Here is a 70,751-nt window from a genome sequence, read left to right as displayed (position 1 = left end):
TGAGTGGCGCAGTGGTCTAAGGCACTGCATCGCGGTGCTAGCTGTGCCACTAGAGATCCTGGTTCGAATCCAGGCTCTGTCGTAGCCGGCCACGACCGGGAGACCCATGGGGCGGAAAACAATTGGCCCAGCGTCGTGCATGGTAGGGGAGGGAATGGCCGGCAGGGATGTAGAGCATGGTGTTTGCAACGCCAGGGTTGTGGGTTCAATTCCCACGGGGGGCCAGTATGAAAAATAAAAAGATAATGTAAGTCGCTCTGGATAAGAGCGTCTGCTAAATGACTAAAATGTAAATGTCAATCCAGACAAAATATTCACCATATGACTAATTATTACATATCCACTTGTCTTAATACAACATTTCTAAGACAAATGTCAAAGTGAATAACAACACACTGTTGAAACCATTTAGCAAATTGGCTTATACTCCCTTATCATATTGGTGACCTCGCCGCAGAGTTACAGGGTCAGGGAGACCCAATCTGTTACAGGGTCAGGGAGTTAGAGAGCTAACCCTTAGGGAGACATCCCAACCATACAGCAGACCCAATCTGTTACAGGGTCAGGGAGTTAGAGAGCTAACCCTTAGGGAGACATCCCAACCATACAGCAGACCCAATCTGTTACAGGGTCAGGGAGTTAGAGAGCTAACCCTTAGGGAGACATCCCAACCATACAGCAGACCCAATCTGTTACAGGGTCAGGGAGTTAGAGAGCTAACCCTTAGGGAGACATCCCAACCATACAGCAGACCCAATCTGTTACAGGGTCAGGGAGTTAGAGAGCTAACCCTTAGGGAGACATCCCAACCATACAGCAGATCCAATCTGTTACAGGGTCAGGGAGTTAGAGAGCTAACCCTTAGGGAGACATCCTGACCATACAGCAGACCCAATCTGTTACAGGGTCAGGGAGTTAGAGAGCTAACCCTTAGGGAGACATCCCAACCATACAGCAGACCCAATCTGTTACAGGGTCAGGGAGTTAGAGAGCTAACCATTAGGGAGACATCCCAACCATACAGCAGACCCAATCTGTTACAGGGTCAGGGAGTTAGAGAGCTAACCCTTAGGGAGACATCCCAACCATACAGCAGACCCAATCTGGTGAGATATGTATTGAAGCAAAGACAAACAAAACAACAGCAAAATACACGTCTTCATATTATACTTAAATCTCACCCAATGTCTCTAGCCTTTCTGGCGAGGGTGATCAGGCCTCACCAGGAAGTCAGAACAGAGGTCAGAGGTTAGAGGTCAGAGGTCAGTCAACACCATTAAGTGAGTCTGTTCTTTCCCTTTTCGTTCCCTGTACTTCAACTTATTTAAAGACATCTCAAACATTCTGTGTACCCATTTTATATTGGGTTTTTCAGTACATTTCTTATCAGGAGAACTTACATGTGTGCAACCACAATTCGGACAATAGATACTTCAGAACATTTCATTTGTGTGCCCTTTAAGGTGCATCCTTTCTAACCTGTGAAGAACCTACAAAAACCAAATAAAAAGACCCCACATAATTAAATTAGACACGGTATTAACACCACTAACAAATATTCATAACAGGTGGGTTGTGTGTGTGGTAAAACCTTCAGTAAGGGAAAAAAGTATTTGATCCCCTGCTGATGTTGTACGTTTGCCCACTGACAAACAAATGATCAGTCTATAATTTTAATGGTAGGTTTATTTGAACAGTGAGAGACAGAATAACAACAAAAAAATCCAGAATAACGCATGTCAAAAATGTTATAAATTGATTTGCATTTTAATGAGGGAAATAAGTATTTGACCCCCTCTCAATCAGAAAGATTTCTGGCTCCCAGGTGTCTTTTATACAGGTAACGAGCTGAGATTAGGAGCACACTCTTAAAGGGAGTGCTCCTAATCTCAGTTTGTTACCTGTATAAAAGACACCTGTCCACAGAAGCAATCAATCAATCAGATTCCAAACTCTCCACCATGGCCAAGACTAAAGAGCTCTCCAAGGATGTCAGGGACAAGATTGTAGACCTACACAAGGCTGGAATGGGCTACAAGACCATCGCCAAGCAGGTTGGTGAGAAGGTGACAACAGTTGATGCAATTATTCGCAAATGGAAGAAACACAAAAGAACTGTCAATCTCCCTCGGCCTGGGGCTCCATGCAAGATCTCACCTTGTGGAGTTGCAATGATCATGAGAACGGTGAGGAATCAGCCCAGAACTACACCGGAAGATCTTGTCATTGATCTCAAGGCAGCTGGGACCAAACAATTGGTAAAACAGTTTGCCGTGAAGGACTGAAATCCTTCAGCGCCCGCAAGGTCCCCCTGCTCAAGAAAGCACATATACAGTGGGGAAAAAAAGTATTTAGTCAGCCACCAATTGTGCAAGTTCTCCCACTGAAAAAGATGAGAGAGGCCTGTAATTTTCATCATAGGTACACGTGAACTATGACAGACAAATTGAGAAAAAAATATCCAGAAAATCACATTGTAGGATTTTTAATGAATTTATTATTAGGTATTTGGTCACCTACAAACAAGCAAGGTTTCTGGCTCTCACAGACCTGTAACTTCTTCTTTAAGAGGCTCCTCTGTCCTCCACTCGTTACCTGTATTAATGGCACCTGTTTGAACTTGTTATCAGTATAAAAGACACCTGTCCACAACCTCAAACAGTCACACTCCAAACTCCACTATGGCCAAGACCAAAGAGCTGTCAAAGGACACCAGAAACAAAATTGTAGACCTGCACCAGGTTGGGAAGACTGAATCTGCAATAGGTAAGCATCTTGGTTTGGAGAAATCAACTGTGGGAGCAATTATTAGGAAATGGAAGACATTCAAGACCACTGATAATCTCCCTCGATCTGGGGCTCCATGCAAGATCTCACCCCGTGGGGTCAAAATGATCACAAGAACGGTGAGCAAAAATCCCAGAACCACACGGGGGGACCTAGTGAATGACCTGCAGAGTGCTGGGACCAAAGTAACAAAGCCTACCATCAGTAACACACTACGCCGCCAGGGACTCAAATCCTGCAGTGGCAGACGTGTCCCCCTGCTTAAGCCAGTACATGTCCAGGCCCGTCTGAAGTTTGCTAGAGTGCATTTGGATGATCCAGAAGAGGATTGGGAGAATGTCATATGGTCAGATGAAACCAAAATAGAACTTTTTGGTAAAAACTCAACTCGTCGTGTTTGGAGGACAAAGAATGCTGAGTTGCATCCAAAGAACACCATACCTACTGTGAAGCATGGGGGTGGAAACATCATGCTTTGGGGCTGTTTTTCTGCAAAGGGACCAGGACGACTGATCCGTGTAAAGGAAAGAATGAATGGGGCCATGTATCGTGAGATTTTGAGTGAAAACCTCCTTCCATCAGCAAGGGCATTGAAGATGAAACGTGGCTGGGTCTTTCAGCATGACAATGATCCCAAACACACCGCCCGGGCAACGAAGGAGTGGCTTCGTAAGAAGGATTTCAAGGTCCTGGAGTGGCCTAGCCAGTCTCCAGATCTCAACCCCATAGAAAATCTTTGGAGGGAGTTGAAAGTCCGTGTTGCCCAGCGACAGCCCCAAAACATCACTGCTCTAGAGGAGATCTGCATGGAGGAATGGGCCAAAATACCAGCAACAGTGTGTGAAAACCTTGTGAAGACTTACAGAAAACGTTTGACCTGTGTCATTGCCAACAAAGGGTATATACAAAGTATTGAGAAACTTTTGTTGTCAAATACTTATTTTCCACCATAATTTGCAAATAAATTCATTAAAAATCCTACAATGTGATTTTCTGGATTGTTTTTCCTCATTTTGTCTGTCATAGTTGATGTGTACCTATGATGAAAATTACAGGCCTCTCTCATCTTTTTAAGTGGGAGAACTTTGGTGGCTGAGAACCTCCTTCCCTCAGCCAGGGCATTGAAAATGGGTCGTGGATGGGTATTCCAGCATGACAATGACCCAAAACACACGGCCAAGGCAACAAAGGAGTGGCTCAAGAAGAAGCACATTAAGGTCCTGGAGTGGCCTAGCCAGTCTCCAGACCTTAATCCCATAGAAAATCTGTGGAGGGAGCTGAAGGTTTGAGTTGCCAAACGTCAGCCTCGAAACCTTAATGACTTGGAGAAGACCTGCAAAGAGGAGTGGTACAAAATCCCTCCTGAGATGTGTGCAAACCTGGTGGCCAACTACAAGAAACGTCTGACCTCTGATTGCCAACAAGGGTTTTGCCACCAAGTACTAAGTCATGTTTTGCAGAGGGGTCAAATACTTATTTCCCTCATTAAAATGCAAATCAATTTATAACATTTTTGACATGCGTTTTTTCTGGATTTTGTTGTTGTTATTCTGTCTCTCACTGTTCAAATAAGCCTACCATTAAAATTATAGACTGATCATGTCTTTGTCAGTGGGCAAACGTACAAAATCAGCAGGGGATCAAATACTTTTTTCCCTCACTGTAGGGCAAAAACAAACAAATGGCCTTACTTAATTGGGAGCTCCCTTTATGGCCAGATCCAGGTACCTTTATAAAACTGCAGATTTACACTAACTGCTCTCCCAAGACAACAGCCTGGGGAAACATTTCAAAGGGAGAGATAGGGACACCCCACCCTCTCCTAGAGGAGAAAATGTAAATGTTAGTATTCACTATGCTACATCTTAATCAGCAACACAAAAGGTTTAATTACAAACAAAACAAAACATGATTAATTCTGTTCACCGGGAGTCCACTGTCCTCCCTCCTCGTGTTTTAATCCATCCCAACGTTTATATTACCAATCTCTGTTGGATATTCCCTATTTGCTTCACACTCATTAATGTCTACTATTTTAAGATTAATATGCACTGAATCGAGACAGATCGATTACAATGAGCCCCAAAAAATAGAAGTATGCAAAACCATTTCTGTAGCCTGTACTGCCCTCAGACACGGCAGCATTCCTCTCGCCACCAAGTCTAACGATTTACTCCAGTACATGACTGGTCTCTCTTTTCCCCATGATCTTGCGTAACCACCGCACTACAATGCTCTTCTTAGTCATGAACACAATTTTAAAAAGGTAATTTTAGGTTTGGTAACCCCAGTGCTGGTGCTTTAGGTTTGGTAACCCCAGTGCTGGGGCTTTAGGTTTGGTAACCCCAGTGCTGGCGCTTTAGGTTTGGTAACCCCAGTGCTGGTGCTTTAGGTTTGGTAACCCCAGTGCTGGTGCTTTAGGTTTGGTAACCCCAGTGCTGGTGCTGTAGGTTTGGTAACCCCAGTGCTGGTGCTATAGGTTTGGTAACCCCAGTGCTGGTGCTGTAGGTTTGGTAACCCCCAGTGCTGGTGCTTTAGGTTTGGTAACCCCAGTGCTGGTGCTTTAGGTTTGGTAACCCCAGTGCTGGTGCTGTAGGTTTGGTAACCCCAGTGCTGGTGCTTTAGGTTTGGTAACCCCAGTGCTGGTGCTGTAGGTTTGGTAACCCCAGTGCTGGTGCTTTAGGTTTGGTAACCCCAGTGCTGGTGCTTTAGGTTTGGTAACCCCAGTGCTGGTGCTGTAGGTTTGGTAACCCCAGTGCTGGTGCTGTAGGTTTGGTAACCCAAGTGCTGGTGCTGTAGTTTTGGTAACCCCAGTGCTGGTGCTTTAGGTTTGGTAACCCCAGTGCTGGTGCTTTAGGTTTGGTAACCCCAGTGCTGGTGCTTTAGGTTTGGTAACCCCAGTGCTGGTGCTTTAGGTTTGGTAACCCCAGTGCTGGTGCTGTAGGTTTGGTAACCCCAGTGCTGGTGCTGTAGGTTTGGTAACCCCAGTGCTGGTGCTGTAGGTTTGGTAACCCCAGTGCTGGTGCTGTAGGTTTAGTAACCCCAGTGCTGGTGCTTTAGGTTTGGTAACCCCAGTGCTGGTGCTGTAGGTTTGGTAACCCCAGTGCTGGTGCTGTAGGTTTGGTAACCCCAGTGCTGGTGCTGTAGGTTTGGTAACCCCAGTGCTGGTGCTTTAGGTTTGGTAACCCCAGTGCTGGTGCTTTAGGTTTGGTAACCCCAGTGCTGGTGCTTTAGGTTTGGTAACCCCAGTGCTGGTGCTGTAGGTTTGGTAACCCCAGTGCTGGTGCTTTAGGTTTGGTAACCCCAGTGCTGGTGCTGTAGGTTTGGTAACCCCAGTGCTGGTGCTGTAGGTTTGGTAACCCCAGTGCTGGCGCTGTAGGTTTGGTAACCCCAGTGCTGGCGCTTTAGGTTTGGTAACCCCAGTGCTGGCGCTGTAGGTTTGGTTACCCCAGTGCTGGCGCTTTAGGTTTGGTAACCCCAGTGCTGGCGCTTTAGGTTTGGTAACCCCAGTGCTGGCGCTTTAGGTTTGGTAACCCCAGTGCTGGCGCTTTAGGTTTGGTAACCCCAGTGCTGTTGCTGTAGGTTTGGTAACCCCAGTGCTGGTGCTTTAGGTTTGGTAACCCCAGTGCTGGTGCTTTAGGTTTGGTAACCCCAGTGCTGGTGCTTTAGGTTTGGTAACCCCAGTGCTGGTGCTGTAGGTTTGGTAACCCCAGTGCTGGTGCTTTAGGTTTGGTAACCCCAGTGCTGGTGCTTTAGGTTTGGTAACCCCAGTGCTGGTGCTTTAGGTTTGGTAACCCCAGTGCTGGTGCTTTAGGTTTGGTAACCCCAGTGCTGGTGCTTTAGGTTTGGTAACCCCAGTGCTGGTGCTGTAAGATTTGTAACCCCAGTGCTGGTGCTGTAGGTTTGGTAACCCCAGTGCTGGTGCTGTAGGTTTGGTAACCCCAGTGCTGGTGCTGTAGGTTTGGTAACCCCAGTGCTGGTGCTGTAGGTTTGGTAACCCCAGTGCTGGTGCTTTAGGTTTGGTAACCCCAGTGCTGGTGCTGTAGGTTTGGTAAACCCAGTGCTGGTGCTTTAGGTTTGGTAACCCCAGTGCTGGTGCTGTAGGTTTGGTAACCCCAGTGCTGGTGCTATAGGTTTGGTAACCCCAGTGCTGGTGCTGTAGGTTTGGTAACCCCAGTGCTGGTGCTGTAGGTTTGGTAACCCCAGTGCTGGTGCTGTAGGTTTGGTAACCCCAGTGCTGGTGCTTTAGGTTTGGTAACCCCAGTGCTGGTGCTTTAGGTTTGGTAACCCCAGTGCTGGTGCTGTAGGTTTGGTAACCCCAGTGCTGGTGCTTTAGGTTTGGTAACCCCAGTGCTGGTGCTGTAGGTTTGGTAACCCCAGTGCTGGTGCTGTAGGTTTGGTAACCCCAGTGCTGGTGCTTTAGGTTTGGTAACCCCAGTGCTGGTGCTGTAGGTTTGGTAACCCCAGTGCTGGTGCTGTAGGTTTGGTAACCCCAGTGCTGGTGCTGTAGGTTTGGTAACCCCAGTGCTGGTGCTGTAGGTTTGGTAACCCCAGTGCTGGTGCTTTAGGTTTGGTAACCCCAGTGCTGGTGCTTTAGGTTTGGTAACCCCAGTGCTGGTGCTTTAGGTTTGGTAACCCCAGTGCTGGTGCTTTAGGTTTGGTAACCCCAGTGCTGGTGCTTTAGGTTTGGTAACCCCAGTGCTGGTGCTTTAGGTTTGGTAACCCCAGTGCTGGTGCTTTAGGTTTGGTAACCCCAGTGCTGGTGCTTTAGGTTTGGTAACCCCAGTGCTGGTGCTGTAGGTTTGGTAACCCCAGTGCTGGTGCTGTAGGTTTGGTAACCCCAGTGCTGGTGCTTTAGGTTTGGTAACCCCAGTGCTGGTGCTTTAGGTTTGGTAACCCCAGTGCTGGTGCTTTAGGTTTGGTAACCCCAGTGCTGGTGCTTTAGGTTTGGTAACCCCAGTGCTGGTGCTTTAGGTTTGGTAACCCCAGTGCTGGTGCTTTAGGTTTGGTAACCCCAGTGCTGGTGCTTTAGGTTTGGTAACCCCAGTGCTGGTGCTTTAGGTTTGGTAACCCCAGTGCTGGTGCTTTAGGTTTGGTAACCCCAGTGCTGGTGCTTTAGGTTTGGTAACCCCAGTGCTGGTGCTTTAGGTTTGGTAACCCCAGTGCTGGTGCTTTAGGTTTGGTAACCCCAGTGCTGGTGCTTTAGGTTTGGTAACCCCAGTGCTGGTGCTTTAGGTTTGGTAACCCCAGTGCTGTTGCTGTAGGTTTGGTAACCCCAGTGCTGGTGCTTTAGGTTTGGTAACCCCAGTGCTGGTGCTTTAGGTTTGGTAACCCCAGTGCTGGTGCTTTAGGTTTGGTAACCCCAGTGCTGGTGCTTTAGGTTTGGTAACCCCAGTGCTGGTGCTGTAGGTTTGGTAACCCCAGTGCTGGTGCTGTAGGTTTGGTAACCCCAGTGCTGGTGCTGTAGGTTTGGTAACCCCAGTGCTGGTGCTGTAGGTTTGGTAACCCCAGTGCTGGTGCTTTAGGTTTGGTAACCCCAGTGCTGGTGCTTTAGGTTTGGTAACCCCAGTGCTGGTGCTGTAGGTTTGGTAACCCCAGTGCTGGTGCTGTAGGTTTGGTAACCCCGGTGCTGGTGCTGTAGTTTTGGTAACCCCGGTGCTGGTGCTTTAGGTTTGGTAACCCCGGTGCTGGTGCTTTAGCTTTGGTAACCCCGGTGCTGGTGCTTTAGGTTTGGTAACCTCAGTGCTGGTGCTTTAGGTTTGGTAACCCCAGTGCTGGTGCTGTAGGTTTGGTAACCCCAGTGCTGGTGCTGTAGGTTTGGTAACCCCAGTGCTGGTGCTGTAGGTTTGGTAACCCCAGTGCTGGTGCTGTAGGTTTGGTAACCCCAGTGCTGGTGCTGTAGGTTTGGTAACCCCAGTGCTGGTGCTTTAGGTTTGGTAACCCCAGTGCTGGTGCTGTAGATTTGGTAACCCCAGTGCTGGTGCTGTAGGTTTGGTAACCCCAGTGCTGGTGCTGTAGGTTTGGTAACCCCAGTGCTGGTGCTTTAGGTTTGGTAACCCCAGTGCTGGTGCTTTAGGTTTGGTAACCCCAGTGCTGGTGCTTTAGGTTTGGTAACCCCAGTGCTGGTGCTGTAGGTTTGGTAACCCCAGTGCTGGTGCTTTAGGTTTGGTAACCCCAGTGCTGGTGCTGTAGGTTTGTTAACCCCAGTGCTGGTGCTGTAGGTTTGGTAACCCCAGTGCTGGCGCTGTAGGTTTGGTAACCCCAGTGCTGGCGCTTTAGGTTTGGTAACCCCAGTGCTGGCGCTGTAGGTTTGGTAACCCCAGTGCTGGCGCTTTAGGTTTGGTAACCCCAGTGCTGGCGCTTTAGGTTTGGTAACCCCAGTGCTGGCGCTTTAGGTTTGGTAACCCCAGTGCTGGCGCTTTAGGTTTGGTAACCCCAGTGCTGTTGCTGTAGGTTTGGTAACCCCAGTGCTGGTGCTGCAGGTTTGGTAACCCCAGTGCTGGTGCTTTAGGTTTGGTAACCCCAGTGCTGGTGCTTTAGGTTTGGTAACCCCAGTGCTGGTGCTTTAGGTTTGGTAACCCCAGTGCTGGTGCTTTAGGTTTGGTAACCCCAGTGCTGTTGCTGTAGGTTTGGTAACCCCAGTGCTGGTGCTGTAGGTTTGGTAACCCCAGTGCTGGTGCTTTAGGTTTGGTAACCCCAGTGCTGGTGCTTTAGGTTTGGTAACCCCAGTGCTGGTGCTTTAGGTTTGGTAACCCCAGTGCTGGTGCTTTAGGTTTGGTAACCCCAGTGCTGGTGCTTTAGGTTTGGTAACCCCAGTGCTGGTGCTTTAGGTTTGGTAACCCCAATGCTGTTGCTGTAGGTTTGGTAACCCCAGTGCTGGTGCTTTAGGTTTGGTAACCCCAGTGCTGGTGCTTTAGGTTTGGTAACCCCAGTGCTGGTGCTTTAGGTTTGGTAACCCCAGTGCTGGTGCTTTAGGTTTGGTAACCCCAGTGCTGGTGCTGTAGGTTTGGTAACCCCAGTGCTGGTGCTGTAGGTTTGGTAACCCCAGTGCTGGTGCTGTAGGTTTGGTAACCCCAGTGCTGGTGCTGTAGGTTTGGTAACCCCAGTGCTGGTGCTGTAGGTTTGGTAACCCCAGTGCTGGTGCTGTAGGTTTGGTAACCCCAGTGCTGGTGCTGTAGGTTTGGTAACCCCAGTGCTGGTGCTGTAGGTTTGGTAACCCCAGTGCTGGTGCTTTAGGTTTGGTAACCCCAGTGCTGGTGCTGTAGGTTTGGTAACCCCAGTGCTGGTGCTGTAGGTTTGGTAACCCCAGTGCTGGTGCTGTAGGTTTGGTAACCCCAGTGCTGGTGCTTTAGGTTTGGTAACCCCAGTGCTGGTGCTTTAGGTTTGGTAACCCCAGTGCTGGTGCTTTAGGTTTGGTAACCCCAGTGCTGGTGCTGTAGGTTTGGTAACCCCAGTGCTGGTGCTTTAGGTTTGGTAACCCCAGTGCTGGTGCTGTAGGTTTGGTAACCCCAGTGCTGGTGCTGTAGGTTTGGTAACCCCAGTGCTGGTGCTGTAGGTTTGGTAACCCCAGTGCTGGCGCTGTAGGTTTGGTAACCCCAGTGCTGGCGCTGTAGGTTTGGTAACCCCAGTGCTGGCGCTTTAGGTTTGGTAACCCCAGTGCTGGCGCTTTAGGTTTGGTAACCCCAGTGCTGGCGCTTTAGGTTTGCTAACCCCAGTGCTGGCGCTTTAGGTTTGGTAACCCCAGTGCTGTTGCTGTAGGTTTGGTAACCCCAGTGCTGGTGCTGTAGGTTTGGTTACCCCAGTGCTGGTGCTTTAGGTTTGGTAACCCCAGTGCTGGTGCTTTAGGTTTGGTAACCCCAGTGCTGGTGCTTTAGGTTTGGTAACCCCAGTGCTGGTGCTTTAGGTTTGGTAACCCCAGTGCTGGTGCTTTAGGTTTGGTAACCCCAGTGCTGGTGCTTTAGGTTTGGTAACCCCAGTGCTGGTGCTGTAGGTTTGGTAACCCCAGTGCTGGTGCTTTAGGTTTGGTAACCCCAGTGCTGGTGCTTTAGGTTTGGTAACCCCAGTGCTGGTGCTTTAGGTTTGGTAACCCCAGTGCTGGTGCTTTAGGTTTGGTAACCCCAGTGCTGGTGCTTTAGGTTTGGTAACCCCAGTGCTGGTGCTGTAGGATTTGTAACCCCAGTGCTGGTGCTGTAGGTTTGGTAACCCCAGTGCTGGTGCTGTAGGTTTGGTAACCCCAGTGCTGGTGCTGTAGGTTTGGTAACCCCAGTGCTGGTGCTGTAGGTTTGGTAACCCCAGTGCTGGTGCTTTAGGTTTGGTAACCCCAGTGCTGGTGCTGTAGGTTTGGTAATCCCAGTGCTGGTGCTATAGGTTTGGTAACCCCAGTGCTGGTGCTGTAGGTTTGGTAACCCCAGTGCTGGTGCTGTAGGTTTGGTAACCCCAGTGCTGGTGCTGTAGGTTTGGTAACCCCAGTGCTGGTGCTGTAGGTTTGGTAACCCCAGTGCTGGTGCTTTAGGTTTGGTAACCCCAGTGCTGGTGCTGTAGGTTTGGTAACCCCAGTGCTGGTGCTTTAGGTTTGGTAACCCCAGTGCTGGTGCTGTAGTTTTGGTAACCCCAGTGCTGGTGCTTTAGGTTTGGTAACCCCAGTGCTGGTGCTGTAGGTTTGGTAACCCCAGTGCTGGTGCTGTAGGTTTGGTAACCCCAGTGCTGGTGCTTTAGGTTTGGTAACCCCAGTGCTGGTGCTGTAGGTTTGGTAACCCCAGTGCTGGTGCTGTAGGTTTGGTAACCCCAGTGCTGGTGCTGTAGGTTTGGTAACCCCAGTGCTGGTGCTTTAGGTTTGGTAACCCCAGTGCTGGTGCTGTAGGTTTGGTAACCCCAGTGCTGGTGCTGTAGGTTTGGTAACCCCAGTGCTGGTGCTTTAGGTTTGGTAACCCCAGTGCTGGTGCTTTAGGTTTGGTAACCCCAGTGCTGGTGCTGTAGGTTTGGTAACCCCAGTGCTGGTGCTTTAGGTTTGGTAACCCCAGTGCTGGTGCTGTAGGTTTGGTAACCCCAGTGCTGGTGCTGTAGGTTTGGTAACCCCAGTGCTGGTGCTGTAGGTTTGGTAACCCCAGTGCTGGTGCTTTAGGTTTGGTAACCCCAGTGCTGGTGCTTTAGGTTTGGTAACCCCAGTGCTGGTGCTTTAGGTTTGGTAACCCCAGTGCTGGTGCTTTAGGTTTGGTAACCCCAGTGCTGGTGCTGTAGGTTTGGTAACCCCAGTGCTGGTGCTTTAGGTTTGGTAACCCCAGTGCTGGTGCTTTAGGTTTGGTAACCCCAGTGCTGGTGCTTTAGGTTTGGTAACCCCAGTGCTGGTGCTTTAGGTTTGGTAACCCCAGTGCTGGTGCTGTAGGTTTGGTAACCCCAGTGCTGGTGCTGTAGGTTTGGTAACCCCAGTGCTGGTGCTGTAGTTTTGGTAACCCCAGTGCTGGTGCTTTAGGTTTGGTAACCCCAGTGCTGGTGCTTTAGGTTTGGTAACCCCAGTGCTGGTGCTTTAGGTTTGGTAACCCCAGTGCTGGTGCTTTAGGTTTGGTAACCCCAGTGCTGGTGCTGTAGGTTTGGTAACCCCAGTGCTGGTGCTGTAGGTTTGGTAACCCCAGTGCTGGTGCTGTAGGTTTGGTAACCCCAGTGCTGGTGCTGTAGGTTTGGTAACCCCCAGTGCTGGTGCTTTAGGTTTGGTAACCCCAGTGCTGGTGCTGTAGGTTTGGTAACCCCAGTGCTGGTGCTGTAGGTTTGGTAACTCCAGTGCTGGTGCTGTAGGTTTGGTAACCCCAGTGCTGGTGCTTTAGGTTTGGTAACCCCAGTGCTGGTGCTTTAGGTTTGGTAACCCCAGTGCTGGTGCTTTAGGTTTGGTAACCCCAGTGCTGGTGCTGTAGGTTTGGTAACCCCAGTGCTGGTGCTTTAGGTTTGGTAACCCCAGTGCTGGTGCTGTAGGTTTGGTAACCCCAGTGCTGGTACTGTAGGTTTGGTAACCCCAGTGCTGGTGCTGTAGGTTTGGTAACCCCAGTGCTGGTGCTGTAGGTTTGGTAACCCCAGTGCTGGCGCTTTAGGTTTGGTAACCCCAGTGCTGGCGCTGTAGGTTTGGTAACCCCAGTGCTGGCGCTTTAGGTTTGGTAACCCCAGTGCTGGCGCTGTAGGTTTGGTAACCCCAGTGCTGGCGCTGTAGGTTTGGTAACCCCAGTGCTGGCTCTTTAGGTTTGGTAACCCCAGTGCTGGCGCTTTAGGTTTGGTAACCCCAGTGCTGGCGCTGTAGGTTTGGTAACCCCAGTGCTGGCGCTTTAGGTTTGGTAACCCCAGTGCTGGCGCTTTAGGTTTGGTAACCCCAGTGCTGGCGCTTTAGGTTTGGTAACCCCAGTGCTGGCGCTGTAGGTTTGGTAACCCCAGTGCTGGTGCTGTAGGTTTGGTAACCCCAGTGCTGGTGCTGTAGGTTTGGTAACCCCAGTGCTGGTGCTGTAGGTTTGGTAACCCCAGTGCTGGTGCTTTAGGTTTGGTAACCCCAGTGCTGGTGCTGTAGGTTTGGTAACCCCAGTGCTGGTGCTGTAGGTTTGGTAACCCCAGTGCTGGTGCTGTAGGTTTGGTAACCCCAGTGCTGGTGCTGTAGGTTTGGTAACCCCAGTGCTGGTGCTTTAGGTTTGGTAACCCCAGTGCTGGTGCTTTAGGTTTGGTAACCCCAGTGCTGGTGCTGTAGGTTTGGTAACCCCAGTGCTGGTGCTTTAGGTTTGGTAACCCCAGTGCTGGTGCTGTAGGTTTGGTAATCCCAGTGCTGGTGCTATAGGTTTGGAACCCCAGTGCTGGTGCTGTAGGTTTGGTAACCCCAGTGCTGGTGCTGTAGGTTTGGTAACCCCAGTGCTGGTGCTGTAGGTTTGGTAACCCCAGTGCTGGTGCTGTAGGTTTGGTAACCCCAGTGCTGGTGCTTTAGGTTTGGTAACCCCAGTGCTGGTGCTGTAGTTTTGGTAACCCCAGTGCTGGTGCTTTAGGTTTGGTAACCCCAGTGCTGGTGCTGTAGGTTTGGTAACCCCAGTGCTGGTGCTGTAGGTTTGGTAACCCCAGTGCTGGTGCTTTAGGTTTGGTAACCCCAGTGCTGGTGCTGTAGGTTTGGTAACCCCAGTGCTGGTGCTGTAGGTTTGGTAACCCCAGTGCTGGTGCTGTAGGTTTGGTAACCCCAGTGCTGGTGCTTTAGGTTTGGTAACCCCAGTGCTGGTGCTGTAGGTTTGGTAACCCCAGTGCTGGTGCTGTAGGTTTGGTAACCCCAGTGCTGGTGCTTTAGGTTTGGTAACCCCAGTGCTGGTGCTTTAGGTTTGGTAACCCCAGTGCTGGTGCTGTAGGTTTGGTAACCCCAGTGCTGGTGCTTTAGGTTTGGTAACCCCCAGTGCTGGTGCTGTAGGTTTGGTAACCCCAGTGCTGGTGCTGTAGGTTTGGTAACCCCAGTGCTGGTGCTGTAGGTTTGGTAACCCCAGTGCTGGTGCTTTAGGTTTGGTAACCCCAGTGCTGGTGCTTTAGGTTTGGTAACCCCAGTGCTGGTGCTTTAGGTTTGGTAACCCCAGTGCTGGTGCTTTAGGTTTGGTAACCCCAGTGCTGGTGCTGTAGGTTTGGTAACCCCAGTGCTGGTGCTTTAGGTTTGGTAACCCCAGTGCTGGTGCTTTAGGTTTGGTAACCCCAGTGCTGGTGCTTTAGGTTTGGTAACCCCAGTGCTGGTGCTTTAGGTTTGGTAACCCCAGTGCTGGTGCTGTAGGTTTGGTAACCCCAGTGCTGGTGCTTTAGGTTTGGTAACCCCAGTGCTGGTGCTTTAGGTTTGGTAACCCCAGTGCTGGTGCTTTAGGTTTGGTAACCCCAGTGCTGGTGCTTTAGGTTTGGTAACCCCAGTGCTGGTGCTTTAGGTTTGGTAACCCCAGTGCTGGTGCTTTAGGTTTGGTAACCCCAGTGCTGGTGCTGTAGGTTTGGTAACCCCAGTGCTGGTGCTGTAGGTTTGGTAACCCCAGTGCTGGTGCTTTAGGTTTGGTAACCCCAGTGCTGGTGCTGTAGGTTTGGTAACCCCAGTGCTGGTGCTTTAGGTTTGGTAACCCCAGTGCTGGTGCTGTAGGTTTGGTAACCCCAGTGCTGGTGCTGTAGGTTTGGTAACCCCAGTGCTGGTGCTGTAGGTTTGGTAACCCCAGTGCTGGTGCTTTAGGTTTGGTAACCCCAGTGCTGGTGCTTTAGGTTTGGTAACCCCAGTGCTGGTGCTTTAGGTTTGGTAACCCCAGTGCTGGTGCTTTAGGTTTGGTAACCCCAGTGCTGGTGCTTTAGGTTTGGTAACCCCAGTGCTGGTGCTGTAGGTTTGGTAACCCCAGTGCTGGTGCTGTAGGTTTGGTAACCCCAGTGCTGGTGCTGTAGGTTTGGTAACCCCAGTGCTGGTGCTTTAGGTTTGGTAACCCCAGTGCTGGTGCTGTAGGTTTGGTAACCCCAGTGCTGGTGCTGTAGGTTTGGTAACCCCAGTGCTGGTGCTGTAGGTTTGGTAACCCCAGTGCTGGTGCTTTAGGTTTGGTAACCCCAGTGCTGGTGCTTTAGGTTTGGTAACCCCAGTGCTGGTGCTGTAGGTTTGGTAACCCCAGTGCTGGTGCTTTAGGTTTGGTAACCCCAGTGCTGGTGCTTTAGGTTTGGTAACCCCAGTGCTGGTGCTGTAGGTTTGGTAACCCCAGTGCTGGTGCTGTAGGTTTGGTAACCCCAGTGCTGGTGCTTTAGGTTTGGTAACCCCAGTGCTGGTGCTTTAGGTTTGGTAACCCCAGTGCTGGTGCTGTAGGTTTGGTAACCCCAGTGCTGGTGCTTTAGGTTTGGTAACCCCAGTGCTGGTGCTGTAGGTTTGGTAACCCCAGTGCTGGTGCTTTAGGTTTGGTAACCCCAGTGCTGGTGCTGTAGGTTTGGTAACCCCAGTGCTGGTGCTTTAGGTTTGGTAACCCCAGTGCTGGTGCTTTAGGTTTGGTAACCCCAGTGCTGGTGCTTTAGGTTTGGTAACCCCCAGTGCTGGTGCTGTAGGTTTGGTAACCCCAGTGCTGGTGCTTTAGGTTTGGTAACCCCAGTGCTGGTGCTTTAGGTTTGGTAACCCCAGTGCTGGTGCTTTAGGTTTGGTAACCCCAGTGCTGGTGCTTTAGGTTTGGTAACCCCAGTGCTGGTGCTGTAGGTTTGGTAACCCCAGTGCTGGTGCTGTAGGTTTGGTAACCCCAGTGCTGGTGCTGTAGGTTTGGTAACCCCAGTGCTGGTGCTTTAGGTTTGGTAACCCCAGTGCTGGTGCTTTAGGTTTGGTAACCCCAGTGCTGGTGCTTTAGGTTTGGTAACCCCAGTGCTGGTGCTTTAGGTTTGGTAACCCCAGTGCTGGTGCTGTAGGTTTGTAACCCCAGTGCTGGTGCTGTAGGTTTGGTAACCCCAGTGCTGGTGCTTTAGGTTTGGTAACCCCAGTGCTGGTGCTTTAGGTTTGGTAACCCCAGTGCTGGTGCTTTAGGTTTGGTAACCCCAGTGCTGGTGCTGTAGGTTTGGTAACCCCAGTGCTGGTGCTGTAGGTTTGGTAACCCCAGTGCTGGTGCTGTAGGTTTGGTAACCCCAGTGCTGGTGCTTTAGGTTTGGTAACCCCAGTGCTGGTGCTTTAGGTTTGGTAACCCCAGTGCTGGTGCTTTAGGTTTGGTAACCCCAGTGCTGGTGCTGTAGGTTTGGTAACCCCAGTGCTGGCGCTTTAGGTTTGGTAACCCCAGTGCTGGCGCTGTAGGTTTGGTAACCCCAGTGCTGGCGCTGTAGGTTTGGTAACCCCAGTGCTGGCGCTGTAGGTTTGGTAACCCCAGTGCTGGTGCTGTAGGTTTGGTAACCCCAGTGCTGGCGCTTTAGGTTTGGTAACCCCAGTGCTGGCGCTGTAGGTTTGGTAACCCCAGTGCTGGCGCTTTAGGTTTGGTAACCCCAGTGCTGGCGCTGTAGGTTTGGTAACCCCAGTGCTGGCGCTGTAGGTTTGGTAACCCCAGTGCTGGCTCTTTAGGTTTGGTAACCCCAGTGCTGGCGCTTTAGGTTTGGTAACCCCAGTGCTGGCGCTGTAGGTTTGGTAACCCCAGTGCTGGCGCTTTAGGTTTGGTAACCCCAGTGCTGGCGCTTTAGGTTTGGTAACCCCAGTGCTGGCGCTTTAGGTTTGGTAACCCCAGTGCTGGCGCTGTAGGTTTGGTAACCCCAGTGCTGGTGCTGTAGGTTTGGTAACCCCAGTGCTGGTGCTGTAGGTTTGGTAACCCCAGTGCTGGTGCTGTAGGTTTGGTAACCCCAGTGCTGGTGCTTTAGGTTTGGTAACCCCAGTGCTGGTGCTGTAGGTTTGGTAACCCCAGTGCTGGTGCTGTAGGTTTGGTAACCCCAGTGCTGGTGCTGTAGGTTTGGTAACCCCAGTGCTGGTGCTGTAGGTTTGGTAACCCCAGTGCTGGTGCTTTAGGTTTGGTACCCCAGTGCTGGTGCTTTAGGTTTGGTAACCCCAGTGCTGGTGCTGTAGGTTTGGTAACCCCAGTGCTGGTGCTTTAGGTTTGGTAACCCCAGTGCTGGTGCTGTAGGTTTGGTAATCCCAGTGCTGGTGCTATAGGTTTGGTAACCCCAGTGCTGGTGCTGTAGGTTTGGTAACCCCAGTGCTGGTGCTGTAGGTTTGGTAACCCCAGTGCTGGTGCTGTAGGTTTGGTAACCCCAGTGCTGGTGCTGTAGGTTTGGTAACCCCAGTGCTGGTGCTTTAGGTTTGGTAACCCCAGTGCTGGTGCTGTAGTTTTGGTAACCCCAGTGCTGGTGCTTTAGGTTTGGTAACCCCAGTGCTGGTGCTGTAGGTTTGGTAACCCCAGTGCTGGTGCTGTAGGTTTGGTAACCCCAGTGCTGGTGCTTTAGGTTTGGTAACCCCAGTGCTGGTGCTGTAGGTTTGGTAACCCCAGTGCTGGTGCTGTAGGTTTGGTAACCCCAGTGCTGGTGCTGTAGGTTTGGTAACCCCAGTGCTGGTGCTTTAGGTTTGGTAACCCCAGTGCTGGTGCTGTAGGTTTGGTAACCCCAGTGCTGGTGCTGTAGGTTTGGTAACCCCAGTGCTGGTGCTTTAGGTTTGGTAACCCCAGTGCTGGTGCTTTAGGTTTGGTAACCCCAGTGCTGGTGCTGTAGGTTTGGTAACCCCAGTGCTGGTGCTTTAGGTTTGGTAACCCCAGTGCTGGTGCTGTAGGTTTGGTAACCCCAGTGCTGGTGCTGTAGGTTTGGTAACCCCAGTGCTGGTGCTGTAGGTTTGGTAACCCCAGTGCTGGTGCTTTAGGTTTGGTAACCCCAGTGCTGGTGCTTTAGGTTTGGTAACCCCAGTGCTGGTGCTTTAGGTTTGGTAACCCCAGTGCTGGTGCTTTAGGTTTGGTAACCCCAGTGCTGGTGCTGTAGGTTTGGTAACCCCAGTGCTGGTGCTTTAGGTTTGGTAACCCCAGTGCTGGTGCTTTAGGTTTGGTAACCCCAGTGCTGGTGCTTTAGGTTTGGTAACCCCAGTGCTGGTGCTTTAGGTTTGGTAACCCCAGTGCTGGTGCTGTAGGTTTGGTAACCCCAGTGCTGGTGCTGTAGTTTTGGTAACCCCAGTGCTGGTGCTTTAGGTTTGGTAACCCCAGTGCTGGTGCTTTAGGTTTGGTAACCCCAGTGCTGGTGCTTTAGGTTTGGTAACCCCAGTGCTGGTGCTTTAGGTTTGGTAACCCCAGTGCTGGTGCTGTAGGTTTGGTAACCCCAGTGCTGGTGCTGTAGGTTTGGTAACCCCAGTGCTGGTGCTGTAGGTTTGGTAACCCCAGTGCTGGTGCTGTAGGTTTGGTAACCCCAGTGCTGGTGCTTTAGGTTTGGTAACCCCAGTGCTGGTGCTGTAGGTTTGGTAACCCCAGTGCTGGTGCTGTAGGTTTGGTAACCCCAGTGCTGGTGCTGTAGGTTTGGTAACCCCAGTGCTGGTGCTTTAGGTTTGGTAACCCCAGTGCTGGTGCTTTAGGTTTGGTAACCCCAGTGCTGGTGCTTTAGGTTTGGTAACCCCAGTGCTGGTGCTGTAGGTTTGGTAACCCCAGTGCTGGTGCTTTAGGTTTGGTAACCCCAGTGCTGGTGCTGTAGGTTTGGTAACCCCAGTGCTGGTACTGTAGGTTTGGTAACCCCAGTGCTGGTGCTGTAGGTTTGGTAACCCCAGTGCTGGTGCTGTAGGTTTGGTAACCCCAGTGCTGGCGCTTTAGGTTTGGTAACCCCAGTGCTGGCGCTGTAGGTTTGGTAACCCCAGTGCTGGCGCTTTAGGTTTGGTAACCCCAGTGCTGGCGCTGTAGGTTTGGTAACCCCAGTGCTGGCGCTGTAGGTTTGGCAACCCCAGTGCTGGCTCTTTAGGTTTGGTAACCCCAGTGCTGGCGCTTTAGGTTTGGTAACCCCAGTGCTGGCGCTGTAGGTTTGGTAACCCCAGTGCTGGCGCTTTAGGTTTGGTAACCCCAGTGCTGGCGCTTTAGGTTTGGTAACCCCAGTGCTGGCGCTGTAGGTTTGGTAACCCCAGTGCTGGTGCTGTAGGTTTGGTAACCCCAGTGCTGGTGCTGTAGGTTTGGTAACCCCAGTGCTGGTGCTGTAGGTTTGGTAACCCCAGTGCTGGTGCTTTAGGTTTGGTAACCCCAGTGCTGGTGCTGTAGGTTTGGTAACCCCAGTGCTGGTGCTGTAGGTTTGGTAACCCCAGTGCTGGTGCTGTAGGTTTGGTAACCCCAGTGCTGGTGCTGTAGGTTTGGTAACCCCAGTGCTGGTGCTTTAGGTTTGGTAACCCCAGTGCTGGTGCTTTAGGTTTTGTAACCCCAGTGCTGGTGCTTTAGGTTTGGTAACCCCAGTGCTGGTGCTGTAGGTTTGGTAACCCCAGTGCTGGTGCTTTAGGTTTGGTAACCCCAGTGCTGGTGCTGTAGGTTTGGTAACCCCAGTGCTGGTGCTGTAGGTTTGGTAACCCCAGTGCTGGTGCTGTAGGTTTGGTAACCCCAGTGCTGGTGCTGTAGGTTTGGTAACCCCAGTGCTGGTGCTGTAGGTTTGGTAACCCCAGTGCTGGCGCTGTAGGTTTGGTAACCCCAGTGCTGGCGCTGTAGGTTTGGTAACCCCAGTGCTGGCGCTGTAGGTTTGGTAACCCCAGTGCTGGCGCTTTAGGTTTGGTAACCCCAGTGCTGGCGCTGTAGGTTTGGTAACCCCAGTGCTGGCGCTGTAGGTTTGGTAACCCCAGTGCTGGCGTTTTAGGTTTGGTAACCCCAGTGCTGGCGCTTTAGGTTTGGTAACCCCAGTGCTGGCGCTGTAGGTTTGGTAACCCCAGTGCTGGCGCTTTAGGTTTGGTAACCCCAGTGCTGGCGCTGTAGGTTTGGTAACCCCAGTGCTGGCGCTTTAGGTTTGGTAACCCCAGTGCTGGTGCTGTAGGTTTGGTAACCCCAGTGCTGGTGCTGTAGGTTTGGTAACCCCAGTGCTGGTGCTGTAGGTTTGGTAACCCCAGTGCTGGTGCTGTAGGTTTGGTAACCCCAGTGCTGGTGCTTTAGGTTTGGTAACCCCAGTGCTGGTGCTTTAGGTTTGGTAACCCCAGTGCTGGTGCTTTAGGTTTGGTAACCCCAGTGCTGGTGCTTTAGGTTTGGTAACCCCAGTGCTGGTGCTGTAGGTTTGGTAACCCCAGTGCTGGTGCTTTAGGTTTGGTAACCCCAGTGCTGGTGCTGTAGGTTTGGTAACCCCAGTGCTGGTGCTGTAGGTTTGGTAACCCCAGTGCTGGTGCTGTAGGTTTGGTAACCCCAGTGCTGGTGCTGTAGGTTTGGTAACACCAGTGCTGGTGCTGTAGGTTTGGTAACCCCAGTGCTGGTGCTGTAGGTTTGGTAACCCCAGTGCTGGTGCTTTAGGTTTGGTAACCCCAGTGCTGGTGCTGTAGGTTTGGTAACCCCAGTGCTGGTGCTGTAGGTTTGGTAACCCCAGTGCTGGTGCTGTAGGTTTGGTAACCCCAGTGCTGGTGCTTTAGGTTTGGTAACCCCAGTGCTGGTGCTTTAGGTTTGGTAACCCCAGTGCTGGTGCTTTAGGTTTGGTAACCCCAGTGCTGGTGCTTTAGGTTTGGTAACCCCAGTGCTGGTGCTTTAGGTTTGGTAACCCCAGTGCTGGTGCTGTAGGTTTGGTAACCCCAGTGCTGGTGCTGTAGGTTTGGTAACCCCAGTGCTGGTGCTTTAGGTTTGGTAACCCCAGTGCTGGTGCTTTAGGTTTGGTAACCCCAGTGGAAACAGAATTGCTTTTTTAAACTCTACAATTACAATTGTTTCTTTAACTCCACAAACAATTACTCACAATATTAACTCCACTCTAATGTCTGTGACCCCTCCTCCCTTTCGTCAATGATATAAAGCTATTTCCGAATAAGACAGAATAAGGTGTCTCACAAGATTAAAAACCCCCAAGGTTTTCTGAGTTTGCAGAGAGTGTTTGGCCCTGCCAACTTTAACTTCTTACCTTTTAGAATCCATTCATTTTGCATAGATTATCCAACCCCAAAATTGGTTCCACACCCGTCGCCATGTAAAATGATCCGGGGATTGTTACTGGTCCTATGGTCAGAGACATGGGTAGCAGTCTTATCGCTTTCGATTCTGCCCCTGTTACCTCGCTAATTGTAATATTTTTTCCTGTCGCAAATTTAGCCTATGTCAAGCTCTCCTCCCCCACTGCTCTCAACAGGGTCTGCTGCTGTTCTTTTGTTCATGCGGCAAACACCTGCATCGCACAGGTAAGTGGCAGTGATGTATCATGAATACAGTCACAGGTAAGAGGAAGTGCTGTATCATGAATACAGTCACAGGTAAGAGGCAGCGCTGTATCATGAATACAGTCACAGGTAAGAGGCAGTGATGTATTATGAATACAGTCACAGGTAAGAGGAAGTGCTGTATCATGAATACAGTCACAGGTAAGAGGCAGTGATGTATCATGAATACAGTCACAGGTAAGAGGCAGTGATGTATCATGAATACAGTCACAGGTAAGAGGCAGTGATGTATCATGAATACAGTCACAGGTAAGAGGCAGTGATGTATCATGAATACAGTCACAGGTAAGAGGCAGTGATGTATCATGAATACAGTCACAGGTAAGAGGCAGTGATGTATCATGAATACAGTCACAGGTAAGAGGCAGTGCTGTATCATGAATACAGTCACAGGTAAGAGGCAGTGATGTATCATGAATACAGTCACAGGTAAGAGGCAGTGCTGTATCATGAATACAGTCACAGGTAAGAGGCAGTGCTGTATCATGAATACAGTCACAGGTAAGAGGCAGTGCTGTATCATGAATACAGTCACAGGTAAGAGGCAGTGATGTATCATGAATACAGTCACAGGTAAGAGGAAGTGCTGTATCATGAATACAGTCACAGGTAAGACGCAGCGCTGTATCATGAATACAGTCACAGGTAAGAGGAAGTGCTGTATCATGAATACAGTCACAGGTAAGACGCAGTGCTGTATCATGAATACAGTCACAGGTAAGAGGCAGTGATGTATCATGAATACAGTCACAGGTAAGACGCAGTGCTGTATCATGAATACAGTCACAGGTAAGAGGCAGTGATGTATCATGAATACAGTCACAGGTAAGAGGCAGTGATGTATCATGAATACAGTCACAGGTAAGAGATCATGAATACAGTCACAGGTAAATTGCGTTTTTTTGCCCGAAGCAATAGCTGGTCTCGTCTGGGCACCATTCACTCTCAATGGTACTACTGAGCTCATTGTTTCTGAGGTCGGACAGGCAGACATCAAGGCTTAAATTAACCCCCGCTGTACCAAACTAAATTCTAGGCTGGAAGCAAAGGGAAATAATGTGTGAGTTGAGATAAATACAGCAACATGAACATGCGATTCGTATGGAGGCGCAGTGATAATATTCAGATGGAACTTCTAGCAGGCATAGGTGTTTCTGTGATGGCCAATACAGCACAGCTTGGAACGTCCAATCAGCATCCAGGATCCAAATAACCCGTTTTCTACTTTCAAAGAGAAAGTGGGCAGCTGTGAATGTGTCCAACACACCATGCTGATGTGGGGTCAGTCAGCTGTTTGTTCACCCGCACCCGCCCGCAACCACCCGACTATATGTGATAAAGTGAAAATCTGAGGCCCACACCCGACCCTAACCCGCAAATATAGAAAACGCGCTGTAGGCTACAGTCAGAGATGGTGGAACAATTTTTGGACAGGGAGTGCAGAATTTTATTTTGCCTAATTTAAATGTGTTTCTGATTATAATTTCCGACATTTTCGTAGGCTATTTCGAGAGCTTGGGACTATAAGGTTCCATCTGCATTTTTGTCAAAATTGAGTTAACATAGCCTTGTTCTGTTCAACGTTCTCTACCTATATAGTACTCTAAATACCCCCATTCATGTTAAGTTCAAAAGACTACAAGATAAAAATTGCTGACACCATTCAAACCAATGAGGGTTCGGAACTTTAAAGCCAATTATCTCAGAATCATCTCTTTGCAGATAGAACCTTCTAGTCCCAAGCTCTCGATTCGTTAGTCAGCTGTCTATAATTAGATACAGTGGGGAAAAAAAGTATTTAGTCAAATCAAATCAAATTTTATTGGCCACATGCGCCGAATACAACAGGTGCAGACATTACAGTGAAATGCTTACTTACAGCCCTTAACCAACAGTGCATTTATAAATAAAACAACAACAAAAAAAGTGTTGAGAAAAAAAGAGCAAAAATAAAATAACAGTAGGGAGGCTATATACAGGGGGGTACCGGTGCAGAGTCAATGTGCGGGGGCACCGGCTAGTTGAGGTAGTTGAAGTAATATGTACATGTGGGTAGAGTTAAAGTGACTATGCATGAATAATTAACAGAGTAGCAGCAGCGTAAAAGGATGGTGTGGGGGGGCAGTGCAGATAGTCCGGGTAGCCATGATTAGCTGTTCAGGAGTATTATGGCTTGGGGGTAGAAGCTGTTGAGAAGTCTTTTGGACCTAGACTTGGCACTCCGGTACCGCTTGCCGTGCGGTAGCAGAGAGAACAGTCTATGACTAGGGTGGCTGGAGTCTTTGACAATTTTGAGGGCCTTCCTCTGACACCGCCTGGTATAGAGGCCCTGGATGGCAGGAAGCTTGGCCCCAGTGATGTACTGGGCCGTACGCACTACCCTCTGTAGTGCCTTGCGGTCGGAGGCCAAGCAGTTGCCATACCAGGCGGTGATGCAACCAGTCAGGATGCTCTCGATGGTGCAGCTGTAGAATTTTTTGAGGATCTGAGGACCCATAGGCTTTATCGTGCCCTCTTCACGACTGTCTTGGTGTGTTTGGACCATGATAGTTCGTTGGTGATGTGGACACCAAGGAACTTGAAGCTCTCAACTTGTTCCACTACAACCCCGTCGATGAGAATGGGGGCGTGCTCAGTCCTCTTTTTTTTCCTGTAGTCCACAATCATCTCCTTTGTCTTGGTCACGTTGAGGGAGAGGTTGCACCACATGAACAGGTCTCTGACCTCCTCCCTCCTCCCTATAGGCTGTCTCATTGTTGTCGGTGATCGTCGGCAAACTTAATGATGGTGTTGGAGTCGTGCCTGGCCATGCAGTCATGGGTGAACAGGGAGTACAGGAGGGGACTGAGCACGCACCCCTGAGGGGCCCCGTGTTGAGGATCAGCGTGGCAGATGTGTTGTTACCTACCCTTACCACCTGGGGGCGGCCCGTCAGGAAGTCCAGGATCCAGTTGCAGAGGGAGGTGTTTAGTCCCAGGATCCTTAGCTTAGTGATGAGCTTTGAGGGCACTATGGTGTTGAATGCTGAGCTGTAGTCAATGAATAGCATTCTCACGTAGGTGTTCCTCTTGTCCAGGTGGGAAAGGGCAGTGTGGAGTGCAATAGAGATTGCATCATCTGTGGATCTGTTGGGGCGGTATGCAAATTGGAGTGGGTCTAGGGTTTCTGGGATAATGCTGTTGATGTGAGACATGACCAGCCTTTCAAAGCACTTCATGGCTACAGACGTCAGTGCTACGGGTCGGTAGTCATTTAGGCAGGTTATCTTAGAGTCCTTGGGCACGGGGACTATGGTGGTCTGCTTGAAACATGTTGGTATTACAGACTCAGTCAGGGACATGTTGAAAATGTCAGTGAAGACACTTGCCAGTTGGTCAGCACATACTCGGAGTACACGTCCTGGTAATCCGTCTGGCCCTGCGGCCTTGTGAATGTTGACCTGCTTAAAAGTCTTACTCACATCGGCTACGGAGAGCGTGATCACATAGTCATCCGGAACAGCTGGTGGTCTCATGCATGCTTCAGTGTTTCTTGCCTCGAAGCGAGCATAGAAGTGGTTTAGCTCGTCTGGTAGGCTTGTGTCACTGGGCAGCTCGCGGCTGTGCTTCCCTTTGTAGTCTGTAATAGTTTTCAAGCCCTGCCACATCCGACGAGCGTCAGAGCCAGTGTAGTACGATTCAATCTTAGTCCTGTATTGACTCTTTACCTGTTTGATGGTTCGTCGGAGGGCATAGCGGGATTTCTTATAAACGTCCGGGTTAGAGTCCCGCTCCTTGAAAGCGGCAGCTCTACCCTAGCTCAGTGTGGATGTTTCCTGTAATCCATGGCTTCTGGTTGGGGTATGTACGTACAGTCACTGTGGGGACGACATCATCGATGCACTTATTGATGAAGCCAGTGACTGATGTGGTGTACTCCTCAGCCACCAATTGTGCAAGTTCTCCCACTTAAAAAGATGAGAGAGGCCTGTAATTGTCATCATAGGTACACGTCAACTATGACAGACAAATTGAGGAAAAAAATTCCAGAAAATCACATTGTAGGATTTTTTATGAATTTATTTGCAAATTATGGTGGAAAATAAGTATTTGGTCACCTACAAACAAGCAAGATTTCTGGCTCTCACAGACCTGTAACTTCTTTTTTAAGAGGCTCCTCTGTCCTCCACTCGTTACCTGTATTAATGGCACCTGTTTGAACTTGTTATCAGTATAAAAGACACCTGTCCACAACCTCAAACAGTCACACTCCAAACTCCACTATGGCCAAGACCAAAGAGCTGTCAAAGGACACCAGAAACAAAATTGTAGACCTGCACCAGGCTGGGAAGACTGAATCTGCAATAGGTAAGCAGCTTGGTTTGAAGAAATTAACTGTGGGAGCATTTATTAGGAAATGGAAGACATACAAGACCACTGATAATCTCCCTCGATCTGGGGCTCCACGCAAGATCTCACCCCGTGGGGTCAAAATGATCACAAGAACGGTGAGCAAAAATCCCAGAACCACACGGGGGACCTAGTGAATGACCTGCAGAGAGCTGGGACCAAAGTAACAAAGCCTACCATCAGTAACACACTACGCCGCCAGGGACTCACATCCTGCAGTGCAAGACGTGTCCCCCTGCTTAAGCCAGTACATGTCCAGGCCCGTCTGAAGTTTGCTAGAGTGCATTTGGATGATCCAGAAGAGGATTGGGAGAATGTCATATGGTCAGATGAAACCAAAATAGAACTTTTTGGTAAAAACTCAACTCGTCGTGTTTGGAGGACAAAGAATGCTGAGTTGCATCCAAAGAACACCATACCTACTGTGAAGCATGGGGGTGGAAACATCATGCTTTGGGGCTGTTTTTCTGCAAAGGGACCAGGACCGTGTAAAGGAAAGAATGAATGGGGCCATGTATCGTGAGATTTTGAGTGAAAACCTCCTTTCATCAGCAAGGGCATTGAAGATGAAACGTGGCTGGGTCTTTCAGCATGACAATGATCCTAAACACACCGCCCGGGCAACGAAGGAGTGGCTTCGTAAGAAGCATTTCAAGGTCCTGGAGTGGCCTAGCCAGTCTCCAGATCTCAACCCCATAGAAAATCTTTGGAGGGAGTTGAAAGTCCGTGTTGCCCAGCGACAGCCCCAAAACATCACTGCTCTAGAGGAGATCTGCGTGGAGGAATGGGCCAAAATACCAGCAACAGTGTGTGAAAACCTTGTGAAGACTTACAGAAAACGTTTGACCTGTGTCATTGCCAACAAAGGGTATAAAACAAAGTATTGAGAAACTTTTGTTATTGACCAAATACTTATTTTCCACCATAATTTGCAAATAAATTCATTAAAAATCCTACAATGTGATTTTCTGGAGAAAAAAAATCTCATTTTGTCTGTCATAGTTGACGTGTACCTATGATGAAAATTACAGGCCTCTCATCTTTTTAAGTGGGAGAACTTGGACCATTGGTGGCTGACTAAATACTTTTTTCCCCCACTGTACATGCAGCTTCTCTTCTGTCATTATATGTTGCCATAGAAGACTAAATAAACCCTTGCTCACCAGAAAAATGCCATAAATCGATAGAATGAAAGCGTCAATCTAGTTGATATCGGTAAAGTTCTCGGTCATCTCTGATTCTTTCACAGAGCAAAGACGTTTAATCTGGGGGGAAATGCAATAACAATAACAAACAAAAAAATTAAAATATATTCTGTGCAAAATGTACATTTGGTGTATCATTTGGAAGAAATGTTATTATTAAGGCTATGTGAGGTTATAGACCTACAGTCAGTGTCCAGATTTCAGTTTCCATTTAACCCAGTGGCGAACAATAGGACCTAGGCCTTCAGAAGGACCATAAATCTTCCAATACGTTGCATCAAACTAAAAAGTCACGAAAATAACAGAAAACATAGCATCACTTAATGCGCCCGATATTATACCTTCTGTAGTTGGACCGTTCTAGTGAAGGAGGAGCAATGCTTTTTGATGACGTTAATCAAACAGGCCGCACTTTGGGCTGCCTCACACACAGAGACAGAACCGGCAAGGACACAACATGACACACAGCATCAAATACACAACCTATGATAGCCTAACCCCACTATCACCAATAGCAACAACAGTGACAGGCTTGTGGTGCTGAAAGGACCATAATACCTGTGCACTCCATGGCGCTGAAGGAGTTTTGGTCAAACACACAGACAGGGCTGATAGACAGGAGACAGGGCTGATAGACAGGAGACAGGGCTGATAGACAGGAGACAGGGCTGATAGACAGGAGACATCACAGACAGGGCTGATAGACAGGAGACAGGGCTGATAGACAGGTACGGTGGCCGGGAAGTGCAAAGCAACATTACAAAGAATGAAACACTTTTACAAAGCTCGAGACAAATTTACATTTTGGAAAACAAATTTACATTTTGGAAAACAAATTTACATTTTATAAAACAAATTTACATTTTATAAAACAAATTTACATTTTAGAAAACAAATTTACATTTTAGAAAACAAATTTACATTTTAGAAAACAAATTAACAAGACGCAAAACACTTTTACCAGTCCCGAAACAAATTTACAAATGACAGATTCGTCACGGAAAGGGAATGTACCACAAACCGGAAGTGACACGGAAGTGAAGAGCGTGGTCTTTTCCTGTTGTTGTTTTGGAGTTTATGGCATCAAAGAAGTTTATGGTGACCGCCCGAACATGGACTGCGGCCGAGGGATGTTTTGCCCGTTTTGTGGCAAACACATGAACAGCTTAACGCGGTTTTGCTTTACGTGTGGTCGGTGTTTGGAGTTTTTAAAGGACGCGGACAAGACGGAAACATTGGAAACACAGGGGACGTCTTGACAGCCGGACAGTGCTATGCAAAGTAAGTTTAGCAAAACCAAAACGCTAGCTATCTAAGGACAGTAACGCTAATGATTTTTTGAGCGGCTTCTAACTTTCTGTTTCGGAACTCTGTCCATTTCTGCAGAACAGCCATGCCCATCATACAAACAGTTCATGGAGTACAGAAGCTCGAAATCAAAAGAACGACAGTCTTTTAACTATGGGCCAAAAGGAAGATAGAAAGAAAACACGTCCAGGTAAGGTGTACTGACCGTCCTATACAATTTTGCAATGCTCTATATGTATTTGTGTGTTTGTGTATATTTATTTTACCTATGTATACATTAATTATATCTTTGTTATTTTACTAGATAAACGTAGGATTGATGGTGCCAAGTGGAACTGATTTAAAACCTCTAAGAGGGAAAACACTACCGTTATTTACAGACCCAGAGGTAGCAGCACCTGATCTACTGAAACAAGCTGTCCAGAAAATGACAACATTTAACAAGGACATGCACGAAGGACCTTATGTCCTTTTGTATCCAGACTGCTCAGAGGTGGTTCATGTGCCTGGGTCAGAAAGGCCATTCAAATTGGCAGAATATAAAAAGGAAATAGGAAAGGCATATTCCAGGATCACTTTTTTCATTTGCCTAGAAAAACACTATAAAAGAGGTTAGTGGATCTCATGATTCAATATTTTTACATATTTAGATACTCTGCTGGAGGATAGATAATGGTTGTTTGAATTATTTTTTTCAGTGGATGATACCTCAGACTCTGATTCTGAAATTGTCATCACAACAAGGAGCACAGCTGAACTCAATCGTGCTGACACTTTGGTACATCAGTTATTTCTCTTTTTAAAAATATTTATGTATGTTTGTATTTATTCATTTTCATATAATTTATTAATTAGATGTACATTGGATTTTAAGCATAAAATCAATGTCCTGGTCAATATTTTAGTGGAAAAAGGCTTGTTTTGATTATTTTGCAGTAACTATTATACAGTAACACAGACAACCATTCAGCATTGATATATACTGTATGTGGTAATGGAAAAATAATGGAACCTGTTGAAAGTTGTTGATCATTTTATCCGTTTCCTCTCAGGTTTTTGAACCACAAAATCAAGTACTCCCAAACACAAGCTGGACGATGAAAGGTAGGTGTTGCACACTTGGACACAAAGGAATTTTCACACGTGCAATAATAATTCATATTTTGTTGGGCTACAGTGCTTTCACTACCAGGTAAAGTGCAATTTCACCTTTTTTTAAATTTAACTCACAAAACTGATAAAACTACTAGCAGATATTTCACTACTTATTCACATACACATTATACATACATTTATATTGCTGCGCATAAGCTCAACGTTGCTACATGCTATCAGCTGTTTCTGTAACTGACTGCGGTGCCCCCTCGCTCCCTACCTAAAGGACCCACAGCTGCCTGTGTGAGCAGAGCTTTACAGAATAAACCCACTGAAATACAGTTGCTCTTGCAGTTGAATAAACAAAAATTAACCAAACCATTAAAAAAAACACGTGAGAATGAAGTGGGGGGTATCCACTGTCCATTCATATGTCCCACATCACTGTCGATCCTGCATAGGTACTATAGGCCTTTACTGAAGTGGCACGGTCATCCAGAACCAACTTAAAGAACTCCAACACGTTTCGGCATCTAGCCTTTGTCAGGGAGTCAAATAGATGTAATGAGAGACACTGGGTTTTTTCTAGTGGTAATCCACCAATAGGAAACATGGGACACACCCATATATTACCTCAACTACCTCAACTAGCCGGTGCCCCCGCACATTGACTCTGCACCGTTACCCCCCTGTATATATAGCCTCCCTACTGTCACTTTATTTTACTTCTGCTCTTTGTTTTTCTCAACACTTTTTTTTTTGGTTGTTGTTTTATTCTTACTTTTTTTGTTTAAAATAAACGCACTGTTGGTTAAGGGCTGTAAGTAAGCATTTCACTGTAATGTCTGCACTTGTTGTATTCGGCGCATGTGACCAATAAAATTTGATTTGATTTGATTTGATTTATACATAATGTTTACATGATTTGACTATTGTAGGCCTGAAGGACACCTACTGGTTTTAAGATGTCTACAACACCCACTCTAGCCCAGAACACCTTGGACACTAGAAAATACCCATTGTCTCTCATTTCATCTGTTTGACTCGCTGACGAAGGCTAGATGCAAAAACGCATTAAAGTTCTTTTAAATTGGTTCTGTATGGCTTGGCCACTTGCAATACAAGCATTTTAATAGTTAAAAAATAGTAGTTTGAGCTTTCTTTTATTTTATACCTTTTCCATTAAAAAAGAAACTCAAACTAACTCAGATTTGAGTCCAGGAAGCGCTCCTATCCACATGTTCTCAAAATAATCTTTTTTTTAAATACATCTTTCTGTTCCCTCTACTACTACATGCTACTCAAAGCTACATTATAGCCTTTATCATGAAGCTAATCATTTTAATATGTTTTATCATGTTTCAGAGATGCACCAGGACAATCAACAATTCAGCCAGGACAGGTAATAAGGCAGACTGTGGCAGCATGACATTTCTTGCTTTCAGTGTTGTTGTTTCAGACATTTTAATATTTTTTTCAGATAGTAATATCTGATGCTGAGGATCTGGATCCACCGGAAGCAAATCCAGAAAAAATGTCTTGCTACAGGTAAGTAAAAAAAAAAGAAAAGATAATGACTGACATAATTTAAATGTATTGAACTGATTACATGGGGAAGACATTTTTGTTTGTAAGATGTTTTAACATGGAAATGGCAATTTCCCAACAGTAAATACACAGACCTGTATTCACCAAATGTTGAGCAGGAGGACGAAGAGCCGGTTGCTGTCAATGTGAAGAATTTCCAACACACAGCAATGTAATATGCTTTTGACTATAGCACTCCAGTTTTTTCACTGTACAATAGTTCTTGTATATCTGGAATATCCACAAATGAATTCACTTTTTGTCATTACAGGGAGGAGACGGACATTGCATTACCTGACATCGTAGCAAACCTGTCTCTTCCTATTGATCATAAAAAAGTCAGCCGGTTTAACATCTCAAGGGATAATGTTTGGGATGGGGCAGTCAGAGGTTTCAAGCGTACAACATATTCTGAAACCTGTGACATGCTGGTGAAATTTACTGATGATACTGGTGTTCTGGAAGAGGGAATTGACACTGGTGGTCCAAGACGAGAGTTTTTAACTCTACTGATGAAACACCTAAAAGACCGGCCCATTTTTGATGGACCAGAAGGACATCGGTTCTTGGTCTACAATGCAAAGGGTATGCATATTGGTTGGATGTGTACTATAGGCTACAAATGGTTGGTTAATGCTCATTGACCATATATATCACATGACATATGCTTGCATATTACAGTATATACAGTAATGCATTGTTTTAATTTTGCAATATGAATTCATTCACAGCTGTTAGGGAGGATGAATACTACTTGGCAGGAAAGATGATTGCTGTGTCAGTTGTGCATGGAGGTCCAGGACCCCATTTCCTGTCAGAAGATCTTGTACATTATCTTGCAGGCCAGCCTTCATTCAAAGCAACAAATAATGTAATAACTGATGAAGAAATAGGGAAAGCTTTGCAAGAGGTGAGAATAGCATAAGGGTATGGTAGGGCAGAGTTTTTCATACTTACTGCAGTGTTTTTGAGACAATGTTTACTTCCTATATCACGTGCGGAATATATTTAATTAATTTATTAGTTTTTGATAGTGTAAGATTACACCTTGCTATGTACGTTATTAAAAAAATAGGCAAGGAGATACAGTGCATACAGTTATTGACTGGGGTGTTTTTGCCCATTTTCATGTCTTTCAGATTGAGAATGCTGCTTCATTGGATGCTCTGCAAGAATGTATGATGAGACACAGCACAATGTTACAGACAGCAGGTTGTCTGAGACATGTGGCTACTGTGGAAGAAAAGAAAGAAATCGTGTCAGACTACCTCCAATGGTATATCATTGACCGCAACTCATCTGTAATTGACAGGTAAGATGATATTTGTAGTGATGAGATTTGTATTTATTTATGTATGAATTTTTTGTTTGAAATGCCTCATGGTCCCCATCTTTGGTTTATGCAAGTATGTATATCTGTTATCAATTTGTCCTTAATCAGAATTTGTACCTTAGTGTATTTCAACGGATATGTGATGTCACTTCATTCTGTGTCAAACTACAGTGCCTTCATTAAGTCTGCACATCTTTATAGATTCAATTTAAAATATATTTAAATCCTTTTCCTCATCAATCTACACACAATACATCATAATGACAAAGCAAAAACAGAAATTAGATCTTAGGTTTCTCCTCCTGACTAACTCTTCCATAGAGGAAAATCAGTCCAGTTACCCCTTAAAGTGATCCATCCACCTCTGCTGCACATCTGGCAGCAGAGTGATGGTTTGAGGCTCACTTTACCCATCAAACCCTTGATGACTTGCTGCTGTTTATCCAACCACCTGCTCCATACTGTAGCAGTGTCATTTACATATGGATCTATTTCTGCCCTCAGTTCTCTTAGAGATCCTGACATGCAGAGAGGTTTTAGTATCTCTTGGAAATGTCCCTGAAAATCAGATATAAAGAGTGTGGTGATGTTGTGTGTAAAGCCTGTAGCTTCATACACGAGGAATCCAGGCTGGAATTACTTCCAAAGGTGCTTCAACAGTGTACTGAGAAAATGGTTAATTAACTTGTGCGAATGTGATATTCCAGTTTTTAATTTTTATTAAATTTGCTACAATTTCTAAAAACTTGTTTTTGCTTTGTCATTATGATGTATTGTGTGTAGGCTGATGAGGAAAAAGATTAATATTACTATTTTAAATTGAATCTATAACGAAACAAAGTTGTGAAAAAGTGCAATGGGTGTGTAGACTTTCTGAAGGCATCGTGTGAGTGCTCAAGCCACCCATCCGTCTGTGCCATTCCAGTCTTTTGTTTCTGTGTGTTATACTTACAGTTTGTAACAATTAACGTTTAATGTGCAATGCAAAAATAGGGTTTTTGAAATCAATTTTCAACAATGTTAAGGTGGATAGTAATTGTAGAGAAGAGAATATTTAATAGTTTTCTTTAGATCATTTTAAATTCAATTGGCACTACACAGCAGTGAAACAATGTTTGTGTTCACTCTGTAGATTCAGAGATGGTCTTTCAACCCTGGAGTTTTTGACTGCACTACAGCAACACCCTACTTTGCTGGCCCCTGTCATGTGCCACTCTGAAAGGCGACTCACTGCTTTTGAACTTGAGAGACTCTTCAAACCTGACCTCAGTCCTTCGGGGAGTAATCGAAGACTTAAAGAAAGTCAAACCATGGCCTACTGGGCAGACTATCTCCTTGATTGTGAAGGTTTGTTAGTTTGTTTTTTATAACTAGTTAAGAAAACACATGGCAGTGATGTATCTGAATTGTTTTTCTTTGCAGACGGCCAGGCTGCTGTGTCTGTGGAAGATGTTTTGATGTTTGCTACTGGGCTGTCTTCACTTCCCCCATCTGGCTTGGAACCACTGCCTCAAATAGAGTTCCTGGAGGACTCTGCGTTCCCAATGGCAAATACATGTTCAAACTCCTTGAGATTACCACTCCTAGACTCATACACTTTGTTTAAGTCACAAATGGACTTTGGAATTCAAAATAGTCCAGGATTCGGCTGTTTCTAAGCTATATGATGGATGACCCCTAGAGTTAAGACTCTGAAAAAGTTGTTGTTGTTAAAGGTTAGGGTTGGGCATCATTTAGATTTTAACGATTCTGATTCCAATTCCGATTCTTCCTTTTGATTCCGGTTCTTATCGATCCTCGATTCCGATTCTTTGAGTGGTGGAGTTGAAACGGGTCACATGCTTATTTCACAAATAAGAGGAAAGTTTTATTTTGATTCGAAGGTGGGTTGCAGTTTGACGGGGCTTTTTCAATGTAAAATAAAGCCACACTAGAGCACCGCTTACTGTGCTCCATGGCTGCAACACAACAAGCACCTGGCCGCTACAGAAACCAAAACTTGCGCATGTTAAATTTGGAACCCATGATCAGATTTGAAACCCAATCCTCCAAAACGATTCCAATAAAGAAACAATTCCGATGGAATAGTAATTTTTTTAACTATTCCAAGTAGGAATTGGTTCTTGATGCCCAACCCTATTAAAGGTGCACTTTTAAAGTGCAGTTGCCAAAGTTGTTTTTATAATGTTACTGTATGTGAGCATGTTCTTTTCTCACAGTAAACATTTTGAAAATGTTTTAGATCCATTACTCTCAATACTACAAAAGTGTAATAAATACTGATTACTATTTTTTGATTAATTTACTTCACACTTAAAAACAATTAAGCTTTGGGTGACAGATTCATAAATATTGTGTTCAGACAGACAGCAGTATTCCACCACTACAAAAAACCCTCCCTTTTTGATCATTTCATAGCTGAGCCATTTCTTTTAGTTTCATGTACAGTTCGGATGCAGACTCCCAGTTGTCTGGCTTCTGTAACTGATTGTGTTCCATGGCAAAGTCCAAGTACTCCTGCATGTTTGGGTCCCCACAAGGAGTCATTGACAGGCTAGCCTCAGGAAGGGCATCCAGTTCAGCTTGTTCACTTTGAAATCCGCAGTCTCTGGAGCCAAACCTATGTTAAATAGAATACATAATTGCATTTATTTTCATTTAAGCTAAAACGTTACATTAATGCTTTTATCTGTTTATTATCACCAATGTATCACCTGTGTGGTAAGTAGTAGAGTTCATTGGGCACTCCTCCTGGACATGCTGCTGTTCTGGAAGGGCGAATCCTGTGGCTGTTCCACAGTCTCACACACTCATCCAAGTCCTTCTGAATAACATCACCAAAGCAATATCTCAATAGGCATTGATGCTCATGACTCCCGTTGAAGTATCCGGTATCTCTAAGGTCGGCAAATAACTCCATCCAGAACTGAGACCTATAGAAATGGATACAAATGTTTAGTTATACTATAAATAATAAAGGTTAGTTATAATGAAATGTATGGTCTGTGCATCTTTTGGTCATTCGATTTTCTTTTCAGGAACAGCTACTTTTCCTGACGGGCAGGATTTACTTTACAAATTTGTATTGATAATTATTGTGCTCGTTTTTCATTAATCGTTCCTGAGAAGAAAATCGAATGACCAAAAGATGCAATGACCCTTTATGAAGACAACTCACCTTCCCTTTCTAAATATAGACCACCAGGACTCAATAAGCTGGTTATTTATAGATGAGCCGTACATGTGGCTGGACGCTCCAGAGTAGTAGTCACTGTGATGGTGGCGTAGGGTACATTGAATTGCAACCATTATGCCGTTCTCAGTGCCGCAATCAGTCCTCAGTCTCATGGGGATGACACCGAGGTTTCGCACACATAACATGAAATAGTGAGCAATCACTGTTGGGTTATTATTTGTTGGTCCACATTGAAGCCACAATACTTTACGTGAAAATCCATCTATGCATCCCGAAATGGCCAAACCGAATGGCTTAAGTTTGTCATAACCATCTGCGTGCCACATATAGTTAGGTCCCATTGAGTAGTTGTCCAGGTCCACGAAGTTCAAATCTGATGGCGTTACTCACGGGCGTTTGGCGAGGAATAATCCTTTCTGCGGTACAACCCGGCTTCGTTCAGTTTACTTTTAAGAGTCCTCAAGCTGATGTTTACACCGTGTAGACTTGACATCATGTCCACGATTACAGCGTACGAGTGACCCTCGTTAAAATATTGAACGCAATGATGCAGTATGTCTGGTGTTTCCGTCTGGTCCGCGTCCTTTAAAAACTCCAAACACCGACCACACGTAAAGCAAAACCGCGTTAAGCTGTTCATGTGTTTGCCACAAAACGGGCAAAACATCCCTCGGCCGCAGTCCATGTTCGGGCGGTCACCATAAACTTATTTGACGGCATAAACTCCACAACAAAAACACGAAAAGACCACGCTCATCACTTCCGTGTCACTTCCGGTATATGGTACATTCCCTTTCCGTGACGAATCTGTCATTTGTAAATTTGTTTCGGGACTGGTAAAAGTGTTTTGCGTCTTGTTAATTTGTTTTCTAAAAAAAAAGTGTTTCATTCTTTGTAATGTTGCTTTGCACTTCCCGGCCACCGTAGACAGGAGACAGGGCTGATAGACAGGAGACAGGGCTGATAGACAGGAGACAGGGCTGATAGACAGGAGACAGGGCTGATTGACAGGAGACAGGGCTGATAGACAGGAGACAGGGCTGATAGACAGGAGACAGGGCTGATAAACAGGAGACAGGGCTGATAGACAGGAGACAGGGCTGATAGACAGGAGACAGGGCTGATAGACAGGAGACAGGGCTGATAGACAGGAGACAGGGCTGATTGACAGGAGACAGGGCTGATAGACAGGAGACAGGGCTGATTGACAGGAGACAGCACAGACAGGGCTGATAGACAGGAGACAGGGCTGATTGACAGGAGACAGGGCTGATAGACAGGAGACAGGGCTGATAGACAGGAGACAGGGCTGATAGACAGGAGACAGGGCTGATTGACAGGAGACAGCACAGACAGGGCTGATAGACAGGAGACAGGGCTGATTGACAGGAGACAGCACAGACAGGGCTGATAGACAGGAGACAGGGCTGATTGACAGGAGACAGCACAGACAGGGCTGATAGACAGGAGACAGGGCTGATTGACAGGAGACAGCACAGACAGGGCTGATAGACAGGGCTGATTGACAGGAGACAGCACAGACAGGGCTGATAGACAGGAGACAGGGCTGATAGACAGGAGACAGGGCTGATAGACAGGAGACAGGGCTGATTGACAGGAGACAGGGCTGATAGACAGGAGACAGGGCTGATAGACAGGAGACAGGGCTGATAGACAGGAGACAGGGCTGATAGACAGGAGACAGGGCTGATAGACAGGAGACAGGGCTGATAGACAGGAGACAAGGCTGATTGACAGGAGACAGGGCTGATTGACAGGAGACAGCACAGACAGGGCTGATAGACAGGAGACAGGGCTGATTGACAGGAGACAGGGCTGATTGACAGGAGACAGGGCTGATAGACAGGAGACAGGGCTGATTTTTTTTATTTTTTATTTCACCTTTATTTAACCAGGTAAACCAGTTGAGAACAAGTTCTCATTTACAACTGCGACCTGGCCAAGATAAAGCAAAGCAGTGCGATAAAAACAACAACACAGAGTTACATATGGGGTAAAACAAAACAAAGTAAAAAATACAACAGAAATACATATAATATACAGTGTGCAAATTTAGCAAGTTATGGAGGTAAGGCAATAAAATAGGCTATAGTGCAAAATAATTACAATTTAGTATTAACACTGGAATGATGTGCAAGAGATGATGTGCAAATAGAGATACTGGGGTACAAATGAGCAAAATAAATAACAATATAGGGATGAGGTAGTTGGGCGGGCTAATTTCAGATGGGCTGTGTACAGGTGCAGTGATCGGTAAGGTGCTCTGACAACTGATGCTTAAAGTTAGTGAGGGAGATAAGTGTCTCCAGCTTCAGAGATTTTTGCAATTTGTTCCAGTCATTGGCAGCAGAGAACTGGAAGGAATTGCGGCCAAAGGAGGTGTTGGCTTTGGGGATGACCAGTGAGATATACCCGCTGGAGCGCAGACTACGGGTGGGTGTTGCTATGGTGACCAATGAGCTAAGATAAGGCGGGGATTTGCCTAGCAGTGATTTATAGATGGCCTGGAGCCAGTGGGTTTGGCGACGAATATGTAGTGAGGACCAGCCAACAAGAGCGTACAGGTCACAGTGGTGGGTATTATATGGGGCTTTGGAGACAAAACGGATGGCACTGTGATAGACAACATCCAATTTGCTGAGTAGAGTGTTGGAGGCTATTTTGTAAATGACATCGCCGAAGTCAATGATCGGTAGGATAGTCAGTTTTACGAGGGCATGTTTGGCAGCATGAGTGAAGGAGGCTTTGTTGCGAAATAGGAAACCGATTCTAGATTTAACTTTGGATTGGAGATTCTTAATGTGAGTCTGGAAGGAGAGTTTACAGTCTAACCAGACACCTATATATTTGTAGTTGTCCACATACTCTAGGTCAGACCCGTCTAGAGTAGTGATTCTAGTCGGGTGGGCGGGTGCAAGCAGCGTTCGGTTGAAGAGCATGCATTTAGTTTTACTAGTGTTTAAGAGCAGTTGGAGGCTACTGAAGGAGTGTTGTATGGAATTGAAGCTCGTTTGGAGGTTTGTTAACACAGTGTCCAATGAAGGGCCAGATGTATACAAAATGGTGTCGTCTGCGTAGAGGTGGATCTGAGAGTCACCAGCAGCAAGAGCGACGTCATTGATATACACAGAGAAAAGAGTTGGCCCAAGAATTGAACCCTGTGGCACCCCCATAGAGACTGCCATAGGTCCAGACAACAGGCCCTCCGATTTGACACATTGAACTCTATCTGAGAAGTAGTTGGTGAACCAGGCGAGGCAGTCATTTGAGAAACCAAGGCTATTTAGTCTGCCAATAAGAATGCGGTGGTTGACAGAGTCGAAAGCCTTGGCCAGGTCAATGAAAACGGCTGCACAGTACTGTCTATTATCGATCGCGGTTATAATATCGTTTAGGACCTTGAGCGTGGCTGAAGTGCACCCATGACCAGCTCGGAAACCGGATTGCATAGCGGAGAAGGTACGGTGGGATTCGAAATGGTCGGTGATCTGTTTGTTGACTTGGCTTTCAAAAACTTTTGAAAGGCAGGGCAGGATGGATATGGGTCTGTAACAGTTTGGATCTAGAGTGTCACCCCCTTTGAAGAGGGGGATGACCGCGGCAGCTTTCCAATCTCTGGGGATCTCAGACGTTACGAAAGAGAGGTTGAACAGGCTAGTAATAGGGGGTTGCGACAATTTCGGCGGCTAGTTTTAGAAAGAAAGGGTCCAGATTGTCTAGCCCAGATGATTTGTAGGGGTCCAGATTTTGCAGCTCTTTTAGAACATCAGCTGTCTGGATTTGTGTGAAGGAGAAGCGGGGGCATGGGCAAGTTGCAGCGGAGGGTGCAGAGCTGGTGGCCGGGGTAGTGGTAGCCAGGTGGAAAGCATGGCCAGCCGTAGCAAAATGCTTGTTGAAATTCTCGATTATTGTAGATTTATCGGTGGTGATAGTGTTTCCTAGCCTCAGTGCAGTGGGCAGCTGGGAGGAAGTGCTCTTATTTTCCATGGACTTTACAGTGTCCCAAAACTTTTTGGAGTTAGTGCTACAGGATGCAAATTTCTGTTTGAAAAAGCTAGCCTTTGCTTTCCTAACTGCTTGTGTATATTGGTTCCTAACTTCCCTGAAAAGTTACATATCGCGGGGGCTATTTGATGCTAATGCAGTACGCCACAGGATGTTTTTGTGCTGGTCAAGGGCAGTCAAGTCTGAGGAGAACCAGGGGCTATATCTGTTCTTAGTTCTGTCTTTTTTGAATGGGGCATGTCTATTTAAGATTGAGAGGAAATTACTTTTAAAGAACAACCAGGCATCCTCTACTGACGGAATGAGATCTATATCCATCCAGGATACCTGGGCCAGGTCAATTAGGAAGGCCTGCTCGCTAAAGTGTTTTAGGGAACGTTTGACAGTGATGAGGGGTGGTCGTTTGACCGCGGACCCGTTACGGACGCAGGCAATAAGGCAGTGATCGCAGAGATCCTGGTTGAAGACAGCGGAGGTGTATTTAGAGGGTAAGTTAGTCAGGATGATATCTATGAGGGTACCCATGTTTACGGATTTAGGGTTGTACCTGGTAGGTTCGTTGATAATTTGTGTGAGATTGAGGGCATCTAGTTTAGATTGTAGGATGGCCGGGGTGTTAAGCATATCCCAATTTAGGTCACCAGGCAGTACGAACTCTGAGGATAGATGGGGGGCAATCAATTCACATATGGTGTCCAGGGCACAGCTGGGGGGCTGAGGGGGTCTGTAGCAAGCGGCAACAGTGAGAGATTTATTTCTGGAAAGGTGGATTTTAGAAGTAGAAGCTCAAACTGTTTGGGCACAGACCTGGATAGTATGATGGAGCTCTGCAGGCTATCTCTACAGTAGATTGCAACTCCACCCCCTTTGGCAGTTCTATCTAGACGGAAAATGTTATAGTTGGGGATGGAAATTTCAGAATTTTTGGTGGCCTTCCTAAGCCAGGATTCAGACACTGCTAGAACATCAGGGTTGGCGGAGTGTGCTAACGCAGTGAATAACTCAAACTTAGGAAGGAGGCTTCTGATATTTATGTGCAGAAAACCAAGACTTTTACGGTTACAGAAGTCAACAAATGATAGCTCCTGGGGAGTAGGAGTGATACTGGGGGCTGCAGGGCCTGGGTTAGCCTCTACATCACCAGAGGAACAGAGGAGGACTAGAATAAGGATACGACTAAAGGCTTTAAGAACTGGTCTTCTAGTGCGTTGGGTACATAGAATAAAGGGGGCAGTTCTCCGGGCGTTGTAGAAAAGATTCAGGGCATTATGTACAGAAAAGGATATGGAAGGATATGAGTACAGTTCAGGTAACCCTAAGCGTTGGGTAACAATGAAAGAGATAGCGTCATTGGAGGCATCGATTGAGCCGGTCTCGGCGTGTATGGGGGGAGGAACAAAGGAACTATATGAGGCAGGTTGAGAGGGACTAGGGGTTCTACATTGAAATTGTATAATAAGAACTAACCCAAACAGCAACAGGCAAGGCATAATTGACATGGGAGAGAGGCATAAAGCAGTCACATGTGTTATTAGAGAGAGCTAAGACACAACTGGAAATAGCGATAACGTTTGGGCTAAGACTAAACAGAATAAACAGGACAGGGTACCGTGTAAAGGAACAGTCCAGCAGGCATCAGCTGTGCAGCTGAGTGATCATAAGGTCCAGTGAACAGCAATATGTGAGTCCGAGAGCAGTTCAAATTGGTGCTTCAGCACAGCTAGCAGGGATCACAGTTGTAGTTTGCGTGTGCTAGCGGGCCGGGGCTGGCAGATGGATCTTCGTGGTCGTCGCAACGGGAAGCCTGTTGAAACCACATCAGACTATTTCGTCGGCAAACCAGTCGTGTTGGATCTGCGGGGCTCAGTGTCAACACTAGGAGGTCCCGTCCGGTTGACAGAGAGGTAGATAGCCGGGAGATGGGCCTGAGGCTAGCTCAAGGCTAACTGTTGCTTGCTATAGGGCAATGGTAATGGTAATCAGCCAACAACAGGTTGCAGCTAGCTAGCTGGTTGTGATGATCCGGCGCTAGGGTCCAGTGATTCCGGCAGAAAGTCCAATAAGCTCTGGGTCGATAGCACGCTGGGTCGATAGCACGCTGTGCAGACTGGCCGACGAATTGTCCAGGCTAGAGCTAGAGCTGGCTGGTGGATAGTGTAGGCCACGGACAATGGTGACGACGCTAACGGTGACTAATAACAGGTAGCCACTATTTTCAGCTTACGGTTCTTGATGAAAGTTATAAAGAAATAATAGAATCCTTTCCACGTTGGGTGAGGCGGGTTGCAGGAAAGTATATTTAGTTAAAGAATGAAAGTAAAAAATTGAGAAATATAGACAAAAAAAACAAGAAACGGGATATTTACACAGGACGAAAAATAAAAGCGACCGCACTGCTACGCCATCTTGGAGACAGGGCTGATTGACAGGAGACAGCACAGACAGGGCTGATAGACAGGAGACAGGGCTGATTGACAGGAGACAGCACAGACAGGGCTGATAGACAGGAGACAGGGCTGATTGACAGGAGACAGGGCTGATTGACAGGAGACAGCACAGACAGGGCTGATAGACAGGAGACAGGGCTGATAGACAGGAGACAGGGCTGATAGACAGGAGACAGGGCTGATAAACAGGAGACAGGGCTGATAGACAGGAGACAGGGCTGATAGACAGGAGACAGGGCTGATAGACAGGAGACAGGGCTGATAAACAGGAGACAGGGCTGATAGACAGGAGACAGGGCTGATAAACAGGAGACAGGGCTGATAGACAGGAGACAGGGCTGATAGACAGGAGACAGGGCTGATTGACAGGAGACAGGGCTGATAGACAGGAGACAGCACAGACAGGGCTGATAGACAGGAGACAGGGCTGATAGACAGGAGACAGGGCTGATAGACAGGAGACAGGGCTGATAGACAGGAGACAGGGCTGATTGACAGGAGACAGGGCTGATTGACAGGAGACAGGGCTGATAAACAGGAGACAGGGCTGATAGACAGGAGACAGGGCTGATAGACAGGAGACAGGGCTGATAGACAGGAGACAGGGCTGATAAACAGGAGACAGGGCTGATAGACAGGAGACAGGGCTGATAAACAGGAGACAGGGCTGATAGACAGGAGACAGGGCTGATAAACAGGAGACAGGGCTGATAGACAGGAGACAGGGCTGATAGACAGGAGACAGGGCTGATAGACAGGAGACAGGGCTGATTGACAGGAGACAGCACAGACAGGGCTGATAGACAGGAGACAGGGCTGATAGACAGGAGACAGCACAGACAGGGCTGACAGACAGGAGACAGGGCTGATAGACAGGAGACAGGGCTGATAGAGAGGAGACAGGGCTGATAGACAGGAGACAGGGCTGATAGACAGGAGACAGGGCTGATAGACAGGAGACAGGGCTGATTGACAGGAGACAGCACAGACAGGGCTGATAGACAGGAGACAGGGCTGATAGACAGGAGACAGCACAGACAGGGCTGATAGACAGGAGACAGGGCTGATAGACAGGAGACAGGGCTGATAGACAGGAGACAGGGCTGATAAACAGGAGACAGGGCTGATAGACAGGAGACAGGGCTGATAGACAGGAGACAGGGCTGATAAACAGGAGACAGGGCTGATAGACAGGAGACAGGGCTGATAAACAGGAGACAGGGCTGATAGACAGGAGACAGGGCTGATAGACAGGAGACAGGGCTGATTGACAGGAGACAGGGCTGATAGACAGGAGACAGCACAGACAGGGCTGATAGACAGGAGACAGGGCTGATTGACAGGAGACAGGGCTGATAAACAGGAGACAGGGCTGATAGACAGGAGACAGGGCTGATAGACAGGAGACAGGGCTGATAGACAGGAGACAGGGATGATAGACAGGAGACAGGGCTGATAAACAGGAGACAGGGCTGATAGACAGGAGACAGGGCTGATAAACAGGAGACAGGGCTGATAGACAGGAGACAGGGCTGATAGACAGGAGACAGGGCTGATTGACAGGAGACAGCACAGACAGGGCTGACAGACAGGAGACAGGGCTGATAGACAGGAGACAGGGCTGATAGAGAGGAGACAGGGCTGATAGACAGGAGACAGGGCTGATAGACAGGAGACAGGGCTGATAGACAGGAGACAGGGCTGATTGACAGGAGACAGCACAGACAGGGCTGATAGACAGGAGACAGGGCTGATAGACAGGAGACAGCACAGACAGGGCTGACAGACAGGAGACAGGGCTGATAGACAGGAGACAGGGCTGATAGAGAGGAGACAGGGCTGATAGACAGGAGACAGGGCTGATAGACAGGAGACAGGGCTGATAGACAGGAGACAGGGCTGATAGACAGGAGACAGGGCTGATAAACAGGAGACAGGGCTGATAGACAGGAGACAGGGCTGATAAACAGGAGACAGGGCTGATAGACAGGAGACAGGGCTGATAGACAGGAGACAGGGCTGATAGACAGGAGACAGGGCTGATTGACAGGAGACAGGGCTGATAGACAGGAGACAGCACAGACAGGGCTGATAGACAGGAGACAGGGCTGATAGACAGGAGACAGGGCTGATAGACAGGAGACAGGGCTGATAGACAGGAGACAGGGCTGATTGACAGGAGACAGGGCTGATTGACAGGAGACAGGGCTGATAAACAGGAGACAGGGCTGATAGACAGGAGACAGGGCTGATAGACAGGAGACAGGGCTGATAGACAGGAGACAGGGCTGATAAACAGGAGACAGGGCTGATAGACAGGAGACAGGGCTGATAAACAGGAGACAGGGCTGATAGACAGGAGACAGGGCTGATAAACAGGAGACAGGGCTGATAGACAGGAGACAGGGCTGATAGACAGGAGACAGGGCTGATTGACAGGAGACAGCACAGACAGGGCTGACAGACAGGAGACAGGGCTGATAGACAGGAGACAGGGCTGATAGAGAGGAGACAGGGCTGATAGACAGGAGACAGGGCTGATAGACAGGAGACAGGGCTGATAGACAGGAGACAGGGCTGATTGACAGGAGACAGCACAGACAGGGCTGATAGACAGGAGACAGGGCTGATAGACAGGAGACAGCACAGACAGGGCTGACAGACAGGAGACAGGGCTGATAGACAGGAGACAGGGCTGATAGAGAGGAGACAGGGCTGATAGACAGGAGACAGGGCTGATAGACAGGAGACAGGGCTGATAGACAGGAGACAGGGCTGATTGACAGGAGACAGCACAGACAGGGCTGATAGACAGGAGACAGGGCTGATAGACAGGAGACAGGGCTGATAGACAGGAGACAGCACAGACAGGGCTGATTGATAGACAGGAGACAGGGCTGATAGACAGGAGACAGGGCTGATAGACAGGAGACAGGGCTGATAGACAGGAGACAGGGCTGATAGACAGCACAGACAGGGCTGATTGATAGACAGGAGACAGGGCTGATAGACAGGAGACAGGGCTGATAGACAGGAGACAGGGCTGATAGACAGGAGACAGCACAGACAGGGCTGATAGACAGGAGACAGGGCTGATAGACAGGAGACAGGGCTGATAGACAGGAGACAGGGCTGATAGACAGGAGACAGGGCTGATAGACAGGAGACAGGGCTGATAGACAGCACAGACAGGGCTGATTGATAGACAGGAGACAGGGCTGATAGACAGGAGACAGGGCTGATAGACAGCACAGACAGGGCTGATTGATAGACAGGAGACAGGGCTGATAGACAGGAGACAGGGCTGATAGACAGGAGACAGGGCTGATAGACAGCACAGACAGGGCTGATTGATAGACAGGAGACAGGGCTGATAGACAGGAGACAGGGCTGATAGACAGGAGACAGCACAGACAGGGCTGATTGATAGACAGGAGACAGGGCTGATAGACAGGAGACAGGGCTGATAGACAGGAGACAGGGCTGATAGACAGGAGACAGGGCTGATAGACAGGAGACAGGTCTGATAGACAGGAGACAGGGCTGATAGACAGGAGACAGGGCTGATAGACAGGAGACAGGGCTGATAGACAGGAGACAGGGCTGATTGATAGACAGGAGACAGGGCTGATAGACAGGAGACAGGGCTGATAGACAGGAGACAGGGCTGATAGACAGGAGACAGGGCTGATAGACAGGAGACAGGGCTGATAGACAGGAGACAGCACAGACAGGGCTGATTGATAGACAGGAGACAGGGCTGATAGACAGGAGACAGGGCTGATAGACAGGAGACAGGGCTGATAGACAGGAGACAGGGCTGATAGACAGGAGACAGGGCTGATAGACAGGAGACAGGGCTGATAGACAGGAGACAGGGCTGATTGATAGACAGGAGACAGGGCTGATAGACAGGAGACAGGGCTGATAGACAGGAGACAGGGCTGATAGACAGGAGACAGGGCTGATAGACAGGAGACAGGGCTGATAGACAGGAGACAGGGCTGATAGACAGGAGACAGGGCTGATAGACAGGAGACAGCACAGACAGGGCTGATTGATAGACAGGAGACAGGGCTGATAGACAGGAGACAGGGCTGATAGACAGGAGACAGGGCTGATAGACAGGAGACAGGGCTGATATGACAGGAGACAGGGCTGATAGACAGGAGACAGGGCTGATAGACAGGAGACAGGGCTGATAGACAGGAGACAGGGCTGATAGACAGGAGACAGGGCTGATAGACAGGAGACAGGGCTGATAGACAGGAGACAGGGCTGATAGACAGGAGACAGGGCTGATAGACAGGAGACAGGGCTGATAGACAGGAGACAGGGCTGATAGACAGGAGACAGGGCTGATAGACAGGAGACAGGGCTGATAGACAGGAGACAGGGCTGATAGACAGGAGACAGGGCTGATAGACAGGAGACAAGGCTGATAGACAGGAGACAGGGCTGATAGCAGGGCTGATAGACAGGAGACAGGGCTGATAGACAGGAGACAGGGCTGATAGACAGTGCTGATAGACAGGAGACAGGGCTGATAGACAGGAGACAGGGCTGATAGACAGGAGACAAGGCTGATAGACAGGAGACAGGGCTGATAGCAGGGCTGATAGACAGGAGACAGGGCTGATAGACAGGAGACAGGGCTGATAGACAGGAGACAGGGCTGATAGACAGGAGACAGGGCTGATAGACAGCACAGACAGGGCTGATTGATAGACATGAGACAGCAGTCACACACAGCATCAAATAATGTTAGAGAATAAGCAGCCCATTCACTCCAGTAGGCCCCATGAAATCAGAACAATCAAAAGCACAACCATTTCATTTCCAAAATGAAATTAACAAAGCTAGCTATTACTTCCCATTGCAAATACACTGAACAAACATATAAATGCAACAAGTAAAGTGTTGGTCCCATGTTTCATGAGCTGAAATAAAAGATCCCAGAAATGTTCCATACACACACAAAGCTTATTACTCTCAAATGTTGTGCACAAATTTGTTTACATCCATCTGACAGGTCTGGCATATCAAGAAGCTGATTAAACAGCATGATCATTACACAGGTGCACCTTGTGCTGGGGACAATAAAAGGTCACTCTAAAATGTGCAGTTTTGTCACACAACACAATGCCACAAGTTGAGGGAGCGTGCAATTGGCATGCTGACTGCAGGAAAGTCCACCAGAGCTATTGCCAGAGAATTGATTGTTAATTTCTCTACCATAAACCACCTCCGTCGTGCTAGAGAATTTGGCAGTACGTCCAACCAGCCTCACAACCGCAGACCACGTGTAACCACGCCAGCCCAGGACCTCTACATCCGGCTTCTTCACCTGTGGGATCGTCTGAGATCAGTCACCCGGACAGCTGATGAAACAGAGGAGTATTTATGTCTGTAATAAAGCCCTTTTGTGGGGGAAAACGTATTCTGATTGGCTGGGCCTGGCTCTCAAGTGGGTGGGCCTATGCCCTCCCAGGCCCACCCATGGCTGTGCCCCTGCCCAGTCAAGTAATATCCATAGATTAGGGCCTACCGAATTTATTTCAATTGACTGGTTTCCTTATATGAACTGTAACTCAGTAAAATCGTTGAAATTGTTGCGTTTATATCAGCTGTGAGTCAGAGCACCCCTCTCCTTCGCTGTCGATCTCTCTTTCTCTCGTGCTATGTGGGACTGGGTATGAATGGAGGGGAGGGGAGGTGGGACTGGGTATGAGAGGAGGGGAGGTGAGGGGAGGTGGGACTAGGTATCTCCTGCTCGAGTCCACATTCTGGGTGACGCGATACAACGTCATCATCTCACTGGCTTCATCTCTGGAGAGCTCTCATTGGGTATTGCTGATCACAGTTATGAAATCATGTCGTTGCATATCTCACACTACAAGAGCATTGCCGATATTGTGCGGATAAAATCGAGCATTTTTGAAAATATCGGGACGTCTGGGACTGCTCAAAGACGGGATTCGTAGTTCTAAGATTGTGACTCTGACCAGCTCACATCCCCAAAGCCAACACCTCCTTTGGCCGCAATTCCTTCCAGTTCTCCGCTGCCAATGACTGGAACGAACTGCAAAAATCTCTGAAGCTGGAGACTCTTATCTCCCTCACTAACTTTAAGCATCAGTTGTCAGAGCAGCTTACCGATCACTGCACCTGTACACAGCCCATCTGTAATTAGCCCACCCAACTACCTCATCCCCATATTGTTATTTATTTTGCTCATTTGCACCCCAGTATCTCTATTTGCACATCATCTTCTGCACATCTATCATTCCAGTGTTAATACTAATTGTAATTATTTTGCACTATGTCATATTTATTGCCTTACCTCCACAACTACATTTGCACACACTGTATATATATTTTCTGTTGTATTTTTGACTTTGTTTTGTTTTACCCCATATGTAACTCTGTGTTGTTGTTTTCACACTGCTTTGCTTTATCTTGGCCAGGTCGCAGTTGTAAATGAGAAGTTTTTGAAATACAAACTTTAAAAAACATTAAACGATCCAAAAAAAAAAAACGTGTTTGGGACAGCTAAATCGGGGCCAAACTCGTGTAGGCTTATTTGACCAGGACATTGAAATGTGTTCTAGGACGGTAAGATCATGGCATAAGACGGCTAAAATCGTACAGTGTGCAAATACCTACATTTTCCCGAAAACAGGCAGTAGAATAGACATTGGATTTATTACAGATATTTTAGTTAGCTAATCATATCATTCTGATGCAACGTAACATGGAAGCACCGTGTCTCCAAATACTGTATTATATTAGCTGTAGCTACATGCACAGTTCATTCTGTGCGTGAGACAAAAAGAACAGTGAAGCCGCTTTATCCATTTGCTTTCTTTCTAAATAAGGCGCGGCTGGCGATCGTATTTCGCGCATAGCAAGTACAGCGCCATTCAAATCATCTAAATGCGTGATCAGACTATAAATCAATTATTCAAAAAATCTCAGCAGTTCCCAACCTGAGTGAGGAGTAAAATGTTCTTGCTCTGGCGACACAGCTGACTAGTCGCCCCATCAGTCGGTCACATCCACTGGGTTTCTCCCCCAATGAAAAGCTCTGGTAGCAGGGAGGGATGACGTCACATCCACTGACTTTCTCCCCCAATGAAAAGCTCTGGTAGCAGGGAGGGATGACATCACATCCACTGACTTTCTCCCCCAATGAAAAGCTCTGGTAGCAGGGAGGGATGACGTCACATCCACTGGGTTTCTCCCCCAATGAAAAGCTCTGGTAGCAGGGAGGGATGACGTCACATCCACTGGGTTTCTCCCCCAATGAAAAGCTCTGGTAGCAGGGAGGGATGACGTCACATCCACTGGGTTTCTCCCCCAATGAAAAGCTCTGGTAGCAGGGAGGGATGACGTCACATCCACTGACTTTCTCCCCCAATGAAAAGCTCTGGTAGCAGGGAGGGATGACGTCACATCCACTGACTTTCTCCCCCAATGAAAAGCTCTGGTAGCAGGGAGGGATGACGTCACATCCACTGGGTTTCTCCCCCAATGAAAAGCTCCGGTAGCAGGGAGGGATGACGTCACATCCACTGACTTTCTCCCCCAATGAAAAGCTCTGGTAGCAGGGAGGGATGACGTCACATCCACTGGGTTTCTCCCCCAATGAAAAGCTCTGGTAGCAGGGAGGGATGACGTCACATCCACTGGGTTTCTCCCCCAATGAAAAGCTCTGGTAGCAGGGAGGGATGACGTCACATCCACTGGGTTTCTCCCCCAATGAAAAGCTCTGGTAGCAGGGAGGGATGACGTCACATCCACTGGGTTTCTCCCCCAATGAAAAGCTCCGGTAGCAGGGAGGGATGACGTCACATCCACTGGGTTTCTCCCCCAATGAAAAGCTCCGGTAGCAGGGAGGGATGACGTCACATCCACTGAGTTTCTCCCCCCACATTATTGCAGAATGAGATTGAAGAATTATTACACTACTCCATGTTTGGACCGCCATTCAGTTGTCAGCCATTTGGCAACTGACCCTTTAGATTATTTAATGCAATACACGATGGGGCAGTTGAGGACAAACTTGAGTTGTGACATGTTGCCAGACACAGTTGGGGGCAGTATGGATTCCAAACAGACTGCACTGTTATAAACCAGGGTCGCTACAATGTATAACCCTAACCAACCCATGGCAACACTGCTCCATCAGTGCAGTCACACAAATACAGTGTCTTCAGAAAGTATTCATACACCTTGACTTATTCCACATTAGGTTGTGTTCCAGCCTAAACTCAACATGGAATAACTAGTGTTTTCCCCCCCACCCATCTACACACAGTACCCCGTAATGTTTTTAGACATTTTTGTACATTTATTGAAAATGAAATACAGAAATATCTAATTTACATAAGTATTCACACCCATGAGTCAATACATGTTAGAATCACCTTTGGCAGCGATTACAGCTGTGAGTCTTTCTGGGGAAGTCTAAGAGTTTTGCACACCTGGATTGTTCAATATTTCCATATTATTCTTTAAAAAATTATTCAAGCTCTGTCAAGTAGGTTGTTGATCATTGCTAGAAACCATTTTTCAAGCCGATTTAAGTCAAAACTAGCTCGGCCACTCCGGAACATTCCATGTCGTCTTGGTACGCAAGTCCAGTGTAGATTTGGCCTTGTGTTTTAGGTTATTGTCCTGCTGAAAGGCGAATTCATCTCCCAGTGTCTGTTGGAAAGCAGACTGGACCAGGTTTTCCTCTAGGATGTTGCCTGAGCTTAGCTCTATTCTGTTTATTTTTATCCTAACACATCTCCCTAGTCCTTGCCGATGATAATCATACCACTAATATGAAGCGTTGTACTCAGTGATATGTTGTGTTTGCCCCAAACAAAATGCTTTGTATTCAGGACAAAGTTAATTTCTTTAACACATTTTTTGCAGTTTTACTTTAGTGCCTTATTGCAAACAGGATGCATGTTTTGGAATATGTTTTATTCTGTAAAGGCTTCCCCCCCCCCTCTGTCATTTAGGTTAGTATTGTGGAGTAACTACAATGTTAATCCATCCCCAGTTTTCTCCTATCACAGCCATTAAACTCTGTAACTGTTTTAAAGTCACCATTGGCCTCATGGTGAACTCCCTGAACGGTTTCCTTCCTCTCCGGCAACTGAGTTAGGAAGGACGCCTGTATCTTTGTAGTGACTGGGTGTATTGATACACCATCCAAAATGTAATTAATAACTTCACCATGCTCAAAGGCAGGGCCGGCCTGCTCATTAGGCAGGATTAGGCGACTGCCTTTGGCGGCAGACTGACAAGGGCGGCATTTTCTGAGCTAAACTGACAGACACACCCCCAACAACGCATAAAACCTCACAGAATTCTGCCCCAAAGCAATTACAATTTCTCTCAACCAGTGGCATATATGTTTTTTTAGGTGAGCGCTGATGCCGCCCTATGATAAGCAGTGCCCACTTTGTCAAAGGCAGGGTCACAAAATATTTAGCTTGTCCATTCACAGCTCGCCTCTCCAGGGTGCTGTTGGAGAGACGCATCGCTGCCCTCCACCAACATACAGTACATTTGGTAAGTATTCAGACCCCTTGACTTTTTCCACATTGTTACTTTACAGCCTTATTCTAAAATGGATTAAATAAATAAAAATACTCAATCTACACACAATACCCCATAATAACAAAGCGAAAACAGGTTTAGAAATATATGCAAAAAAAAAAAAAACTTACAACAGAAATACCTTATTTACATAAGTATTCAGACCCTTTGCTCAGTACATTGATAGTTTTTTTTTTTATATACACATTTGCTAAAATGTTTAAACCTGATTTTGCTGTCATTATGGGGTATTGTGTGTAGATTGATGAGGGGAAAAAAACAATTGAATCCATTTTAGAAACTGTATTGTAGTCTGTAATGTGACAAAATGTGGAAAAAGGGGTCTCAATACTTTCCGAATGCACTGTAAATCATGTAGCAGATATAGGATATGGTAGAAAGAGTATGTGGCCTTTTCTGTAGCCTAAAGGCTGGAGATAAAGTGTACGACAATTTAATGGGACGGAACCCATAGGCTACATCATGCAGGTTAATGGGACGGAACCCATAGGCTACATCATGCAGGTTAATGGGACGGAACCCTTTAGGCTACATCATGCAGGTTAATGGGACGGAACCCTTTAGGCTACATCATGCAGGTTAATGGGACGGAACCCATAGGCTACATCATGCAGGTTAATGGGACGGAACCCATAGGCTACATCATGCAGGTTAATGGGACGGAACCCATAGGCTACATCATGCAGGTTAATGGGACGGAACCCATAGGCTACATCATGCAGGTTAATGGGACGGAACCCTTTAGGCTACATCATGCAGGTTAATGGGACGGAACCCATAGGCTACATCATGCAGGTTAATGGGACGGAACCCATAGGCTACATCATGCAGGTTAATGGGACGGAACCCATAGGCTACATCATGCAGGTTAATGGGACGGAACCCATAGGCTACATCATGCAGGTTAATGGGACGGAACCCATAGGCTACATCATGCAGGTTAATGGGACGGAACCCATAGGCTACATCATGCAGGTTAATGGGACGGAACCCACAGGCTACATCATGCAGGTTAATGGGACGGAACCCATAGGCTACATCATGCAGGTTAATGGGACGGAACCCATAGGCTACATCATGCAGGTTAATGGGACGGAACCCTTTAGGCTACATCATGCAGGTTAATGGGACGGAACCCATAGGCTACATCATGCAGGTTAATGGGACGGAACCCATAGGCTACATCATGCAGGTTAATGGGACGGAACCCATAGGCTACATCATGCAGGTTAATGGGACGGAACCCATAGGCTACATCATGCAGGTTAATGGGACGGAACCCATAGGCTACATCATGCAGGTTAATGGGACGGAACCCATAGGCTACATCATGCAGGTTAATGGGACGGAACCCATAGGCTACATCATGCAGGTTAATGGGACGGAACCCATAGGCTACATCATGCAGGTTAATGGGACGGAACCCATAGGCTACATCATGCAGGTTAATGGGACGGAACCCATAGGCTACATCATGCAGGTTAATGGGGACGGAACCCTTTAGGCTACATCATGCAGGTTAATGGGACGGAACCCATAGGCTACATCATGCAGGTTAATGGGACGGAACCCATAGGCTACATCATGCAGGTTAATGGGACGGAACCCATAGGCTACATCATGCAGGTTAATGGGACGGAACCCTTTAGGCTACATCATGCAGGTTAATGGGACGGAACCCATAGGCTACATCATGCAGGTTAATGGGACGGAACCCACAGGCTACATCATGCAGGTTAATGGGACGGAACCCATAGGCTACATCATGCAGGTTAATGGGACGGAACCCATAGGCTACATCATGCAGGTTAATGGGACGGAACCCATAGGCTACATCATGCAGGTTAATGGGACGGAACCCATAGGCTACATCATGCAGGTTAATGGGACGGAACCCATAGGCTACATCATGCAGGTTAATGGGACGGAACCCATAGGCTACATCATGCAGGTTAATGGGACGGAACCCATAGGCTACATCATGCAGGTTAATGGGACGGAACCCATAGGCTACATCATGCAGGTTAATGGGACGGAACCCATAGGCTACATCATGCAGGTTAATGGGACGGAACCCATAGGCTACATCATGCAGGTTAATGGGACGGAACCCATAGGCTACATCATGCAGGTTAATGGGACGGAACCCATAGGCTACATCATGCAGGTTAATGGGACGGAACCCATAGGCTACATCATGCAGGTTAATGGGACGGAACCCATAGGCTACATCATGCAGGTTAATGGGACGGAACCCATAGGCTACATCATGCAGGTTAATGGGACGGAACCCATAGGCTACATCATGCAGGTTAATGGGACGGAACCCATAGGCTACATCATGCAGGTTAATGGGACGGAACCCATAGGCTACATCATGCAGGTTAATGGGACGGAACCCATAGGCTACATCATGCAGGTTAATGGGACGGAACCCATAGGCTACATCATGCAGGTTAATGGGACGGAACCCATAGGCTACATCATGCAGGTTAATGGGACGGAACCCATAGGCTACATCATGCAGGTTAATGGGACGGAACCCTTTAGGCTACATCATGCAGGTTAATGGGACGGAACCCATAGGCTACATCATGCAGGTTAATGGGACGGAACCCATAGGCTACATCATGCAGGTTAATGGGACGGAACCCATAGGCTACATCATGCAGGTTAATGGGACGGAACCCATAGGCTACATCATGCAGGTTAATGGGACGGAACCCATAGGCTACATCATGCAGGTTAATGGGACGGAACCCATAGGCTACATCATGCAGGTTAATGGGACGGAACCCATAGGCTACATCATGCAGGTTAATGGGACGGAACCCATAGGCTACATCATGCAGGTTAATGGGACGGAACCCATAGGCTACATCATGCAGGTTAATGGGACGGAACCCATAGGCTACATCATGCAGGTTAATGGGACGGAACCCATAGGCTACATCATGCAGGTTAATGGGACGGAACCCTTTAGGCTACATCATGCAGGTTAATGGGACGGAACCCATAGGCTACATCATGCAGGTTAATGGGACGGAACCCATAGGCTACATCATGCAGGTTAATGGGACGGAACCCTTTAGGCTACATCATGCAGGTTAATGGGACGGAACCCATAGGCTACATCATGCAGGTTAATGGGACGGAACCCATAGGCTACATCATGCAGGTTAATGGGACGGAACCCTTTAGGCTACATCATGCAGGTTTCTTCGATGAAATATTCTAACCTAAATGGCGCCCAATCAAATAAAAAATGTGCTTACATGTTAAACAACATATCCTAAAAACAGTAAATGTCAAAATAAAATGGACAACATGGAATGGACAATCATGCTACTCACAACTGCTGTCCAGGAGTTTCATCCCGTGGGCAAAATTTCAAGTTTGTATCCGTCAGACGAGCTGATCATGATGAAAAATAAAATACTGCTGCATTTCCCACTGTGTAAACACAAGGTAAATAGGCTCAGGATAACTCAGGATAACTCAGGATAACTCAGGATAACTCAGGATAACTCCGGATAACTCCGGATAACTCCGGATAACTCTGGATAACTCTGGATAACTCCGGATAACTCTGGATAACTCTGGATAACTCAGGATAACTCCTCCTGATGAAGTTGGGTAGCTGACAGGCTCAGGATAACTCCTCCTGATTAAGTTGGGTGGCTGACAGGCTCAGGATAACTCCTCCTGATGAAGTTGGGTGGCTGACAGGCTCAGGATAACTCCTCCTGATGAAGTTGGGTGGCTGACAGGCTCAGGATAACTCCTCCTGATGAAGTTGGGTGGCTGACAGGCTCAGGATAACTCCTCCTGATGAAGTTGGGTAGCTGAGATTCAGAGCTTAAATAGCCAAATTGATTAGTCACAGGAATCAGGACTAATAAAGCCAATGTAACATCCTGTTTTACAAACGGTGGGCCTACCACATGGATGGGCATTCATAACATTCCATTGGGGGCAGACATGGTAGGCTACACCCCAGTAAGCATGGACCGACGCCGGACATATATTTTTTGTGTGTTTTACAAACAGTATGCCACATACAGTGGGGAGAACAAGTATTTGATACACTGCCAATTTTGCAGGTTTTCCTACTTACAAAGCATGTAGAGGTCTGTAATTTTTTATCATAGGTACACTTCAACTGTGAGAGACGGAATCTAAAACAAAAATCCAGAAAATCACATTGTATGATTTTTAAGTAATTCATTTGCATTTTATTGCATGACATAAGTATTTGATACATCAGAAAAGCAGCTTAATATTTGGTACAGAAACCTACGTTTCTGTAGGTCTTGACCAGGTTTGCACACACTGCAGCAGGGATTTTGGCCCACTCCTCCATACAGACCTTCTCCAGATCCTTCAGGTTTCGGGGCTGTCGCTGGGCAATATGGACTTTCAGCTCCCTCCAAAGATTTTCTATTGGGTTCAGGTCTGGAGACTGGCTAGGCCACTCCAGGACCTTGAGATGCTTCTTACGGAGCCACTCCTTAGTTGCCCTGGCTGTGTGTTTCAGGTCATTGTCATGCTGGAAGACCCAGCCACGACCCATCTTCAATGCTCTTACTGAGGGAAGATCTCGCGATACATGGCCCCATCCATCCTCCCCTCAATACGGTGCAGTCGTCCTGTCCCCTTTGCAGAAAAGCATCCCCAAAGAATGATGTTTCCACCTCCATGCTTCATGGTTGGGATGGTGATCTTGGGGTTGTACTCATCCTTCTTCTTCCTCCAAACACGGCAAGTGGAGTTTTGACCAAAAAGCTCTATTTTTGTCTCATCAGACCACATGACCTTCTCCCATTCCTCCTCTGGATCATCCAGATGGTCATTGGCAAACTTCAGACGGGCCTGGACATGCGCTGGCTTGAGCAGAGGGACCTTACGTGCGCTGCAGGATTTTAATCCATGATGGCGTAGTGTGTTACTAATGGTTTTCTTTGAGACTGTGGTCCCAGCTCTCTTCAGGTCATTGACCAGGTCCTGCCGTGTAGTTCTGGGCTGATCCCTCACCTTCCTCATGATCATTGATGCCCCATGAGGTGAGATCTTGCATGGAGCCCCAGACCGAGGGTGATTGACCGTCATCTTGAACTTCTTCCATTTTCTAATAATTGCGCCAACAGTTGTTGCCTTCTCACCAAGCTGCTTGCCTATTGTCCTGTAGCCCATCCCAGCCTTGTGCAGGTCTACAATTTTATCCCTGATGTCCTTACACAGCTCTCTGGTCTTGGCCATTGTGGAGAGGTTGGAATCTGTTTGATTGAGTGTGTGGACAGGTGTCTTTTATACAGGTAACGAGTTCAAACAGGTGAAGTTAATACAGGTAATGAGTGGAGAACAGGAGGGCTTCTTAAAGAAAAACTAACAGATCTGTGAGAGCCTGAATTCTTACTGGTTGGTAGGTGATCAAATACTTATGTCATGCAATAAAATGCAAATTAATTGCTTAAAAATCATACAATGTGATTTTCTGGATTTTTGTTTTAGATTCCGTCTCTCACAGTTGAAGTGTACCTATGATAAAAATTACAGACCTCTACATGCTTTGTAAGTAGGAAAACCTGCAAAATCAGCAATGTATCAAATACTTGTTCTCCCCACTGTAGGTGGGCATTCCTAAAATTACATTTCAGGTGACACTGTAGGCCAGGGATGGGCAACTCCAGTCCTCTGGGCCTGATTGGTGACACCAATAATCAACTAATCATGATCTTCAGTTTAGAATGCAATTTGTTTTCTTAGCTGTGTTTTGATTAGGGATGGGGGAATAGTGTGACACCACTCCGGCCCCTGAGGACTGGAGTTGCCCATCCCTGCTGTAGGCTATAGCTCAGTAAGCACGGACCAACGCTGACGCCTTTTGGACGTCTTTTCTTGGCCCTGTCCGGACTAGTTTTTTTGGTGCATTCCGGACCGGCCTTGATTTCCACGTCCATGGACGTAGTTTTTTTGTCCGGTCTGAACCAATCATAGACTTGATTTGGGCCAAACATAGATGTCTATAAATTAAATATTTTCAACTTTCATTCAGAACCGAAAATGAACCTGATTTCAACGTCCGGAAAATACGTATTTTCACCTTTCACTCAGAACCTAATTTGAATACCTTCAACGTCTGGAAAAATACGTATTTTAGACGTCTTTTCAACTTAATTTTGCTTACTGGAACTATTCTTGTAGGGGCAGCAATTGTTTTGTCTTACCTAGGGTGGCAGAACAGCCAGGACTGGCCCTGCTCAAAGGGATATTCAATGTCTGCTTTATTTGGGATTTTTACCAATAGGTGCCCTTCTTTGCAAGGCATTGGAAAATCTCCCTGGTCTTTGTGGTTGAATCTGTGTTTGAAATTCACTGCTCGACTGAGGGACCTTATATACAGTATAATTGTACTGTATGTGTTGGGTACAGAGATGAGTTAGTCATAAAAAAAGATGAGGTAGTCATACAAAAATCATGTAAAACACTATTATTGCACACAGAGTGAGTCCATGCAACTTATGCACATGTTTACTCCTGAACTTATTTAGCTTGCCATAACAAAGGGCTTGAATATGAATACTTGACTCAAGACATTTCAGCTTTTCATTTTTAATTAATTTGTAAAAATGTCTAAGAACATAATTCCCTTTGACATTAAGGGTATTGTGTGTAGGCCCGTGACACAATCTCAGTTTAATCAATTTTAAATTCAGGCTAACAACAAAACCTGGAAAAAGTCATGGGGTGCGAATACTTTCTGAAGGCACTGTGTGTGTGTGTGCACTGTGTGTGTGTGTGTGTACGTGTTTGTGCAGTCTCACATTGTCTCATTTTCTGTGAATGAGCTTATTTCGTTATTAATGTACAAGGTTTAAAGGAGGAAGCGTTAAGTGAATGGCTGGCAGGAAGGAAGGAGGGAGTGGGAAGGTTTGTGACAGAGGAGGAAACAGAAGCAGTGGGAAGGATTGTGACAGAGGAAGAGACAGAAGCAGTGGGAAGGATTGTGACAGAGGAGGAGACAGAAGCAGTGGGAAGGATTGTGACAGAGGAGACAGAAGCAGTGGGAAGGATTGTGACAGAGGAGACAGAAGCAGTGGGAAGGATTGTGACAGAGGAGGAGACAGAAGCAGTGGGAAGGATTGTGACAGAGGAGACAGAAGCAGTGGGAAGGATTGTGACAGAGGAGACAGAAGCAGTGGGAAGGATTGTGACAGAGGAGGAGACAGAAGCAGTGGGAAGGATTGTGACAGAGGAGGAGACAGAAGCAGTGGGAAGGATTGTGACAGAGGAGACAGAAGCAGTGGGAAGGATTGTGACAGAGGAGAGGAGACAGAAGCAGTGGGAAGGATTGTGACAGAGGAGACAGAAGCAGTGGGAAGGATTGTGACAGAGGAGGAGACAGAAGCAGTGGGAAGGATTGTGACAGAGGAGACAGAAGCAGTGGGAAGGATTGTGACAGAGGAGGAGACAGAAGCAGTGGGAAGGATTGTGACAGAGGAGGAAACAGAAGCAGTGGGAAGGATTGTGACAGAGGAAGAGACAGAAGCAGTGGGAAGGATTGTGACAGAGGAGGAGACAGAAGCAGTGGGAAGGATTGTGACAGAGGAGACAGAAGCAGTGGGAAGGATTGTGACAGAGGAGGAGACAGAAGCAGTGGGAAGGATTGTGACAGAGGAGGAGACAGAAGCAGTGGGAAGGATTGTGACAGAGGAGGAGACAGAAGCAGTGGGAAGGTTTGTGACAGAGGAGGCGACAGAAGCAGTGGGAAGATTTGTGACAGAGGAGGCGACAGAAGCAGTGGGAAGGATTGTGACAGAGGAGAGGAGACAGACAAACTCAACAATTCCACTGGTCCGAGTCATCCCCTGGGGAACAGACCAGCCAGCTTGTTACCAGGAGAGGATACAAGAGGAACAGACCAGCCAGCTTGTTACCAGGAGAGGATACAAGAGGAACAGACCAGCCAGCTTGTTACCAGGAGAGGATACAAGAGGAACAGACCAGCCAGCTTGTTACCTGGAGAGGATACAAGAGGAACAGACCAGCCAGCTTGTTACCAGGAGAGGATACAAGAGGAACAGACCAGCCAGCTTGTTACTAGGAGAGGATACAAGAGGAACAGACCAGCCAGCTTGTTACCAGGAGAGGATACAAGAGGAACAGACCAGCCAGCTTGTTACCTGGAGAGGATACAAGAGGAACAGACCAGCCAGCTTGTTACCTGGAGAGGATACACAAGGAACAGACCAGCCAGCTTGTTACCAGGAGAGGATACAAGAGGAACAGACCAGCCAGCTTGTTACCTGGAGAGGATACAAGAGGAACAGACCAGCCAGCTTGTTACCAGGAGAGGATACAAGAGGAACAGACCAGCCAGCTTGTTACCAGGAGAGGATACAAGAGGAACAGACCAGCCAGCTTGTTACCTGGAGAGGATACAAGAGGAACAGACCAGCCAGCTTGTTACCAGGAGAGGATACAAGAGGAACAGACCAGCCAGCTTGTTACCTGGAGAGGATACAAGAGGAACAGACCAGCCAGCTTGTTACCAGGAGAGGATACAAGAGGAACAGACCAGCCAGCTTGTTACCAGGAGAGGATACAAGAGGAACAGACCAGCCAGCTTGTTACCAGGAGAGGATACAAGAGGAACAGACCAGCCAGCTTGTTACCTGGAGAGGATACAAGAGGAACAGACCAGCCAGCTTGTTACCTGGAGAGGATACAAGAGGAACAGACCAGCCAGTTTGTTACCAGGAGAGGATACAAGAGGAACAGACCAGCCAGCTTGTTACCTGGAGAGGATACAAGAGGAACAGACCAGCCAGCTTGTTACCAGGAGAGGATACAAGAGGAACAGACCAGCCAGCTTGTTACCAGGAGAGGATACAAGAGGAACAGACCAGCCAGCTTGTTACCAGGAGAGGATACAAGAGGAACAGACCAGCCAGCTTGTTACCAGGAGAGGATACACAAGGAACAGACCAGCCAGCTTGTTACCTGGAGAGGATACAAGAGGAACAGACCAGCCAGCTTGTTACTAGGAGAGGATACAAGAGGAACAGACCAGCCAGCTTGTTACCAGGAGAGGATACAAGAGGAACAGACCAGCCAGCTTGTTACCTGGAGAGGATACAAGAGGAACAGACCAGCCAGCTTGTTACCAGGAGAGGATACAAGAGGAACAGACCAGCCAGCTTGTTACCAGGAGAGGATACAAGAGGAACAGACCAGCCAGCTTGTTACCAGGAGAGGATACAAGAGGAACAGACCAGCCAGCTTGTTACCTGGAGAGGATACAAGAGGAACAGACCAGCCATCTTGTTACCTGGAGAGGATACAAGAGAAACAGACCAGCCAGCTTGTTACCTGGAGAGGATACAAGAGGAACAGACCAGCCAGCTTGTTACCAGGAGAGGATACAAGAGGAACAGACCAGCCAGCTTGTTACCAGGAGAGGATACAAGAGGAACAGACCAGCCAGCTTGTTACCAGGAGAGGATACAAGAGGAACAGACCAGCCAGCTTGTTACCAGGAGAGGATACAAGAGGAACAGACCAGCCAGCTTGTTACCAGGAGAGGATACAAGAGGAACAGACCAGCCAGCTTGTTACCTGGAGAGGATACAAGAGGAACAGACCAGCCAGCTTTTTACCAGGAGAGGATACAAGAGGAACAGACCAGCCAGCTTGTTACCAGGAGAGGATACAAGAGGAACAGACCAGCCAGCTTGTTACCTGGAGAGGATACAAGAGGAACAGACCAGCCAGCTTGTTACCAGGAGAGGATACAAGAGGAACAGACCAGCCAGCTTGTTACCTGGAGAGGATACAAGAGGAACAGACCAGCCAGCTTGTTACCAGGAGAGGATACAAGAGGAACAGACCAGCCAGCTTGTTACCAGGAGAGGATACAAGAGGAACAGACCAGCCAGCTTGTTACCTGGAGAGGATACACAAGGAACAGACCAGCCAGCTTGTTACCTGGAGAGGATACAAGAGGAACATACCAGCCAGCTTGTTACCAGGAGAGGATACAAGAGGAACAGACCAGCCAGCTTGTTACCTGGAGAGGATACAAGAGGAACAGACCAGCCAGCTTGTTACCTGGAGAGGATACAAGAGGAACAGACCAGCCAGCTTGTTACCAGGAGAGGATACAAGAGGAACAGACCAGCCAGCTTGTTACCAGGAGAGGATACAAGAGGAACAGACCAGCCAGCTTGTTACCAGGAGAGGATACAAGAGGAACAGACCAGCCAGCTTGTTACCTGGAGAGGATACAAGAGGAACAGACCAGCCAGCTTGTTACCTGGAGAGGATACAAGAGAAACAGACCAGCCAGCTTGTTACCTGGAGAGGATACAAGAGGAACAGACCAGCCAGCTTGTTACCTGGAGAGGATACAAGAGGAACAGACCAGCCAGCTTGTTACCAGGAGAGGATACAAGAGGAACAGACCAGCCAGCTTGTTACCAGGAGAGGATACAAGAGGAACAGACCAGCCAGCTTGTTACCAGGAGAGGATACAAGAGGAACAGACCAGCCAGCTTGTTACCAGGAGAGGATACAAGAGGAACAGACCAGCCAGCTTGTTACCTGGAGAGGATACAAGAGGAACAGACCAGCCAGCTTGTTACCAGGAGAGGATACAAGAGGAACAGACCAGCCAGCTTGTTACCAGGAGAGGATACAAGAGGAACAGACCAGCCAGCTTGTTACCTGGAGAGGATACAAGAGGAACAGACCAGCCAGCTTGTTACCAGGAGAGGATACAAGAGGAACAGACCAGCCAGCTTGTTACCTGGAGAGGATACAAGAGGAACAGACCAGCCAGCTTGTTACCAGGAGAGGATAGAAGAGGAACAGACCAGCCAGCTTGTTACCAGGAGAGGATACAAGAGGAACAGACCAGCCAGCTTGTTACCTGGAGAGGATACACAAGGAACAGACCAGCCAGCTTGTTACCTGGAGAGGATACAAGAGGAACATACCAGCCAGCTTGTTACCAGGAGAGGATACAAGAGGAACAGACCAGCCAGCTTGTTACCTGGAGAGGATACAAGAGGAACAGACCAGCCAGCTTGTTACCTGGAGAGGATACAAGAGGAACAGACCAGCCAGCTGCATATCTGTATTCCCAGTCATGTGAAATCCATAGATTAGGGCCTAATTAATATATTTCAATTGACTGATTTCCTCATATGAACTTTAACTCAGTAAAATCTTTGAAATTGTTGAATGTTGCATTTATATTTTTGTACAGTATACTCTTAATAAAACCCATCTCTAGTATCCTTCTACGCTAATAAAAGTCCTGTCTAGTATCCTTCTACGCTAATAAAAGCCCTGTCTAGTATCCTTCTACGCTAATAAAAGCCCTGTCTAGTATCCTTCTACGCGAATAAAAGCCGTCTAGTATCCTTCTGCGCTAATAAAAGCCCTGTCTAGTATCCTTCTACGCTAATAAAAGCCCTGTCTAGTATCCTTCTACGCTAATAAAAGCCCTGTCTAGTATCCTTCTACGCTAATAAAAGCCCTGTCTAGTATCCTTCTACGCTAATAAAAGCCCTGTCTAGTATCCTTCTACGCTAATAAAAGCCCTGTCTAGTATCCTTCTACGCTAATAAAAGCCCTGTCTAGTATCCTTCTATGCTAATAAAGCCCTGTCTAGTATCCTTCTACGCTAATAAAAGCCCTGTCTAGTATCCTTCTACGCTAATAAAAGCCCTGTCTAGTATCCTTCTACTCTAATAAAAGCCCTGTCTAGTATCCTTCTACGCTAATAAAAGCCCTGTCTAGTATCCTTCTACGCTAATAAAAGCCCTGTCTAGTATCCTTCTACGCTAATAAAAGCCCTGTCTAGTATCCTTCTACGCTAATAAAGCCGTCTAGTATCCTTCTACGCTAATAAAAGCCCTGTCTAGTATCCTTATACGCTAATAAAAGCCCTGTCTAGTATCCTTCTACTCTAATAAAAGCCCTGTCTAGTATCCTTCTACGCTAATAAAAGCCCTGTCTAGTATCCTTCTACGCTAATAAAAGCCCTGTCTAGTATCCTTCTACACTAATAAAAGCCCTGTCTAGTAATCTTCTACTCTAATAAAAGCCCTGTCTAGTATCCTTCTATGCTAATAAAAGCCCTGACTAGTATCCTTCTACGCTAATAAAAGCCCTGTCTAGTATCCTTCTACGCTAATAAAAGCCCTGTCTAGTATCCTTCTACGCTAATAAAGCCCTGTCTAGTATCCTTCTACGCTAATAAAAGCCCTGTCTAGTATCCTTCTACGCTAATAAAAGCCCTGTCTAGTATCCTTCTACTCTAATAAAAGCCCTGTCTAGTATCCTTCTACGCTAATAAAAGCCCTGTCTAGTATCCTTCTACGCTAATAAAAGCCCTGTCTAGTATCCTTCTACGCTAATAAAAGCCCTGTCTAGTATCCTTCTACGCTAATAAAAGCCCTGTCTAGTATCCTTCTACGCTAATAAAAGCCCTGTCTAGTATCCTTCTACGCTAATAAAAGCCCTGTCTAGTATCCTTCTACGCTAATAAAAGCCCTGTCTAGTATCCTTCTACGCTAATAAAAGCCCTGTCTAGTATCCTTCTACGCTAATAAAAGCCCTGTCTAGTATCCTTCTACGCTAATAAAAGCCCTGTCTAGTATCCTTCTACGCTAATAAAAGCCCTGTCTAGTATCCTTCTACGCTAATAAAAGCCCTGTCTAGTATCCTTCTACGCTAATAAAAGCCCTGTCTAGTATCCTTCTACACTAATAAAGCCGTGTAGTATCCTTCTACGCTAATAAAAGCCCTGTCTAGTATCCTTATACGCTAATAAAAGCCCTGTCTAGTATCCTTCTACTCTAATAAAAGCCCTGTCTAGTATCCTTCTACGCTAATAAAAGCCCTGTCTAGTATCCTTCTACGCTAATAAAAGCCCTGTCTAGTATCCTTCTACACTAATAAAAGCCCTGTCTAGTAATCTTCTACTCTAATAAAAGCCCTGTCTAGTATCCTTCTATGCTAATAAAAGCCCTGACTAGTATCCTTCTACGCTAATAAAAGCCCTGTCTAGTAATCTTCTACTCTAATAAAAGCCCTGTCTAGTAATGTTCTACACTAATAAAAGCCCTGTCTAGTAATCTTCTACTCTAATAAAAGCCCTGACTAGTATCCTTCTACTCTAATAAAAGCCCTGACTAGTATCCTTCTACTCTAATAAAAGCCCTGTCTAGTAATGTTCTACACTAATAAAAGCCCTATCTAGTATCCTTCCACTCTATATTCCAGTAACATTCCCTTCCTTTCCGCCAGTGATATTCTAAAAGACTCTTCAGAAAGACATATCACTATCTCTGTTTGATGAGTAGATAGTTGATATACCAAGCAGAAATAACTGATTAATGTCAAATGAATGGTGGGAAACTGATTCTCAGCACTCTAACTGAAATCATGTACTAGACCAACTGAAGTTAGATGCCTGGAAGGACATACAAGAGAACAGCATTAAGGCCCAGTATGTTCATGTATGTATGGGTCAGTATTCTTTCCAGTAAATGTCTACATGGACCGTAAATTAAATCTGCTTCTTTTTCATCATCAAAAGAGCCAACAGTCCTGTACTGGTATACTGAATGTTAAACTGAACATGACGCCACCTAGTGGAGAAAACAAACCCAGATTGTGTTTGACCAAGAGAAAGTTACAGAACAGTTTCCATAATAGAGCTCCGCCACAGGATGAAGCAGATAATAAACAAAGCCAACTTTATTGAATGTTATATTACATCATTGGGGCATGAATGCGTTTTCCAAGCGTACAAATTATGTTGAGGAGTTTGATGTTAATTAGAAAACAAGTCACAACATGTTTCAGCTTGGAACTTCGCTGTCAAGAATTATCGGTTTGATCAGCCAAAAACAAAGCATCGATTAGAGATAGAAGAGAAGAATGTAACAAACCTAAAGAACACCAGATTAGGGATTATCTACAATCTCAATCTTTCACAACTGGGATTGTAAATCTGCTCGTTTCTACCCAACATTGATTTATAAACTAAAATACATTTCTAGGTTTCCACAGGGACAAACTGAAAACTAGGATGAAAGAGACCAACAAAGAGACATTAGGTATTTAATGAGAGGGGTTTGTTTTCTGTATGAAGGTGTGGATGAGAGAGAGAGAGAGAGAGAGAGAGGTTTGTTTTCTGCATTGACAGTTTGCCTTAAACAAGGACCATAGCTGGGATCTTCAGTGGGAGTCCGGTTCAGATGCCAGAGTCTACATCGACCAGCTCTGGGGGCATGGGGGACTTGGGGTGTTTACTCTCAAAATGCTGCTTGAAGGTTTTGGGGTCCGGCATCTGTGACTGTGTAGAGGCAATGCACAGGACAGGGTCGTCAATCATTTGCATTCAACTTATTTCATAGGATTATGTTGCTATTTCAACAGAAAAAATGGTGAAATACCACCACAACAATTGTGTTAAGTAACAAACCATAACAAATGAAGCATGATTGAGAAATCTGGTTGGAAAACAATAGCTGCTGTATTTAGGAAACTGTTTGAACAGAGCTACCACAGAGCAGCAGCAGAGCTACCACAGAGCAGCAGCAGAGCTACCGCAGAGCAGCAGCAGAGCTACCGCAGAGCAGCAGCAGAGCTACCGCAGAGCAGCAGCAGAGCTACCGCAGAGCAGCAGCAGAGCTACCGCAGAGCAGCAGCAGAGCTACCGCAGAGCAGCAGCAGAGCAGCAGCAGAGCTACCGCAGAGCAGCAGCAGAGCTACCGCAGAGCAGCAGCAGAGCTACCGCAGAGCAGCAGCAGAGCTACCGCAGAGCAGCAGCAGAGCTACCGCAGAGCAGCAGCAGAGCTACCACAGAGCAGCTGCACTCCCTGGCCTACTGTTGATAACCAGGGTCGTATTCACTAGACACCAAACGGAAGAAAACGGACTGAAAACGTTTTCTATTGAAAAACAGTACTACGTTTTGTTACGGGGAGCACTAATGAATACGACCCCTTGATCCTGCAACCCAACTTCAAATGGTTCATAGTCCCCGATTGAAAAGCAACCACTTTTCTTTAATAAGGAACTCACCAGGCAGACACCGCAGGTGTGCACTAAAGCTGCCTTGGCGGCCGTCTTCTGGTCATGTCCTTTGGCCTTCTTGGCCTCGGCTTGCTTCTTGGCATTCTTCTGCTGAGACTGGACTTTTTGATGACCACGTGCCATGTCTGGTCCTAGAGCTGGAGGTACAAGCCAACAGGCTGGGTGAGTGTTACTGAATAGGTCGTTATCAATAAAACTTCACAATATGGTACAGAGCGTTCAATTTGGCAGCTGGGGGGGAAGGAGACCCCAGCTGGGGGGCAAGGAGACCCCAGCTGGGGGGAAAGGAGATCCCAGCTGGGGGGCAAGGAGATCCCAGCTGGGGGGCAAGGAGATCCCAGCTGGGGGGCAAGGAGATCCCAGCTGGGGGGAAAGGAGATCCCAGCTGGGGGGAAAGGAGATCCCAGCTGGGGGGCAAGGAGATCCCAGCTGGGGGGAAAGGAGACCCCAGCTGGGGGGAAAGGAGATCCCAGCTGGGGGGAAAGGAGATCCCAGCTGGGGGGCAAGGAGATCCCAGCTGGGGGGCAAGGAGATCCCAGCTGGGGGGAAAGGAGATCCCAGCTGGGGGGAAAGGAGACCCCAGCTGGGGGGAAAGGAGACCCCAGCTGGGGGGAAAGGAGACCCCAGCTGGGGGGAAAGGAGATCCCAGCTGGGGGAAAGGAGATCCCAGCTGGGGGGCAAGGAGATCCCAGCTGGGGGGCAAGGAGATCCCAGCTGGGGGGCAAGGAGATCCCAGCTGGGGGGCAAGGAGATCCCAGCTGGGGGGCAAGGAGATCCCAGCTGGGGGGCAAGGAGATCCCAGCTGGGGGGAAAGGAGATCCCAGCTGGGGGGAAAGGAGATCCCAGCTGCACTATCTATTGCCAACTATGTGCAGTTTTACTGCAAGAATAAGGTCAGTAATTTTTATTCATGGGTTTTGGGGGGAATTGATATCTGGACATTGCAATAGAGATGTTTTCTGCTGTAGTGAGGGTAGTGATCCGCTGATAATCCGAAGGGGATTCATCAGGTACACCGTTTTTAGACGTTTATTTAGAGAAAACCATGCGCCAGTATTCTGGATAAATGGAAAACAGCACCGGGTGAGATCCGTTGAGAAAGTGGGTCCGAAATGATTCATGGTAGTTGAGGCCATTACCAACAGAAACTATAAGGGATACTTGGTACTATAGACACTAATGTGTAAGAATTCTGAAGGTATGAGATTTTCTAGAATTATCGAGATTAAACCGTAGAGGGTAAATACCTGCACGTATGAGATGTTCTAGAATTATCAATAAGACTCAATAGAAAGAAGAACTCTTTAATGTATGAGATAGTTATAGGGGTATCCTGATTTGAGAAAAAGGTCACGTGTACGGGGTTGATCATATGACGTCAATATATTGTATTTCGGTACATTTAGGGAATTATGGTAAAAGTAACCATAGGTAAAGGTCAAATGTTGATAGAATTAACATTCAGAATTTGGGCACTAATATTGATTGTGTGTTGGGAAATAGCGTTGTGTGAATGTGATATGAAAGTCGTGGGAATTAATTAATCTAAAATTTTGAGAATAATCGGTTGATATAATGATATCTTGGGGTTTGTAAAAAACACTGCTTGTCATAGAATAGTGTGAGATTCTGGGAGGATTTTATGACCTGAGGGGGAAGGGTCGAGGTAGCTAACGTTGGTCCGGTTGGAACTAGATTAACTTGTGGCAATAAAGAATCAGAAATACGAATGGGTTAGTTGATAGAGATATATAAAAAAATGATGAAATTGATTATTAAAGAGTGGATAAAAGTGGAATAATTATAATAACTATCCATCACGTCAGAGCAATGTAGTAAAGGGAGGTATAAAATACACAGAGAATAGCAGAAAGGTTATATCTAGTCAGAAAACAGAAAACTTAGAGACTGAGCAAGAAAAGAACAGAAGGGAGAGGAAGGATTTGACGGCCACATTGGGAGAGAAGAAGAAGAGAGAGGGAGGCTACCAAGACAGGAGGCAGAATAGGAAAGGTGACGAGAGGAAGGATTTGACGGCCACATTGGGAGAGAAGAGAAGAAGAGAAGAGAGAGGGAGGCTACCAATACAGGAGGCAGAATAGGAAAGGTGACGAGAGGAAGGATTTGACGGCCACATTGGGAGAGAAGAAGAAGAGAGAGGGAGGCTACCAAGACAGGAGGCAGAATAGGAAAGGTGACGAGAGGAAGGATTTGACGGCCACATTGGGAGAGAAGAGAAGAAGAGAAGAGAGAGGGAGGCTACCAATACAGGAGGCAGAATAGGAAAGGTGACGAGAGGAAGGATTTGACGGCCACATTGGGAGAGAAGAGAAGAAGAGAAGAGAGAGGGAGGCTACCAAGACAGGAGGCAGAATAGGAAAGGTGACGAGAGGAAGGATTTGACGGCCACATTGGGAGAGAAGAGAAGAAGAGAAGAGAGAGGGAGGCTACCAAGACAGGAGGCAGAATAGGAAAGGTGACGAGAGGAAGGATTTGACGGCCACATTGGGAGAGAAGAGAAGAAGAGAAGAGAGAGGGAGGCTACCAAGACAGGAGGCAGAATAGGAAAGGTGACGTGATTTAGGTCAATTAAGAATTGGTTAAAAACACCACGAAGGGATTATTTGACGTGAGTACCTATACGTTTCTATCGTTATATATGTATTAACTTGCTCACCCAAACGTAGACGTACGTCATGGGTGGGAATGTACTTAATATGGGTTTTCTAAGTTTGTACCGTTGTTGGATCATGTGATAAGGTTTAATGAATAATCGGACCATAAGTCATGTGATTATAGACGTAATGTATAATATAGTACAAAGCCAATATAGTGTTCCATTGAACTATTATGGGTTATTATCATTTGGCATTTCAAATGAAACCCCACCTCTTTAAGGAATACCTGGGATAGGATAAAGTAATCCTTCTACCCCCCCAAAAAAAAAAAAAAAAAAAAGATATTGTAAAGTGGTTATCCCACTGGCTATAGGGTGAATGCACCTATTTGTAAGTCGCTCTGGATAAGAGCGTCTGCTAAATGACGTAAATGTAAATGGCATAGAGTGAAATCTGTATTTATGAGTGTAATTCAACTGCTGGTATGGGTTAGGGTTAGTATGCTGGTATGGGTTAGGGTTAGTATGCTGGTATGGGTTAGGGTTAGTATGCTGGTATGGGTTAGGGTTAGTATGCTGGTATGGGTTAGGGTTAGTATGCTGGTATGGGTTAGGGTTAGTATGCTGGTATGGGTTAGGGTTAGTATGCTGGTATGGGTTAGGGTTAGTATGCTGGTATGGGTTAGGGTTAGTATGCTGGTATGGGTTAGGGTTAGTATGCTGGTATGGGTTAGGGTTAGTATGCTGGTATGGGTTAGGGTTAGTATGCTGGTATGGGTTAGGGTTAGTATGCTGGTATGGGTTAGGGTTAGTATGCTGGTATGGGTTAGGGTTAGTATGCTGGTATGGGTTAGGGTTAGTATGCTGGTATGGGTTAGGGTTAGTATGCTGGTATGGGTTAGGGTTAGTATGCTGGTATGGGTTAGGGTTAGTATGCTGGGGGTTGCATGACCGGATACTACTGAGTATTTGGTTTGGTGATGTTGAATGGAAGATTTGTAGCGTGTTTTGGTTTGAATAGAACGACTCACTTATTTAACAGGAATGGGGGGGGGGTAGATCGTTTGTGTTGCCGAATGAGGTGAGAGTTGAAAAACTACTAAGAATAGAGAAGTATAATGGACATACTATCGTAATAAATAAACTGAACCAAACATGACGTGACTACAGCAATTTAGGATGATTGTTGTTGTTATGTTAGTTTTTGAACCCTACGATAGAGGTAAAGGCAGAACGCAGAAGA

General features: G+C 47.1%; 3 protein-coding genes and 1 long non-coding RNA gene across 5 annotated transcripts in view; 2 read left to right on the top strand and 2 right to left on the bottom strand.

The window, feature by feature from the left end:
* Positions 1-28,222: 28,222 nt before the first annotated feature.
* LOC123483267 lies at positions 28,223-28,639 on the top strand. The gene is made up of 2 exons (XR_006658147.1): positions 28,223-28,448; positions 28,554-28,639. It is a non-coding gene; the product is annotated as an uncharacterized LOC123483267 (long non-coding RNA).
* Positions 28,640-30,547: 1,908 nt separating this feature from the next.
* On the top strand, positions 30,548-34,779 carry LOC121556424 (G2/M phase-specific E3 ubiquitin-protein ligase-like). Its single transcript, XM_045212848.1, has 7 exons — positions 30,548-30,972; positions 31,051-31,118; positions 31,240-31,329; positions 31,429-31,742; positions 31,889-32,067; positions 32,297-32,469; positions 33,623-34,779. Exons 2-7 carry the CDS (start codon positions 31,105-31,107, stop codon positions 33,858-33,860), a joined length of 1,008 nt encoding a protein of 335 aa, XP_045068783.1. The 5' UTR covers positions 30,548-30,972; positions 31,051-31,104; the 3' UTR covers positions 33,861-34,779.
* LOC121556425 lies at positions 34,778-36,073 on the bottom strand. Its single transcript, XM_045212849.1, has 3 exons — positions 35,669-36,073; positions 35,205-35,423; positions 34,778-35,110 (listed from the first exon to the last, which is right to left on the bottom strand). Exons 1-3 carry the CDS (start codon positions 36,025-36,027, stop codon positions 34,903-34,905), a joined length of 786 nt encoding a protein of 261 aa, XP_045068784.1. The 5' UTR covers positions 36,028-36,073; the 3' UTR covers positions 34,778-34,902.
* A 29,456-nt stretch (positions 36,074-65,529) lies between these two features.
* LOC121556434 (zinc finger protein 706) overlaps positions 65,530-70,751 on the bottom strand; it is a 15,532-nt gene continuing 10,310 nt past the window's right edge. The window contains exons 2-3 of one of the 2 annotated variants that reach the window (XM_041870335.2): positions 66,880-67,028; positions 65,530-66,148 (exon numbers count right to left, since the gene is read on the bottom strand). In XM_041870335.2, the coding sequence (XP_041726269.1) occupies positions 66,047-66,148; positions 66,880-67,014 (237 nt within the window). In that variant the 5' untranslated portion in view covers positions 67,015-67,028 and the 3' untranslated portion in view covers positions 65,530-66,046. Of the gene's footprint in view, positions 66,149-66,879; positions 67,050-70,751 lie in introns of both variants that reach the window. The other variant, XM_041870336.2, reaches the window with a different exon arrangement.

Source organism: Coregonus clupeaformis, unplaced genomic scaffold (genome assembly GCF_020615455.1).
Source record: "Coregonus clupeaformis isolate EN_2021a unplaced genomic scaffold, ASM2061545v1 scaf0055, whole genome shotgun sequence".
Classification (NCBI taxonomy): Eukaryota; Metazoa; Chordata; class Actinopteri; order Salmoniformes; family Salmonidae; genus Coregonus; species Coregonus clupeaformis.
The sequence above is the reverse complement of the archived record's forward strand: the minus strand, read 5'-3'. Positions and strand labels throughout refer to the sequence as shown.

Coding starts and splice junctions, on each gene's coding strand:
- LOC121556424 (XM_045212848.1), top strand. Junction 31,330..31,428: donor AATTTCCAACACACAGCAAT/GTAATATGCTTT, acceptor TTGTCATTACAG/GGAGGAGACGGACATTGCAT. Junction 31,743..31,888: donor CTTGGTCTACAATGCAAAGG/GTATGCATATTG, acceptor ATTCATTCACAG/CTGTTAGGGAGGATGAATAC.
- LOC121556425 (XM_045212849.1), bottom strand. CDS start 36,027: ATGGGACCTAACTATATGTGGCACGCAGATGGTTATGACAAACTTAAG. Junction 35,424..35,668: donor TCTATATTTAGAAAGGGAAG/GTGAGTTGTCTT, acceptor CCATTTCTATAG/GTCTCAGTTCTGGATGGAGT. Junction 35,111..35,204: donor CTCTACTACTTACCACACAG/GTGATACATTGG, acceptor TATTTAACATAG/GTTTGGCTCCAGAGACTGCG.